Genomic DNA, 72089 nt, shown 5'->3' on the forward strand with positions numbered 1-72089 from the left:
CAGTATTAGTTTTTTATTTGTTTTTATTTTTCATCACGCAAATCAGTAGCCTGCACATTATCTCTATAGTCACATGTCATCAAGACAGACCCGTCCGATTTTTCATATTTCATCCTGATTGACTAAGATTGACTCCTACTACCTGGCCTAGCAGAGACCTGTGCTCCGAGGAGCACATTATTCTAGTTGCCTCTTCAAAACAAGATGGCACAGAGACAAGTCAACTTGTTTGGTCTCTACACAAACAACCTCTGATTTCCTATCTTAATACATCTGGTCAAAATTCATGTCAGATCCTGTGTCTAGGTGAGACATGACCTTTGACACGGTCTAAATGTCTCTAATAGAAGAGCAGGGAGACAAAATGTAACCGCCCCCATTGTATAGGTTATATTGTATTAACATACTCTACCATATAGATTGGACAAAATTACATTTTATTCATTAAAAAAAAAGTTACATAGTGCCTCTTTAAGTAGATCTCATGTCATTTTTTTTTTACAGTGCATACAAAAATACTCAAAGTACAAGTAAAAGTAGAAGTACATTTCTTCATTCAATTCATTTTTGTATCGATGAAGTGCTGTAATGTTTTCACAATGAATTTATAGGACCTATACTCTTGTTTCAGAGAAGTAACTCTCTGAAACCATCTGCACTGCATGCACTGATGTAGTTGCTTGTAGAACCACTACGTTATACAAAGCCTGCAGAAACACCTATACAAACGAAAATAGAAATGACTGAGGAACCAGAACTAAATACTTTTACTCCTATACACCCATACAAGATTTAACAAAGAGGCGAGCGGAGGGGGAAGCCAGAAACACGGCTAGGGTGAGAGCAGAAGTCTGGCCGATTACATTTTAGGGGAGAAAAAAGAAACAGCCAACCTAAAAGTACTCAGTACTTTACAGCCTTCCTACTGTAGAAATGTACTCGAGTAAAAGTAAAATATTTGTCTTGGAAATGTACTCAAGTAAGAGTAATATGTGTCAAAAAATATCTAACACGCAAGTAAAGTACAGATACTCAGAATCTGTACTTAAGTACAGTACTCAAGTACATTTACTCCGTTATAGTCCACCACTGCTCAACAGGCAGTCTGTGTGCAAAGTTTCACACCGATCGGTCCAGCAGTGCCCGAGATTAGATGTTTACGGATGGAAGGACGGATGGACGGACGGACGGACGGACAGATGGACGAAAACATAATCCCTTGACTTCCGTCCTTAGCGGGATAATACGGTAGTAGCGTCCAACAGATGCCGAACGTTACAGATGATAGTCTAGCTTGCCCTGTACAGTCTTGCAACCTTTGACAGAGAAGGCTCTCTCTGACATAGGAAAGTAGATGAGCTCTTTGGCCACCTTTTCAGCCACATCTTGGTCTGGTGGAAGGCCCCTGTCAGCCATCTCAGCCTTAGCACACAGGACAACATGTTTGTATTCCAAAGAGAGAAATGGTACGAAGAAGTCCACCAGGTTCTTGTCTATCAAGCTGGTATACCCACCTACACCATGAGGTTGAAAAAAATACATTTTGGGGGGCAGTCAGTATTTGTTTTTATTTAACCCCTACATACAGTACTTCATGGACCAGTATTTTCTGCAAATGTTTGTATATTTGACATGCCCAGAATAGGGACGCTAAGTTTCATGTCTTAATCAAATCAAATTGTAATAACAATGTCAGTCCTTTTATACATTATAGGCATTTCAGTAAGGTATTAATGTGTGTAGTGTACTCACTAGCCAGAGAAAGAGGCATTTCCAGGTCTTTCAGTTCAATCTCCTCTCTGTCTCGTCCTGATTTCCAGAAATCCTGAGTTGTCTCTACGATGTTGTTTCCTCCAGCATTACTATTACAGAACAAAATATATAAAAAAAAAAAAAAGGAATTAAAGCTGCGTAATACTTTCCCCACTCTCTTAACCACTTAAACCCTATTTACTCCCCCCCCTCTTTTTATCACACACATACGTACAGAATAACAATGTATATAACTTAGAATTTACAAATATCCCTAGAGCATTCAATAAAACAATTAATCTCAATAAGTGAACCCCTGCAGACAGAGTGGCACATCCATACTGTAGAAATAATTATTATGAGCAAACATTTGCCCAGCACTGAGATTGTGTTGGCAGTGAGAGAATTAGCAGAATAAATTACAACATAAGTAATTCAACCAATACAGGAGTATGTCACATCAGCAATTATAACAGAGTTTGTGTTCATTCAACCCGTTGCTTCCCCAGATGAGAAATAATTGTTATTTAAGACACTAATGTGTTTTGTCTTCACCTGAGAAAGATAAATATAGCTTTTCGATAGGAGACTCCATCCAGTTTATCATTGTAATCTAAGAAGGTCGTAATGCTGTCAATCAGGCCAGGAGGCATCTTGTCCGCCTCATCAAAGATGAACATAGAGGTCGGACAGCGGGTGACACTGTTTCTGATCTGATCTCGTAACTGAGACTGGGGATAAAAAACAGAAAAATACAGAACGATAAAAAAACAATTGTATCTGTGTAGTCAGATGGACAAAACTGTTGTCCCAGCATAGTAGCTTTAAAAAAAAAAAAAAAAAAGTATTTATTGATTCTAGAGCTAGATTTTACAATACCTTGTAGGTGTGAATTAGACTGGCGTGAGGGAAATGATGTACAGCACTGGAATAATTGACAAATATGCTGCCCCTGCCCTCTTTGTAGATGTTATTAGCAATGAGTTTGCTGGCAAAGGTCTTCCCTGTACCAGCCAAACCATGGAATGAGAGGACCAGGGGCTTTTTGCGGTTGTTGTCGTTCATGAATCCAGACACAGCTTTCACAATGACGCGTGATGCTATATGCTGCCCAAACAGCTTGAGGTCAGCATCCAGACCTAATGAATGCAAAGTATAATATCAACATCATTACAAAGTATGTATCAGTTTGTGTAGTAATTAGTCTGACGGCTATGCACAATATGTTGATGGAATCGTGCACTTTACGATACAAGCATGAGATTTGGCGCGCTTTTAGAACATGTCCTAAGGATTTTTTGGGCTATAGGGCCATTGCAGATTTGTCCCATGGTAACCATGGCAGCCATTTTCCAAAATGGCCGAGGCAAGCTGTTATTACCATGTAATTCAGGTTCTAGACCACCTAGGATCTTGATTACATTGGCTAATATAGATTTTTAAGGATGATTTACAACATTCTAGCAGCTACCTAATGTATCTGGTATCCAGGGAACTAAATAATGGTAAAAACATCAAATATTACCTAAATTAGACACATAATATTGTCACGGTCCGCTGTGGACTCATTGCCCTTATATGGTCGTGGACACTTTAGGCCTGTTCTTTAGGCCTGTCACGGTCCGCTCCTCGGGCCACAGACTCTGACTTTATTATTTAGACCTTCCTGCCCTTATAAGGTCTTGGACATATTAGGCCTTTGTTCTGTTATGTATCTATAATAATAATAATAAAAAACTTTATGTCCCAAATGCCCCATACGGTGGCCAGGGTGGCCATGGCCTCATTAATAGAATTACTGTCCAACTCACTGGACAGCCTTGCCATTCAGACTTGTGTGTAATAGTCAGGACTAAAAATGAAGAAAAAAAAAACCTGGAAAACAATAAGCATTTTAGAGGAAAAGTTGTTTTTACAAGTTACATGTTTTTTTATGTGGTGAATCCATTTATGCTGTATGCCTAACTGTAAAAGTCACTGTTTAGTCATAAACACAAATAACATAACAAGCAAATTAATCGTGCCATAAAAATGGAAATGGCTATAATTTTGCTTCTAGTGAGCTTATAAAGAAGATCTAAGAGTCTAAGTACATGTTTGTAATGTCCAGAAATACATCTATTAACATGTTGCAGTCATGACACCTTTCCAAATTAGCATAATTTGCATACATTGTGTAACAATGAAGTAAAAAACAGGAAATGGCTATATTTCTTTATTTTAATCAACGTAGAAAAATCTTCTATGGTTTAAGTCTTCAAGTCCAGAAATTCATCTCTTGAAATAATAATGTCTTTGTTGGCATAACTGAATTTTGTAATATTTTTTCCCAAACCAGGAAAATCTCCATAAAATGTTATAGGGATCTGAAGTACTTCATTTATTGTTTCTGTATTATTTTTAGGTGCTGAGTCCATTTCTTACATAAATATATGTTTTATCATTTATAATAAGCTGTAACGGTTTATTATTATTATTATTATTAATAATAATAATAAAGGCTACTTAAATGCTTTTGATCCATTTATTACATAAAAAGAAATAACTAAGCAAACTTGTGCAAAAAGTGGTACTGAGCTAATTAAAACAAGTTCCCAGAAAGTTCCCAGAAAGTGATACAGTATGTGTATAGTATGGATTCAGTACACAGCTAATACAAACAAGCTACTCTATTTCCAAACAGTTTGCAAAACACAAAACTTTCCACAGGTTTTTATTCATGCAGGTATTGCTGGAGTTTGCAAGATGCTAATCACAGGTGCCTGTACCGCTGGATGCAGTCAGCCTGATGTTTTTGCAAGCTGTTCGGAAATAGTGTAGCTTGCTATATCAAAAACATTCTATACACATGCTTTAAGTGTTTTTTACTACAAATGTTTAAGAACCTGTGAATCCACAGTTTTTTTAATTAGCTCGAGTCGATACCAGCCACATGTTTGATTCGCTCTTTATGTATCTAATAAATTGATCAAAACCGTTTAAGTGGCCTTTATTATTATTATTAATATTATTATTATTATCATTATTATTATTACCCTTATTACAGCTACTACTACTAACACTACTAAACTTTTACAGCTTATTATGAAACAGAATTTTACCATTTTGTGTAGACAGAAATCTCCATATGGGTCACAGACAGTACTCTGACAATGGGTAGGCTATAACACAGGATGGGGCATGCATTTCCAACTTGCATCTCCCGAGTTAATAGGCTGGCTCAGCCTGGCTGGCTCGCTGGTGTGCTAGTGACTTAAAAGCCAGGGCTTGTTTCTAAAGTCTAGTTGCTTATTTGGGCTTGTTTCCTAATGTTGTTTAAACCAGTGGTTCTCAAACATTTTCATGTTAAGAACCCCCAAATTATATTTGTCTGCGGACCCCCATCTGAAAATATTTTTTTTTGTGCCAGGGACCCCCATTACAAGATTTGTGGTGTAAAAATGTTCCACATTTGTCAAATGTTCTTCAAGATTTCTTTTGTGAAAATAACCAGTGTAGTCATGTGCGTTCGGAAATATAACTGCGGTCACGCCAGCAGTGAGTGCACTGGCCAATTAACTAATTTCCGAACACCCAATTATCCTGTATCCTGAGTTCTTTCTTAAAAATGCTTTATGGTCTATTTTACTATTGAAGTAGCGTTGGATCAAGACTATCATAGATGTATTTTATCGAGTCTGACTTTTGCTTTCATCTATATAGATACGAAAGCAAAAGTCAGACTCGATCCAACTCCTGCATACTGACTCCTGGTGTGGTGTTGTTAGGAAAGTTTCCTTTTCTGTTGAAAGAGATCCAATCCGGCTGGCAGCATTCGTTAAAATAACAAAACGTACCGACGTACCAACCGGTGGCAAAGAGCCCAACGATGACACTGGTGGTGATGATGGGCTCAAACGCCGCGGTCATGTTGGCCAGTAAGACCAACAACACCAGTGAAGCAGCTGGCTGCTGGTGAGGCTTCATTTCACAATGATGTGTGATGCCACCAACTTATTAAAATAAACTGTTGTGCGTCGCAGAACTCAGTTAAAACCTGCAGCACTTCAATCTTTGTTTAAATAGTCAAAAACAACAGCACGAACGACGGCGATCCACCAGGAAGTTGCTTGTTGTGTGTGTGTGTGTGTGTGTGTGTGTGTGTGTGTGTGTGTGTGTGTGTGTGTGTGTGTGTGTGTGTGTGTGTGTGTGTGTGTGTGTGTGTGTGTGTGTGTGTGTGTGTGTGTGTGTGTGTGTGTGTGTGTGTGTGTGTGTGTGTGTGTGTGTGTGTGTTTTCATAGATAAACGCCCAGGGCATGTGTACTCACACATTGTGCCAAATAATAAAATTCTCTTCAACACCTGTTTGTAATGAAGCTAGCGTGACAAACTGTTCACCTGAATGAAACCACAAGTATGAAGCTAGCGTGACAAACAGGTAGAACTTGATTTCCTCTTGTCCTCAAGCAACCCTACTGAACTGTCTGTATAATAACCATATGATGTATTCAAGTAAAGTACATTTAAAAATGTTGATTTTGAATTTTAACTACGAGGACAGAAAGGTGAAACACACAGTCCTACCATTAACTATGAGGGACAGAAAGGTGAAACACAGTCCTACCATAACTATGAGGACAGAAAGGTGAAACACAGTCCTACCATAACTATGAGGACAGAAAGGTGAAACACAGTCCTACCATAACTATGAGGACAGAAAGGTGAAACACAGTCCTACCATAACTATGAGGACAGAAAGGTGAAACACAGCCCTGTGAACGACAGGGCAAATAAATTATATATATATATATATATATATATATATATATATATATATATATATATATATATATATATATATATATATATATAGTTGCCTAGTGTCTGTCTGCCTGCCTGCCTGACTGCATGCATGCAGACACATTTTTGCATGTAATCATGTTCATAATTCACACATTCATAATAGTCTTCTATTTCTCATAGGTCCTCCCCCAGAGTATACAGTAGATGGTCATTTTGTCAAATGTTGGCTGGAACGTGATATTGCTTTGTTTGAGGTCGGCATTAACGGATCGATCGGCCGTGCCGAACTTTAGATATGAGGGCAGCGTAGCAGCCCGAACCTCTTTCACAAAAGGCAAAAAAAACAGGGAAAATTCTGGAAAATTGAAGAGAAGTTTAAAGGTCAGATGTCAAGTCTGCACCACACAAACTGATACAATGTTTGTAATCATGTTGATATTGTACTTTGCATTCATTAGGTCTGGAAGCTGACCTGAAGCGCAAGCTGTTTGGGCAGCATATAGCATCACGCGTCATCTTGAAAGCTGTGTCTGGATTCATGAACGACGAAAAACGCAAGAAGCCCCTGGTCCTCTCTCTCCATGGCTGGGCTGGTACAGGGAAGACCTTTGTCAGCCAACTCATAGCTAAGAACATACAAAAAGGGCATGGACAGCAAATTTGTCAATTTTTTCAACGCTGAACATCATTTCCCACACGCCAGTCACATTGACACCTACAAGGTATTGTAACATCTAGCTCTAGAATCAATAAATCCTTTTTTAGGGCCTGAGCACTGCAAAGTAGTGCGAAGCCCTATTGAAACTGCAATGATTATTATTATTCTGTTTCTTCCCGATAATTAATCGGGAAAATGAAGGGCTTAAACATACTCAAAGAGTTACACAACTTTGCACACACATTACCAGTGGCAAAAAATTATGTAATTTAATGGTCTCATAAAGGGGCGTGGCCTAATGGCTCAATAGCGCCCCCGACAAAAGTTTGTGCTTCAAGCTTTGTCATAAAGACAAAGCTTTATGACAAAGCAGTTTGTCATAAAGACTTGTGAGTCGCGTCCCTTGATTCGGTTGAGAGTCCATGTCCTTCATTAGAGCTTCTTAGTCCCACCCCCTATTTTGATTGGTCGATATTACATAGTTTCTATTTGCCATAACTTTTGAACAGTTTGTCCTAGCCACTTGTGAGTCGCCTGATTGGACTTGGTTTAAAGTCATTTTCCTTCATTGGTGTTACATAACTCCGCCCCCTCTTCTGATTAGTCGATATTTGGTAGTTCCTATGATTTGCCGTAATTTTTGAATAATTTGTCGTACAGAGTCATAAGCCGTCTCACTGGACTCGGTTTTGTCCTTCATTAGAGTTACTTAGCTCTGCTCCCTGCTCTGATTCGTTGATATTTCTCCTCAACGTGGACAGAGGTGCGAGGGCCCGGTCATCGCTGCATGCAGCTTTTATTAACATTGCATTTCTAGTCACATATAAAGGTCTTAGTAATGCATGTCAATAACAGCCCCAAAAGTCATACTGAAGGAATAGCCTAAACATTCCCGAACATTCACACAAGATGTGACAAGAAAAAGATGTGACAAGAAAGAAGCAATCATCATACCTTCACTGTAACGGAACACTTGTTTATGTGTTTTTACCAAAGGTGACTCATTGAGGTGTTATGAAATTAGCCCGGAGGTATGAGTGCCTGTTTGTTTAGATGTATTGTGTCTGAGCATGAATTCATGTTGTTGAAGGTTGTGTATGCTCTCACGCAATGCCAGTACAATCAAAACAAATGATGATTGATTAGACGATATGGTAAGATTTACAGCTTTATCTCATCTATTCATCTATTTATTTTAGATGTTGTTGTTGCCCGTTGTGTCTCTCACACAATGCAGAGAGAGAGAGAGAGAGAGAGAAAACATGCATACGTGTGTACTGTAGTTAGCACACCGTTGTAGTTTTATTATTATTATTATTAGGGCCCGAGCACTGCACTACACTTAGACGGCCAATAGGGACAGGCTGAAATTGCTTAAGCCCCACCCCCTCTGTGTTCCTATTGGCTGGGCTTTAAAGGTTTCATGACATTCAGTTTTACCACACATTAAAAGTCTTTGTCATGGTCCTTCAAACGTGTATAAAAAGTTTTAACAAAAGTTTTAACAAACAATCAGGACGAGACAGAGAGAAGATTGAACTGAAAGACCTGGAAATGCCTCTTTCTCTGGCTTTGATCAACAACAAGCAAAGTGATTACATTACACATTAATACCTTACTGAAATGCCTATACTGTATAAAGAGAGGGACCTTGTCATTAAAATTTGATTAAGCACATGAAACCTAGCGTCCCTATTCTGGACATGTCATTGTAGGCATTCTGGAGAAAATATGCAAACATTTGCAGAAAATGTTTGTATTGAGGGGGGACACTGGTCCCTAAAGTATATAGGGGTTAGCCTATATAAAAACAAATACCCCCCCGCTCCCCCTCTTTTTGGGCGGTGCAACAGCCCCTATATGTGAGGTTTGGACATCGACCCAATTGCACCCCCCCCCCCAACCCTGCACCGTGATTGGCCACCATGACTCTATTCAGGACTGTGATTGTCTAGAAACACATGACACATGTGCATAGCCCTATAAATAGGACTGTGCACTTAAATAAAACACATTTTTGTTTTTTTAAGTGAATCACTTCCATCACTGTGATGACCACACCGCCCACTTCACACTGGGTGTGATTTTTTCCAACCTCATGGTGTAGGTGGGCATAGCAGCTTGATAGACAAGAACCTGGTGGACTTCTTCGTACCCTTTCTCCCACTGGAAAAGAATCATGTTGTCATGTGTACTAAGGCTGAGATGGTTGCCCAGGACCTGATACCAGACAAATACGTGGCCGACAAGTTGACCAAAGACCTTGGCTATTTCCCAAAGACAGAGAGAGTCTTCTCTGTCAAAGGATGCAAGACTGTGCAGAGCAAGCTAGACTATTATCTGTAACGTTCGACATCTGTTGGATAAATATTAACAGGATTCTTCGGGCACAACACCAGAGGGAGATCCACTGATCTCATTCCCCCCAGATTCGGTACAAACATGGGGATCCATAAAATATTAAATAAAAGGTATTGTGAGCTTGTAGATCGACTATTTTTTTTATTTGCAGCTGGGGACCCTCCTGGAACGACATCAAGGATCACATCAAAATCAGTTTTAACCTTTTTTTTTGCTTCAGCTATCTAAAAATAGCCGTTTTTAATTGTCTTTGAAAGATGTTAAAGAATCTTGAACACAAGAAGATTTGAACACAAATCTTCACTTATGGGGATCCCTGGCACAAAATGGGTTTTTGACATGAACATGAACAAAAAAAAGAGGAAAAAAAGAATAGCGGCTCTAGTCTGAAAGCATACGTAGATATTATTTGCCTAACTAGTTCCTAACTTAATATTGGGGGCTGAAGTCTGGAGGCATAAATATGTTATTTGCCTAATTAGATCCTAACTTCATATTTTACTCTGTTATACTTTTGCACATAATTCAGTCAGACAATCAATTAGGCGGCATACTATTGATGTGGTAATGTTTCAGTTAGCACTTGAGGTCATAATCTGAGGCTTCAGCTTCCAGGCTAAACACCTTCCAACGGTTCGATTTGCATTCATATACATTGTTAACATAATTTCCAACCATGTTTCAAAGCACATGTATTCAATTGTTTAGTCAAGAAAATGTGTCAATTTTCCAATTTCTATTAAACTTTTTCTGCCTCGCGGTGATAAAGCATTAAGGCAAAGCACATATTCTTTTATTCTCCCCTAGCCCTAAAAGTTGCTAATATAATATGTATGAATTTCTGAGAGGTGTAGAGTGTTCAAGAACACTAAGGGCCAAGTGTTCGCTGGTGCCCACTGTTCTCACCAAGCGGGCCGAGAATTCGGAGTAAATGGGCAGAGTATTGATATTGGTACTGAGGGTTCCGGTTACCACACAATGCGATGCGAGAGTATGGTCTAGCTAGCCAACATCGACACTGGACTCCTGAATCACTACCTTCCACTATGCCTTCTAGCATCAGTCTCTTGTCTTGAGCTCTGCAGTGTTGTTATATTAGCTCCGCTGTCGTGCAGCAGTATGTGTCTACGTAGGTGGTGCGCCTCTTTCCCCTCCTGGCTTTGCCCTGGGTTGGCTCCCACAGTGTCAGTTTGCTTGCCACCAGTTTCGGGTGCCTGACGCCTGGGGGGCGGCCGCAGGCTCGCTTGGGGTCTCAAACCTCAAACCTCTTTAAGTATTAATAACCAAAGAGACCAGGTAGGCCTATGTAGTTGTGGCACATTCATGTATTCTGTTGTGGGATCCGGTTGTGGACTGAACTGAGGGAGTCTCTTGGGTCGAGATGTGCAATGCAAATTATGCTTTACTACCACTAGAATAACAGCACTCAAGGAACTGTCCTTTAAGGCGCTTAAAATAACTTATATAATAAGTTGGCGTGAATAACGCGTTTCGGTGTCAAGCCTTCATCAGCGTTGTGTATCAATGCAAATGATGACCTTATTCTTTATTTTATTATTTATGCAGGCCTATGTGTATGTATATGGGTATATGTGTATGTATGTAGGCCATGTATTTGTATAAAGTAGGCTATGTATCGCCGTGTGCAGGTGTGTGTATATGGTGATGGAGCTGATAAGGGAGCTGATAAGGGTCATACATCCTGCTCTATGTTAATTAAAACTATTTGTAGTTAAACAGCTGAAAACCCAGTGTAAAAAGGATGAGACCAAATCAAATACAGACACAGGCTAGTTGACATTGTATTAAGAGGGAGAATCAATACACAATGCACCGTACAGCAAAATATCTCTCTGACTAAACAGTCAATGATCACAATAGTTATACACAAATGAAGTTATCAACTCTGACGATGACAGCTGGCCATGAGGAGCCTGCTCGTAGGTTGAGAGAGAAGATGGCAAGCTAATGGTGTGACAGTTTATCTTGGACAAACAGCGTCCAAATGTCTCAAACAACACGTTGACCGTTGCTCTGACCGGCGTCGCTGGAGGTGTTGTGGCTTTGTCATAGTTGGTCAAGTTAAATCCACGGAGCTGTTATTGTATTCCTCCAGAGATAATCAGTGACCTCGGAGGGCCTGTGCTCTGTACAGCTCAAAACACATGCAGTCTCTAGAGGAAAGGAGAGAACTAATACTAGGATTAGTTCCGTACAACCTTGAACTTAATAAAATCATAGGATTGGTAGGCAAACTTGAGTTATGCCAAGATGGCACCCTAAAATAGGATATGATGGCAGATTTAGACATTTTATATGAACTTGACCTTTAGGCAGGCCAGAAATGACACTAGACAAATAAGTATTACAAAAACACATCCATCACATATAGCTATGTATGTGTTTTTTGTTATTGTTTGTCTTGTGGGATATTTGTATTGATTTTCTGTCTTTCGTAGTTTTACTGTATGTCTTAAAAAAAGAAAAAGCGAAATAAAATTATGAATCAATACAAAATATATTTATTTTAAAAGCCTGTTACTGCTCCCCAGTGGCCGTGCTGCTCCTTACACCCAACTGCACCCAGGTTTGATTCAATATTCAATTGTTACACCTATTCTATACTACTACAACCCTGTATTCTGTCACTATAAATGAAAATCAATAAACATGTTTGTTATTAACAAGAGAGAGAGAGAGAGAGAGAGAGAGAGAGAGAGAGAGAGAGAGAGAGAGAGAGAGAGAGAGAGAGAGAGAGAGAGAGAGAGAGAGAGAGAGAGAGAGAGAGAGAGAGAGAGAGAGAGAGAGAGAGAGAGACGTTTAAAATGAAAAAGAAAAAAAAACAGTTGAAATGTTGGACTCTATGGCGCTATAGCGGCCATCAGTCAGTCAGTAGTGTTAAGCAATCTGCCCATTAGTTCATATACCTTGTGTGCAAAGTTAACATTTCTGCTTGAGGGCTCACCCAAATCGGTGGGTGTTAATCTTTCAGGGATCATGAATGCTCTGAGCTAGTTTCATGGTAATCCAGCCAGTAGTTTGCAAATATCAGTGTTGGACCATCGACTAATTATTGACATCCTTACACAAGAGATGCGTAAGCTCTATGACAAAGGCAAATCAAAGTGTATGTCAGGCAGGTAGGTAGGTAGGTAGGTAGGTAGGTAGCCCTTGCTCTTCATTAAACAGTTCAACTGGGATACATTTCATTAACCTAATTCTGCTTTGCCATAGCTGATTTAACCAAAAAGTGTATTGATTTCACAGAGCAGATGATGGCAGTGGCAGTGTTCAATGAGCAACAGATGGATATTTCATAAAACATTATTAAATATAAAAAAGGTAGACATGATGCACTGGACTGGCTCCTTGTACTGCAGGTACAGCTATTATTGTTTCCAATACATTTTTGACAAAATATTCAACTTTATTTCTTACTTCATGTGCCTTTTTTTTAATAAAGATTTTAACCAGTTTATATATGTTCTCATTCAGATAGGTACAGTATTTCATCCCATACTTGGAGTAAGGTTTTGTGTAATGGCCAGTTGGCCACTAAAGTGTGATCACCATTGAGAGAGACCTTTTCTGTCACTTTGTATGTGACAAAACAGTTAATTTCAAAGAGCAGTTTTGACACTAGGTGGCAGTGTGAGGCTGTGGTTTACACCAGGAACTGTAGTCAGAAGCATAGCTGTTTTCACCTTGTAACTGCGAGGTATTCAGTGAAGATAAGCCGTGTCTCCCTGTCTCACCTTTTGTTCCTGTATTTCAGGATATGGGTGCTGCAGCCTGGTAAGTGTAACATGCAGTTTATGCTTCCGTTCTTTCCGGTAGCTGCAAACATGGGCCCATACTAGATTTAGACTATTAGAGAATGTATTTAAAGGCAGGGTGGTCTGTTATACAGGGTTTATGTTTTGTTACCATCTCCAGATCTACTTAGTGTCACATGACAAGCATGAATGAATGAATCCATAGTCTTTAGCAACCCCTGTTTCACTTCACTACCAAAACACATCTTATATTAAAATGGTCACGTGGCTGGACATCACAGCAAAGCGAAGAATGCCACAAAACATAACATCCGGATATGATTGGCCAAGCTTCGCATGGCATATAGCTCTGATCAGCACAACCAGATTCTCAAAATAACCACTAATGTCCCTCACACCACACACACAAATATAAAGGATGCCGTTTTTTTGTTTTAATTTATTTAAAAATCATAGTCAATCTCCACTAGTAAGACACACAGCAACAGCCACCTAGCATTGACACAGTGTGAGGCTGAACATGATCTATTGCCTGATTTATACTTAGTTGTGTATCGTGTCTTGCACCAAAACTAGCCGATATACATGTACAAGCTCACAAGCTATTTTCTGTGTGAGACACCGGCACACAACTAGTATAAATCAGGCTTTCAGACCCATTATTTCATTCCAGTTTGCTGTTCTTGATCAGTGCAGTTATGAAGATGAGAGAGTGTCCGAGCGACCCTGTCCAGTACTCAGCCTGTCCACGACGTGCGTTTACATCAACCACTAAGTTGTTCGTTGACCCGTTCAGATAGCACCAACTGAAACCACCAACTGATCATTTTTCAAACATGAAAATTGAATCATTATCTCAGTCATGTGTTGTGTTTTTTTAAGATGCCTATACTGAACAGCGCTGTGGCGACTGCTACCAACGGAGGTGAACGCTTCAGGGGTTGTGTTTCTTGAAGATGCTGATGTACTCCTTGACGTCGTCCGGGGAACCCATAACCACGGGGACGCGCTGGTGAATGCCGGTGGGCTGTATATCCAGAACATTCATGGCTCCCGTCGTGGCCATGCCTCCGGCCTGCTCGATGATGTAGGACATGGGGTTGCACTCGTACAGCAGCCTTAGCTGGACCGCACAAAGAAGAAAGCAAAGCAGAGAGGAAACAGTCAACACGTGCTAAATGCTAGAATAGCTGCAAAGTGGATACTAGACACAGATTGTTGCTATTCATTTGTTTTAAATCATCGCCGTCAGGTGGAAACCTTGTCATGTGTCGTGTCTTACTTTAATTTGTCCAGGAAATGAAAAAAAAAAACATGTGTTCCAATGGATCCAATGTACCGGTAGTTGTTACTTAGCCACAAGCTGTTGTTGATTTCTTTCATTAGTATTTATAAAACCCAAAGACAGATATAACCACTTTAATCCTTGCAGTCCTGTTTTGGGTACGTCATTAAAAGGTGAACATTTTCAAAAGTAAAAAATAGACGATCCTCAAGCTCACAACGTGCCACATTGCAAGCTTGTAGATTTTTTGCTACTTTTGTGCGTTGCTGTCATACGACAAAGTCGAAAATAGGGTGTTAATTTATGAAAACAAAAACATAAAAAGATGAGATATACTGTAAGGTTTCTGCCCGACAGCGATGATATGCAGGTTGTTGCACTTCACCTTGCCCTTAGGACTCTTGACGTTGGCGGGATATAAGAAGATTCCTCCATACACTAAAGTACGGTGAACATCAGCCACCATGGAACCAATATACCTGCCACCATATGGAGCGCTGCCATCCTGCAAAGAACACACACCAATGTCAAGCGAACTTTATAAGCCACTGTGACCAATTCATAATATTCACACAATATGAACTCTAACAAAAAGCCTGAGTGGTAATTGAACTGAGAGTTAAAACATGTACCCTTTATGGGCCTGTGAGGGTCAATTTCTTATGTACTTGTTCAGCCGTGCCCAAAGCTTGAATTGAATATGGATGAACCATTTATGTTATAAATATAATAAAAACTTGAGTTTAGCTCTCACATACCATGAGTTCTTGTAATATGAGTTCAGTAAATCAAGTCTAATGTGCTAGTTTCAGCGAAAAGATTTGGTATACGGGGGAAAAAGGAGCCGACCAAGTACAGAGCCCTGGGGGACCTCGGTCAACTAAGTAAATGGGAGTAGGCTATACAATAGCCTACTCCCATTGAATATTGCCTTCTATATACAGAAGGGTGCAATATTTAATTTAAGTTCCAGATTTAAATTCTATTATGCATAAAGTCACCTCTGGGAATTTCTTCTTCTGCAGGTATTCCGTTACATCTGGATAGAAGTGCTGTGCATATCCTTCATTCAGACTGTAGATCTTCCCCTTCTGCTTTATCTTAACATCTCGATCCACCAGGATGAACTCACCAATGGCCTGGAGAACACACATGAGAAACCTGTCGGTCACCACAAAGACAACTAATAGAGGATATACAGTAGATTAGCAAAACAAATTCAAAACATTTAATTTAGATTACAATAAGTTAGGCAATCATAGTTGCTTATACAGAAGCCGTAGCTTGCAATTGGTTCATGTTAGTAGGCTGTGTTATGGTTAAGATTAGGCATGGGACTGGTGTGGCTTAAGTAATGTTGACGTTGGTTCAGCTAAGACACTGTTAGTGTAATGACTTAAATTCATATAGCGCCTTTCAAGAAACTCAGTATGGTTTAATTCACCAAATGGGTTTGGTGAATTTAAAGGTAAGGATCTGCAGAAGACATTCACCATTTGATAGTGAGAGCATTTTGTGTTTCTCCAGAGCGCCCAACGGCTTAACAGCCTTTCCTTTACTAATGCCGTTCTATGGCTCAATACCAGCTACTATTAACATAATGCTTTGACTCACTGGATCCAGCATGAAGCAGTTGACTCCTTGGCCAGTGGAGATCACCATCATGGTAGCGCTGCCGTACAAGGCGTAGCCGGCGGCCACGAGGTTCCTGCCAGACTGAAGAGCGTCCTTCTCACACGGTTCGTCATCTGATGTCTGTGGAGAAACACAGAGGAAAACTGATCTATTCCTCACTTTAGCCAACCTTCCATATTTAACTCATTTTAACTGATACTATACTGATTTGAAACATTTATGAGTGAGCAAACACATTTCCTAATAATGACGACACTTTCCCTTCTTGAGATTCTAACTCCCTTTTCTTTCTTGACCTCAGACTTCCCAGTAACTGACTTCATTGACCCGTCATCTTAGGTCACCAGGTCATTTAGTGCACTGCTTATCAAGTAGTGGTCCATGGACCACTAATGGTCCATGGCATGATTTACAGGTGGTCCATGTCTGTCTTTTCTTGGCTATAGTGGTGGTGGTCAGGGACAGAGTCTCATGTCATTTTCTGGCTCCAACCTTGCCCTGTACATACTGTAATACTGTTATATAATACTAGCATTCTTCAGGTATGCCAGTGTGGCAATACCACTCTCACTGAGATAGCCTACATCGTTACAAAAGGTAAATTACATTTTGCTTTTACTGTCTGAAAACTCATTCAGAACTGCACAAGGGGCTGTGTTTCATACATGTCTCTTGAAAGAGTCTGTGGACAATGAGCTGATCCTCTTCTGTATAGTAAAGCTTGAGGTACTTTTGGAATTGAAACACAAGCCTCCTCCAATGACCACTGATAATGTTTTTAATTCCACTGTCCTCATATCACACAAATACCAAATTACTAAGTTTCTCCAAAATAAAACAACATACAATGATGAACAAAAACAAAATCTTCAGTTTATACATTACTGAATGGACGACCAGGGACCACATGAAATACCTTCACGGACCACCAGTGGTCCACGGACCACCAGTTGAAAACCTCTTATTTAAACTTGCGGTCACGTTCAGTCAAATTTACACAGATTATTTGTAAAACATGGTGAACAATAGCTGACTAAATCTTTAAAGTTTTGTTTCATGCAATAACACAAACTTTCAACTACTGTGGCTTACAAACCTTTTTGTAGATTGCGAAGATTGTTCCAATTGATACAAGACAGTCAATGTTTGATGAGCCATCCAGGGGATCGAAACACACAATGTATTTGCCCTGGAAGTTAAGAGAAAGAATAACACTGTGTCACTGTGTTGAGGAAGTACAGTAGCAACATGATACTGAACCACATGAGGGCTCTCACGCTCACACACACACACACACACACACACACACACACACACACACACAGTGTTACTGTGTTACTATACTTGTGAGGATATCAATCAATAACCTGATGAAGGCCAACTGTGGCCAAAACGTTGTACCATGTCATTTTTTTCTGTGTTTTAAAGTAAGCTAAATACTTAGTAGCAGTCGTGTTCTGCTGACTTTTATTCTTTTGAACTGTCACTTTGTGTCCAGCACCAGCAACAAAGTGGATGTGCGCGACCCACTGTTTTGAACTAGATAACTCCTGAATCAATACCCCAAAAGCCGAAAATAGCTGATGTACAAGCTCACAACTTGTTGTGAGTGGTGTCAAGCTATATGCAGTGCTTGACACCGGTACGCAACTTAAGTATGAATCAGAAGGACCACGAAATGTGTCCTCATAATGTCTACTTCTCAAATTCTACAATACTTGTGGGGACATTTGGCCCTCACAAGTCAGTAGTAGTGATAGTAGTAGTGATGTAGTAGTAATATTAGCATATTCGCACGCACGCAGACACACGCACACGTTGCACATAATCCGAAAGGGCAGCGGTAACAATTTCTTTCCTTGTGTGCACATCATGGGTTGGTTAGCAGACATACCCGTTTATCTGGTTCCACAATAATGGCGTTCTCGTCCTCCTCTGACACCAGCACACAGGAGGTGAAGGAGGACTTGATCATGTTGATGACCAGGTCATTGGACAGCACGTCCAGCTTCTTCACCTGGTCACCTGTCACGTTGGTGCTGCCTGCAATGCCATATCTGACCACCACAGAGGAGAGGACAAATTAGAGTTCAGGATTAGGAAACAATGTTTGGTTCTCAAATATTTTCATGTTAAAGCAGTGGTTCTCAAACTTTTTCGTGCCAAGGACCCCCAAATTTGATATATAGATTTGGCAGTGGAATTCCATTTGAAAAGGTTTCGTGCCACAGACTCCCAGAAGAGAAGATTTGTGTGTAAAAAAAAAATATATATATACATATATATTAAAAAAGTTCGATATTTTTTTCAAAAAATCTCAAAAATAGTAGCTCTTTTTGAATAGCCAACATATAAATGATAAAGTGGTTATAATGATTGTGATGCTGTATTAACACATTTTACTGAGGACCCCCTGGAACCACCCCAAGGAACCACCCCCATAAAAGATTTTTGTTCTAAAAAATGTTTCAAAATATATTTAAAAAAATCTTTCTAGACTGTTGGAAAATAAAAATAGCCGATCTGTGAGCTTGCATATCAGCTATTTCAAATAACCAATGTATAAAGTGGTTAAACTGATTTTGATGCTATATTATTAGGCTATTACATTTGGCTGGGGACCCTCTGAAACCCCATCAAGGACCCCTGGGGGTCCCCGGACCCCACTTTGAGACCCACTGTTTTAGACACTGTCCTTTTACATGATACAGGTCCTTAAATTCAATGACATTTGCTTTTAAATGCATGTGTAATACATGTGTGCATATTCCATAGTGAGTGAAGAGTGGGGGGCGTGTCCTGAGTGGAAACAGTGTAACAGTATGTTCTGTTTCCTGGATGATTACAGTCTGAACACATGTACACATAGTTCACCTTTGGACAATCCTCAGAGTTAAAACTCTACTATAATATTTCACAAGCTTATAGTCAACTACAGAAGCAAGAATTTAACTAGCAGCCGCGCAAAACAGAAACTGAACTGAGACTTACAACAAACAAAACAAACACGTTTTCCTCTTAAATCATTCATCCATTCACTCACTGACTGACATTCTGCTATCAAAGGTGTTTAATGCTTGATGTCGCCCATACACTTTGTCGCACGACAGTGTCGTTTGCCGAAAAGAACAGATCTTCAAGTTCCTACAACTTCTGTTGTGTTGTTCTCTTATCTGCAATTGACACGTGTATATATAGCGTAGCCCGACAAAAGTATAAAAGTTGAGCCTTTCAGTTGACACAATGCATGCTACAGCTATATGACCATTTAAATACCGAAACCAACATAGTACAAGTCAGAACTAAAAGTAAACACAACTTTCATTTCCCATCATATCCTCCTCACGGTAGTAGTAAAGCCGGGTTTTATACGTCGTCGTACGACGGTGTATATAGTGCACACGAAACTATCCCCGATCTACAAGATCAGAACGCGTCGCTGTTGAGCAGAACGACAAGCTTGTACATCTGCTCACTTCAAACTATGCTTCTGCTACATTCATACTCTACTACTTAACCTTGGATCAAGACTATCATAGATGCATTTTTGATCGATTTTGATAATATGCAAATATCAAAATCGATCAAATGCATATATGATGATAGTCTTGATCCAAGGCTAATAATATGAATTACTCTTCCTACTCACAGGTTGGCGATGCCAGCCTTCCTGACGGCGCTGGAGATGGCTTTGACAGCCGTGCAGATGGAGTTGAGCAGGGTGGTCAGCTCTCCCGTGGCCCCCGGTGCCTTCCTGCCCTCCTCCAGCACGAACCTGGTGAGAGTCACCACGTTGGTGTCAAAAACACCCTGATCGGTCATGATGATGATGATGTCTGTGTGTGTGCCTGTGTGTGTGTGGAGTGCAACTTGAGCCTGTTTCTGCTTTAAGTGAAACAGGGAAGGCTAGGTTCCAAACTTTAAAAAGAGGACTCACTACTGGGTAGAGAGATCTATGGGTGGAGATAGAGAGAGAGAGATGCGGACATGGGTGTGATGCTCTCTCCACCAATCACAGCTCTCTCTCCCCCTCAGGGTTAGGGAATAGATTGATCCCAGCTTGGCTGTTAAAGCAGGGTTGAGACCAAAGTTCAATGATAAGGAACTTTGTTTTACTCAGCACTAGATTATTAAGTATGGCTTTGTTGTTATGGTCCACTTCAAACCCAAATGCTCACCACCTTTTTGTTTTATGTGACTTGAAGTGTTTGTTGATTTCGATTTGTGCTTTTGTTAGATTGATTTGAATGTTGCATGGAGGAGAACTATGAAAATAATTTGGAATGAACTAAATTACTATTAGTCAGAATGTAGCCTAAACATGACTGCAAACAGGATTCAGTCATGGTACGTCTTGGAAAGATTGCCTGCTCATAATAGATTTGTATTCCAGTGAACATGACACTACATCACCTTGTTTCTTTTGCAGTATTTTACTAAAAGGTGGATGGGAAATGGTTTGCCATTACCAAACTTCGAGGTCTCAGCATGCCTTGCTACTAGGAAATTGCATGAATGCTAATTTCTTTGTTCTCTCTTCACTGGTTTGGTAAGATTCCTCATATCTAAGTAACATTTTCCATGACACTGAATATACCTTTTTCACAGCAGCCACTTTGATAAAATATTAAGATAAACACAGGTGTTACCAATGATTCTAAATAACCACTTTCAACCGGGTGTCCCTATTTTGGGTATGTCATTTATAGGCAAGAACATTTAAAACATTTTTTACAAAAAGTTGCTGACCTACAAGCTTTTTTTTTTTTTTTTATGTTTTGGAAAAGGGGCCGCTTAACCTATTGCAACCGGGAAAGCACCTGCGTCATTTTAGATTTTATACGTTGGCTATTCAAAAATAGCGGATATACATGCTCACAGCGCGTCACTTCATGCCGCGCTGCGAGCTTGTACATCTGCTATTTTTTTACATTTTAGAAAAATCTTGAAAGTGTGAGAACTACTTACTAAGAAGGCATTAAGTAGAAGCGGCCTCAGGTCTTAAGTGGTTAAGATTGCATTCCATTTTGGTCAAGCAGATAGTCAAGGTGCTGGTTTTGGCTTTGCAACAAATGTAATGGGACCTTAATTAGTGGTAAGTAACACCTGTTTACCCTGTCAGTGTGGCTGCTGTAAAAAGGTCTGGGGATGTGTTCATGGCAACCTTTATGGATAGCCATGGATGGTTGAAAGTATCATTGTCTTGTTTCATATCTAACCACACATTGTTTGTTTAAGATAATTGAGATGCAACAAACACTTTAAGCCCAGTCACAGATTTCACAGATTTTATTGAAGGGATAGCCCCTTGAGATGCAGTATCTTATATCCGAGGGGGTCCCATCAAAACATGAATAACAGACATAGATACATACAATACAAGTATACATTCACACACAGAAATCTTGCTCACCCACCCCACCAACCACCACACGCCAGCTGTTAAACAGTAAAAATACATCAGTGTTTATATCCCTACAAGTAAGTCAATTTAGAAGCATAAACAAGTTTTATCAAGATGTGAATATTGGGAAGTCCTGAAGCGACAGAAGGATGTAATGGATTTAAGTCTAAGAGATAGAGGAAGATTATTCTAATCAAATGGAGCTTTGTAGCAGAATGACCTACGTCCAGCCTCTTTAAAAATGTGTGAGGCAACAACGTAAGGATATTGCACAGTCCCACAACAATAATTTGCAACGCAACTCATTACAACTTTCAATAACTTGCAACAACTCGTAACCACTTGCAACAGAACCCCAAAAGTGTGCTGACCTGGCTGCAACTGGTCAGTGCAGACTGTTGCAACTGGTTTGAAGTTGCAACAAGTTGCGTTGCAAATCTTTGGTGTGGACAGAGCTATACCACTTCTGCTCTCAAAAGAGCAAACGCAATCTAACATCCTGTTCAGAGCAATTACATGTAAATGTTCATGTATGTACATGTTAATTGTACATGATCTTAAAACATTAGCCAATATTTAATTGCATTTCAGGGATGGGAACTTTGTGTTCATTCAGATTTCAGGGGTAGCCAAGGCAATTTCAGGCCAACCTCTGGACTTGCTACTGAATTGGATTAAGCATGCCTTGTCTGCATGTGTGCATGCTTTGTCTGCATGGCCCTCAATTACTTGGAGGATAAAGGTCAAATTCCCTTGTCCCAGTCTATCCTAACGTACCTGTCTCACACTTTTATTTACAAGATTGTGTGTGTGTGTGTGTGTGTGTGTGTGTGTGTGTGTGTGTGTGTGTGTGTGTGTGTGTGTGTGTGTGTGTGTGTGTGTGTGTGATACTGTATGTGCTGCTTTGACAGGCTTTTAACACGGAAGAATCATGTGAACCGCTTTCAAACCTGGTGTCCCTATTTTGGGCATGTCATGTATAGGTGATTCTTTCTTTAATTCCAAAAATAGATCAACTAGCTCACAACACGATGCGACACGTTGTGAGCTTATTCGTAGATCAGCTATTTTTTTGGTGCACCATCATATGATAAAGTATAAAATAGGGCTTAAGTGGTTAGACAAAATGTGTTTAGATGACAAGGTTGTAAGTTCACAACAGTGAGAGAGCAGTTTCACAACAGGGACCCTTAATGTGGACTTTGAACTTGCAGGGTCTCTATGAAGCATGACTATATGACAACACTGTGAAGTAATGACGTGCAAGGGACAAAACACATTCAATTTAATGTTGGATGTGCTGTAGATATGTATCTGCTCAGTGGGAAAGCTAATGGCCAGCTATTGAAGTGGGCATATTCTGTAAAGATTTTTAAAATGCAGCTGTAAACCTATCTCTTCCGTTTAGCCTTTGTGATAGAAAATGGACATGGCTGGCAGCACTATACTGTAGCTTATCACAAAGACCGACTCCTTGTATATTTACTCACACACACGGAGGACAAGTATTCAGTCAATGCAGAGTTGGATTTGGGCATTTATTATGCTTTATTTAACACTATGAAGTATTATGAACCCTAGCGTCCCTATTCTGGGGTGATCATTCTGTGAAACAGCAAAGTGACTCTGAACAACAAAGTATCTAGGGTTTAAGTCATATATAGGCCTACTTATGTTGTAATGTGACACGTAGTGAACTTGTAGATCTGCAATTTTCGCACATTTGTTTCTCTAAAATTTGAAAATAAATGGTTTAATAAATTAAAAATGTTTTAAAAATAAATGTAAATTGTGAAAAATCACCTACAATGAAATACCCAAAATAGGGACACCAGGTTGAAAGTAGCTAATACTGTATATTGGGAGGTTATTGTTGAAGTGTTGTGGCGCATTTTGACCAGCAGATGGCAGTGCTGTGTTGAGAAGAGGTCTGGAACAGACTTGGCACCCACAGCACTAAAATGTGGTATTTCACTGGCTAAACAGAGGCCCCATTGAAAAGAAGTTTCAAGTTTTTATGTTGCACAGTGGCTTGAGTTCTTGTGGCTCATGGATAGGAGCTGTGCCTGAGGTGGTGGTTGGTTCTGGTACTGTTTGCCAGATGGTAGCAAGCAGAGTGAAGCCTCCTGTTAGTCCACTATCATCTCCTTTGTTTTGCTGATGGAGGTTGTTATCCTGACACCATGGTGTCACTTCCTCTCTGTACATTCTCATCATTGTCTGTGGTCATCAGGCCAGTGATGGTGGTGCTGTCAGCAAACTTTGCCATGGGGTTTGAGCTACAGCAGGGTCAATTCTAGGACCAGAACTTTAGGGGGGCTCAGCCCCTAAGCCACTGGATAACAATTAATAGATTCACATTGTATGTTATTTAGATTTACAACAGTAATACTTTTAGTGAATTACTGTATGGCCTTGACCATGTATCCAGTTTCTCACATTTTATCTGTCTGTCTCTGTCTCTCTCCCTCTCTCCTACTCTAGAAAAAGGCAAACATAACAACTGAACAGAGAATTGATATTTGATTTATAATAAGAGGTATAAAATATAAATGCATAACTGTGTTGCTGTGGGCAAAACAGACAGATAATGTCATTTTGACTTTAGCCTACCCTCACCCGAATTTGGGTATTTTCTTGATAAAGTAAATCGTTTGAGGAACAGTTTAAACAAATGAGACCTATTCCATTTTCAGCTAGCCAGATCTACAAGGTCACAACAATGTGTTGTTCCGCGATGCATTAGCCTGTAAACTTTTTTTTTTAAAGAAAAAAGACAGTATTGACAGATGCATGCTGACAAATCTTTTCTTATGGGGGCCCACAACCAAATACATACATTTGAGGGTCCTTGACTTGAAAATGTTTGAGAATCACTGACTGTACTATGCAATCCACAAAACATTTAGGATGCAAATATGTAAATGATTGGGAAGTTAGTTTTCATGACAGGACTATTTCCAGAGGAAGCTTTCCTGATCTGACATCTTGTACTGTACAATGTACAAGATGTTATGCAGCATCACTGTACTGTACAATGTACTGTACTGTAAATCACTGTTATACACTGAAGCTCACGGTTTTGCTTCATGATGTGCCTTTTGCAGAATTGTGCGATATATCTTGCTTGGTATTATATTTCCTTTGTGTAAGCACTGTAAGGTTATCTGTTATTGACTGTTGGCATCAAGCCGTGTGTGTGTGTGTGTGTGTGTGTGTGTGTGTGTGTGTGTGTGTGTGTGTGTGTGTGTGTGTGTGTGTGTGTGTGTGTGTGTGTGTGTGTGTGTGTGTGTGTGTGTGTGTGTGTGTGTGTGTGTGTGTGTGTGTGTGTGTGTGTGTGCGTTTGTGTGTGAGTGTGTGTGGGGAGACAGAGAGTGTGTCTGCGCACGCGCTTAGAATGACAAATGGGAGGATCAGCATGTAGTGAGACATAATGGTAAGCAAAATGATAAAACATATCACATAAGTAATGCTCCTATTTTGTCATTTCTAGTCTCCATGTTTTTCAGTTGAAGGACTGAAGTGAGTCTCCATGGATCAAGACATTCATATCTTGAGTAGGTAACTATAATATCTTTTTTTTTTACATTATATTGAATTCATTATGTTGTAGTTCTTTAATTTGATATGTACATTGTTAAGGCATATTCGGTCCTTTGTTTACTGTGGTCATAGTGGTGATTTAATGATCTAAAAATAGCAAAATGATAATACAAATTTAAAAAGTAAGCTAGTTAGTTATTTTGAATTAACCTTGTGTTGTCACTTAAAGAATAAACATGTGTTATTCCATTAAGTATCAACTGCTATAGACAGGGTACAGACAGGGTTATATGTTTGTTCATTCGTTTATTCAGTCTCTGAAAAGAAGGGCTGGTGCCATGACAAAAAAATGCAAAGAATGCACAGTAAAAATCCTCACTGTTCATTTATTCATTTGTAACTCTGGGGAAGTATACAAATGTAACAATTGTATACTCACAGAGTTAAATGAACACTGAGGATTTTTACTGTGTGGTTAGCCATGCAGAGGGAGACTTCCAGAGTAATTATAGATTTCATCCCGTCTGTGCAGAGAAGCCTCCCATTGGAGAACTCTCAACCAACAACTATTCAAAACTGTGTATCCACACATCTGGTCAAATCTATTCTGTCCCTTCTCTGTCCCTTCTCTGGTCGGATAAAGGCAAAGACAGACTAGTCACGTCCTCTGGTGGGACATAGGCATAGAGAGACTAGTTTCCTCCTCTGGTGGTATATAGGCAAATATAGACTAGTTACTTCCTCCTGTGGGATATAGGCAAAGAGAGACTAGTAAAGAACTTGGGAAGTGAGACAAGTAAAGCTGTTGATGTTCTTGACAGAGCATTATTATCAAAGAGGAATACTATATTATGCTGAGGTAAGTTAAACCGCCTGGCTCTACGAGGGATGAAATGCAGAATTGTGATTGTACTTGCAGTACATTTTACTGACTGGGCTCTTGACAACATATCAGTTTTCAATTGATGATTTTGATGATGATTTTTTTTTAAATCTTTTTTTCTGGGCTTTTTTTTGCCTTTTATTGATAGGATAGTAGGTTGACAGGAAATCGGGGAGAGAAATGGGGAGTGACATGCAGCAAAGGCCGTCTGGATCGGGACTCGAACCCGCGACACGTTGTCAGGCTACATTGAAGCTTCAGGCTACTTTGGAGCCTTGATGATGATTTTTGACAGTTGAGCATATAGATAGTGAAGTTTCTAAAAGTTGATTTATGATGCAAATTTTTCATTAGCATTTACTGGATGCTATAGTTACATTAATACTTCATTTGATTGCTATCTGGTTTGAAATGTGAAGGTGCATATAATGTCTGTTTGTTATGGTTTTTATCAATGAATCATTGTTTTACACCATACCATCATGTAGAGCTCTCTTTTTATTTTCCATTCTGTTTCTGCCCCCTGCTGGCAAAAGTTTTTTTTTCTTCCAGCTATTAACTTTTAGTCATTCTCCTGACTCTTAACAGATCTCAGTGGAACCTACTTTGAAGAGTTCATCCTGAAGTGCGTGGACGATATCCTAAAACAACACCACCATTAAGCGACTAAGCTTCAAGAGAAGGACCAGCAATGAGGAAAAAACACAGAAAACACAGAAAACACAAAGTAGCTCTTCAGCAGGTGAATGGACGTCCTCAGACCTGTCCCTCCCATCAAGTAACAGTGATGACACAGTCACTCGACTCTTGGTCATGTCTTCTACGACCAGAGGTCGGCCACCTCTCCCTCCATCCCATAGTTCCTCCTCCATCGCCACAGCCTCCAGTAATGAGGGGCTCACAACATTGAAGCCCTCACCGTCAGTGACATCTCTGACATCGTCCAGACACAATCCTCAGGTAGGCTCGTCGCAATTATTACGTCATCGCCTGATTGCAGTTATTTCAGATAATCGCAATTATTTTTGCATAATTGACAGAATCCTGTCCATTCATCTGTACAAATTAATCTGTTGAAAAATGTTGAAAATAGCCGATCTACGACTTCACAATCTACAGGCTTGTAGAATGGCTGTTTCTACTATCTTTGAACATTTTTTAAAGAATAAAAGTAATACATATAAGGCCTGTTTTGACCATAGTACATTTACTTTGATTATTGCTACTGGTCATTGTCAGTCATTTCTTTGTATTTTTAGGTTATTTGTCATATCTGCCATGTGCAATTTATATTTATAGTACAAAGCCTTAACCAATTTAGACCTTAACCTTTCAATACGGGATAGCATCTGTGCCACATTAGTTGTTGCTATAGACGGGTTTCCTGTTAGTAAACATGAGAGGATATGACCGCGCAGAGGAGGGGTAAGCCTATAGAGAATTATGGCTATCTAACTCCCGAAAACAACAACAGAGTGAACGGCGTAACAATTCGTTTCCCCCGAGCATGCGCAGATTGCGCATTCTGCTCTGTGATGACGTCGCGCGGAAATCCGTCTATATATAGAGCAACATCATTGTTTAAAAAAAAAAAAGTAATACAAATTTGAAGTTTTTAGGCATTGTTAGAATCGGTCTTAGGTCTAAATGGGTTAAGGCAAACAGAAATTAAAATATTATTCATACATTCCAATGTTCAGTGGTGGAAGAAGTACTCAGATATTTTACTTTAAGTAAAAGTAGCAATATCACAATATGAAAATACTCTGATACAAGTAAAAGACCTGTATTCAAAATGTTACTTGATTAAAGTATTGGCATCAAAATATACTTAAAGTACCACAAGTTAAAGTACTAAAATGTCTGAAAATAGCATATGTATAAAATAGGGCTGAAGTGGCTAATGTATGTTTTATAATAGAATTCTTTATATCTGCAAAGGTACTAGTAAGTAAAGTTTGCAAATAAATGTAGTGGAGTAAAAGTACAATATTTGGAACCGAGATGTAGTGGTGTAGAAGTAAAAGTATTGGAAATTGGAAATACTCAAGTAAAGTACAAATACCTCAAAATTGTACATAAGTACAGTACTTGAGTAAATGTGCTTAGTTACTTTCCACCACTGCCAATGTTCAAAGCCAAATACACAATTAACTCATTAATATTGATGGCAATCGTTTCTATGACAGTTGATCGTCAACTAATTACTTCCTTCATCCTGACAACCCCCTGTCCTCAGGTGGAAAAGACCCTTGTGGAGACTCGAAGGCGCTTGGAGCAGGAGAGGCCTCAGCCGGAGCCCCGTCCGCGCCGACGGCTGGCCAGCTTCGGAGGGGTGGGATGTACGGGGTCCCTGTCTCCCTTCACCGGCCTGGGCGCCTACAACCAGAACAACAATGGAAACAAGCCTGGTGGTCCTGGAGGAGGCGAGCTGTCCGTCCACCTCAGCTCCTCCCTGGGAAGCCGAGGCAGCACGGGGTCCCTGAGGATCAGCCCGCAGAGCTCCGGACGATCCACCCCGCTCACAGGTCAGTGGAGCTCAATCTCAACAGTATTCTGAAAAACGTATGTTTCTATATCAGTGGTGCTCAATCTTTTTCATGTCAAGGACCCCCAAAATTATATGTATTTGGCTGCAGACCCCCATCAAAATATTTTGTTCCAGGGACCCCCCAGAAGCAAAGATTTGAGTTAAAAATGTTCGCTTTAAAAATATATATATTCAAAGATTTGCACACATTTTCACGATTTTTCAAAAATAGCAGATCTACAAGCTCGTAGCGCGGCACTCGGTGCCGCGCTATGAGCTTGTATATCTGCTATTTTTGAATAGCCCAAAGTGTAAAATAATGCTTTTTAGCTCAAATCTAAAAATGACACAGTTCCAGGTCTTAATGGGTTAAAGTAACTAAGTACATTTACTCAAAGTACTGTATTCAACCCATTTAGACCTGAGGCCGATTCTAAAAAGCCTTCTCATCCTGACCTAAGTTTTCTGAAAAACCTCAAGTCTTTATTTAAACATTTCAAAATGTTTGATGTTGAACAGCTAATTTGACACAGAGGTGTTCCCGGCTTGAAAGGTATAACAACGTATACTGTAGGTGTTCCAGGTCTAAATGGGCTAAGCACAATTTCCAAGGTACTTTTACTTTACTTGAGTATTTCCATTTCTTGACACTTTATACTTCTATTCCACTACATTGCAGGGGCAAATATTGTTCTTTTTACTCCACTACATTTATTTGAGAGCTTTAATTACTTTGCATATTTCGATTATTAATAATTAATACAATTATTAATAAAAACACTAAACGTTTTGAAAACAGCCAATCTACAAGCTCACAACGCGTCGCTGTGAGCTTGTAGATCGGCTGTTTTCCAGTAGCCTAAGTATAAAATTGTGCTTGTTGGTTAATGATCAATAATTATAGTTCAGTAAAATGATATATATGATTCATAATGAGTACTTTTGCCACTTTAAGTATATTTTGATGCCAGTACTTTTGTCCTTTTACTCAAGTAAAATACAGGCCTTTTACTTGTAACTGAGTATTTGTATATGTTGTGGTATTGGTACTTTTACTTAAGTAAAATCTCTGAGTAGTAATACTTCTTTTCCACACAGGTCTCGGCCCCACACATTTGCAGCACGTCCGCGACCAGATGGTGGTGGCTCTGCAGAGGCTGAAGGAGCTGGAGGAACAGGTGAAGACCATCCCCGTTCTGCAGGTGAAGATCGCCGTCCTGCAGGAGGAGAAGAGGCAGATGGCGTCCCAGTTCAAGAACCAGAACGAGTGGGACCTGAGCGACGCGTTCCGGAAGAGAGCCTACAGCACGGGGAGTCCCGAGTGCTTCCAGAAGGTCTCCGAGACCGAGAACGAGGTCAACACCGATGCAGGACTGCAGAGCGTGATGGGGCTAGGTGCCTGTTCCGGGCTCAAGGAGTTCAAGCAGCTGAGCGAAGAGATGCAAGCCCTGGAGCGGACCATCAAAGGTGGACGTTTACTACCGCGGCACGGACAATTATACAGCACGCCTCACGGCAAATCCGTGAAGTCAGTTGCCGTTGGCACAGAGGAAGACGTGTTTGTCCTTTCCAAGCCATCGAGGGGAAACCAAGATGCCTCTGTGGGCACCGAACTGATAGAGACGAGATCCGTTGCAACGCGCGTGTCGGAGGTCAACCTCGGATCTATCGCTGAAGGGGACGCGGAACCCGACGACCAGCAGGGAGTCGTCGCCATCCTGCAGGAGAGAATCTGTCAGCTGGAAGCGGAGCTGAAGGAAGCGGCCCTGCAGACGGAAATGAGCCGTCTGAAGCTGGAGCTTCAGGCCGCGGGGGCGAGGAACCGCGTCGACAAGGCCTCCACCGCCAAGCCCTCGACCGAGAGCGCAAGCTGCGAGGCTAAGGTCCACACCAGGAGCCAAGGGGTGGGCAACCACACGGTGCTCCTGGACGCCAGCACGGGAGGCAGCGCTGAGGTGAAGGTTTGCACCGTGGGGGTCAGCTGTAGGCCTGAGCTCCACAGTGTGAGCACGGGCCCAGACGAGCCTATGAGCCACTGGGAGGTCAGGCCGCACGTGGGAAACAGGGACCAGTGTGTCGGCACGCACGTAGATACCAGCACCAAAGCGGTGGAGACGGTGATGGAGGTGTGTGAGGCAGGCACCAACACTGACGTGAGAATGCAAAGTCTGGGATGTGGGAAAGAAGGGGTCGAGTATCGCTCAGTGGCTTGTGGGGACTGTTCAGTCGACGTGACTGTTGTTGAAGCAAAGCAAGTGGTTTCTCATGGCATGGCCACAGATCCGGTCATAGGAGTGAATCTGGGCATCATGGCCTCGCCTCAGACGGCCTCGCAGCGCACCAACACGGAACTCAACTCTGTGTCCCGCTTTACCAGCACCAGCCACGCCTTCAGCACCAACTCCAGCACTAATACTGTGCTCAATACGCAAGAGAAGCACACCAACACCGCTCAGGCCGTCACCAGGACGGTGTCTGTGGGCGGCAGGGTCCAGGATGTCCAAGGTGCTCCAGAGACACGTTCGGTCGGCGTGGGAACCACAGCCTGGGCAGGTGGCGCTTTAAAACAACGACCGGCGTCGGTGGCCAAGGCAGCAACCCGAGACGCAGGAGTCGGAATGACTAACATAAAGGAAAACTTCCTGGTTGGACTGAAAACACGCAACATGGCCTGCGGACCGTCTCATTTACCCGACCCCAACAGAACGAGGAGTGTTGGTGTAGGAGAGGGGAAGATACGAGACCTGTCCAACCCGTCCCAGACACCTGCCCAGACGTCCCAGGACGCCATACAGTCCAAGTGGGACGCAGAGCTCAACCTGTACATAGAGAGGATGCAGAGGCTGCTAAAGGAGCAACAAGATGTACCCCAAGGTTATTAGAGCTTTGAGATGTGTTAGTGTTTATTTTTAAAGTGAGCTTGCTAGTTTTGTTTAACTATTTTTTCAGTGTATTTTTTGTTTTAGACAGGTGAGAGATTAAAAAAGGTCTGTGACATTATGTGGTTGTTTTTCAGTATTTGTGAACATTTAAGAAGAAGTTTAAAACAGGGCTTAAAACTGGCACAGCTAAATGACATATGAAAAATATTGACAATAATAAAACTAAAGACTCTATGATTTTAATTATCGGTTTTCGTAAAGCCTCATTTCGATCATTTTTTTCAGGTAATATATGTTGTCAATTCTACTTATCTACTTATTTTGTGAGTTTTAGTTGACTACAATAACTCTGGTATTACCCACAGAGAGCTACTGTGAGCTGGGGAAAGCGTTCATCCAACAGCAAAGCAGAAACATCACCCCCAAGCTGGTCAGCACCTTGTCCAGCATCAACACAGCCATGAGACACAGAGAAACAGGGGTGCACCTACCAGAGTCACAACCTGAAGGTTAGAGAAACGGTGGTCCATCTTCCAGAGTCACTACCTGAATTTTAGAGAAACAGTGATCCACCTACCAGAGTCTCAATCTGAAGGTTAGAGAAACAGTGGTCCATCTTACAGTTGATTTAGTCGACTCAAATGTATTTTGCCGGAGCCTTGATGGCGTTGTAATGGCTGATTTTACACTTGGTTGCATGCTGAAAATAGCAGATAGCAGATCTACAAGCTCACAACGCGTCGCGCTGCGACGCGTTGTGAGCTTGTAGATCTGCTATTTTCAGAGCGCAACACCTGAACATAAAATGACTTGTCTTTTAGTTCTACTGGATCTCTTCTCCACTAGTCCCTCACTAAAAATTTTGTCTAGTTTTTGTTTGTTGACGAAATTGTCAATATATTTAGTCTTTGTTTTAGTCATCGTAGCTTAGTTTTCGTTTTTTGTCAGTGAAAAAAGGTAGTCGACGAACATTTTCCGTCATAGTTTTAGTCGACGAAATCAACACTGGTCCATCTGCCAGAGTCACTACCTGAAGTTTAGAAGAACAGTGTTCTTCTCATCAGTGATGGAAGAAGTACTTCCACATGTTTTATTCACGTAAAAGTATCAATACTGCAATGTAGAAATACTCTGTTAGGGTGCGGTCACACCGAACTTTAATTCTGTCTATGCGGGCGGATTCCGCCAATGCTTTTCAATGGGAACGGAGCGGTTTGTTGCTATTCTAATTTCAGTGTGACTGCACCCTTGCAAGTACAATTCCAGTATTCAAAATGTACTTGAGTAAAAGTACCACAAGTAAAAGTACTCATTTGTGCAGAATGTATACAAAATGTATATGAAAATGGCCAACGCATTGTGAGCTTGTAGATATGCTATTTTCAAATGACCGAAAAATATAGGGCTGAAGTGGTTGTTTGTTTTGTGATAATCTAAATCTGCAAAGTAACTAGTAATTAAAGCTGAAAAATATTTTTTTTGTGGATTAAAAAGTACAATATTTGCCTCTGAGATGTAGTGGAGTAGAACTGAAAGTACTGAAATGTTTAAATACTGAAGAAAGTTAAAAAAAAATACCTCCAAATTGTACTTAAGCACAGTACTTGAGTAAATGTACTTAGTTACTTTACACCACTGGTTCTCATATCCTCGCTGTTGGGTGGAAACCTTATATGTCCAAAACCATTACTTTTCAGGAAATGGGGGGGGGGGGGACCTGTGTTCCAATGGATCCAATGTAGTTATTAGTCACAAGCTCTTGTTAATATTTATAAAACCCACAGACAGGCTTAACCGCTTTCAACCTGGCATGTCTAGTTTTTTTCTGGCATGTCATTATTATTATTTCTTTTTTCCCCACATTTCTTTTCTTCCAAAAATAGCTAAAATAGCAGATCTAAAAAGCTCACAACTCATTACATGGCCTTGCATTGTGAGCTTGTAGAAGTGGCGAAGTACGAAGTATAAATAGAGGGCATTCATTTGTGAAAAAGCTAAAAGATTAAATATTGCAGATACAAGATTTCTGCAACTTTCGTAAATCGTCTCTGTCGGGTGGAAATGTCCAAAAGTGTTACTTTTCAGGATTCAAATAAAAACATATCAAAAGTAGCAGATCTACAAGCTCAAATGAAATGTATTTTATTTTATTGCTGTTCTCTGTTGCAGACTATAGGCAGCAGGTTCAGTCCATGTCATGTCCCCCGAACGAGGTCAGTCACCTGGGATGTAATGATTCAGAGGTCAAACGAAAAATCCAAATGATAGAACAGCATGCATCTGTTCTTCAAGGTAAACTCTCTCTGTGTGTGTGTGTGTGTGTGTGTGTGTGTGTGTGTGTGTGTGTGTGTGTGTGTGTGTGTGTGTGTGTGTGTGTGTGTGTGTGTGTGTGTGTGTGTGTGTGTGTGTGTCCAAGATTTGCTGACTGTACTTTGTTTTTTACAGCACCTTGTAATATTTGTCCTTGTATTGCATCTCTTATGTGGACATAAATAAATTATTAGTGTGTGTGTGCGTGCGTGCGTGCGTGTGTGTGTGTGTGCGTGTGTGTGGCTGCGAGGCACACAAATGACCCCCAAAATAATTGCCAAAGCAAGATTTTGATGATAATATAAGATGCATATTAAAAAGTAATAACAATAAAGAACTTCAAGTATACTAGGTTAGTTATCTTTTAAAGCGAACATTTTTAACTCTGATCTGTGCTTCTGGGGGTCCCTGGAACAACATATTTTGAGATGGGGGTCCGCGGACAAATACATAATCATTTTGGGGGTCCTTGACGTGGAAAAGTTGGAGCCCAACTGATATAGCAACATACTGTTCGGATTTAGAAAACATTTTTAGATACGTATTTGGCCCGCGGACCCCCATCTCAAAATGGTTTGTTCCAGGGACCCCCCCCCCCCCAGAAGCAAGGATTTGAGTTACAAATGTTCGCTTTAAATATATATATATTCAAAGATTTGCACAAATTTGAGTTCGATTTTTCAAAAAATAGCAGATCTACAAGCTCATTGCCAAATAAATCTATAAAATGACACAGATGCGTTCCCCGGTCCTAATTGATTAAAAATATGTTCTGGATTGTAGCTTTAAACTGGTAGGAATTGGAAGAAGTATCTCTCCTTGGCTTGGCTTTGAGTTGATCTTTGAGGCGTACACTTGCAATGTTTGGAATGATGTCGGGTTTTGGAAAGCACACATATTGCACTACATAGCAGTTTGTGGCTTCAGACGGCCTAAAATTGACTTGGTTTTCTGGAATGTCTGTGTGAAAGAATGTTTTTTTCATAATGAGGCTGTCATATATATTCATAACAAAGCTTGAAGCAAAGCCCACAAATTATTATGAATTATAAGCTAACTAAATCCTCCAGTCATGTTACATCTGAGGTTGTGGAATAGATATTAAATATGATATAAATAGATACCCTTCATTATATTGGTATTGTGGGATGGATGTATGCAAGGATAATGAAGGCTTGTGTTCCATGGTTGTCTTTAGACAGACAATGGTGGATTAAGTTACTCGGATTTTCTTTACTTATGTAAAAGTAGCAATATCACAATGTAGAAATACTCATGTATTAACATTTTTACTTGAGTAAAAGTACCAAAGGTAAAAGTTGTTTTTGAAAAGTAAAACAAAAAATAGATGAAGTTTTGGGCTTCATTGGTTATAGTATGTTTTGTAGTAATAATCAAAATCTGCAATGTTTTCAAACAATTGTAGCGTAGTAAAAAGTGCAATATTTGCCACTGAGATGTAGTGGAGAACGTGTACTTAAATAGAGTACGTAAATTGTCCTTGTAAACTTTCCACCACACTGTATTCAATACTATAAATAGGTACCCTTCAAATGTCACATTGCATTGGTATTGTGTGGTATATTATGCAAGGATAATGTGTTCCATGTTTGTCTTCAGTGGTGGAAAGTAACCAAGTACATTTACTCAAGTTAAAGTACTGTACATACGTAAAAGTTTGAGGTACTTTCACTTTACTGGTATTTCCCATTTTCAATACTCCACTACATCTCAGAGGCAAATATTGTACTTTTTACCCCACCACAATTATTTGAAAACTTTAAGTTACTAGTTATTTTGTAGATTTTCATTATTATTACAAAACATATATTAATCACTTCAGCCCTATTTAAACTTTGGCTATTTGTCGATCTACAAGCTCATAAGACGTCGCTTTGCGACGAGTTTTGAGCATGTAGATCGGCTATTTTCAAAAGATTTTAATACATGTTATACATATGATAGTGATACCTTGTGAAACATTCTGCATGAGTACTTTTACTTTCGGTACTTTAAGTACATTTCGATGCCAATACGTTTGTACTTTTAATCAAGTAAATGTACGAATACAGGACTTTTACTTGAAACAGAGCATTTCTGCATTGCGTTATCGATACTTTTACTTAAAGTAAAGAAAATGTGAGTACTTCTTCCACCACTGATTGGTATTGTGTGGTGTGTGTTATGCAAGGATAATAATGAGTCTTGTGTTGCATGCTTGTCTCGTAGACAGGCCTGCTAATGCCTGCATGCTGCGGTCCATCATGAAGAAGAGAGATGGAGAGCAAGGCTGCAGCAGCAACAGGAAGAGCTTAAAGTTTATGGGCGTGACCGCAGGGTAAGAATCACATGTCGTTGCTGTCGGGCAGAAAACTCTTATCTCCATATTCCATAACCTTTTGTGTTTTTTTTCGTAAAATGAACGCCTTACTTGATCACGCTATACAGTGTCACACAAAAGCATCAAAAGTAGCTGATCCGCTAGATCAGGGGTCTTCAACAGTGGGTCCGGAACCCCTAGGGGGTCCTCAGAGTTACTGCAGGGGGGCCGCCAAATCTTTGTGATTTTTACATTAATCACTTCAACCAAGCATCCCTATTCTGAGGAGAACTTTAGCCAAAAATAGCAGATCTACAAGCACACAACGTTGTGCGCTTGTAGATCTTGCTATTTTCGGCAAAGAGGTTTGGTGTAGGGGGAAAAAAGAGCAGACCAAGTACAGAGTGGGTCAAGTTTACTTAGTATGGACGGTTTATGTGGTTAAAAGTCTGAAAACACATTAAAATAAATCCAACACTGATGACAGTGCTGTCAAACAAGTCTATGAAGCTATCTATGAAATCTATGAAAAGATTATATTCTATACAATATATATATATTGACGGTATCCCGGGAGCAGTATGGGTTAGCGCCCCATGCTGTGTCTTCCGTGAGGAAGAATCCCAACAAACCCGCGGTGAGCCCTTTAGGAGGGCCATTCCATTCCAGCGTACCGCAAGCAGAGCTAATACCATTAGACGGCCCAATCTAGTGGTATCGGCCCAAGGAACCATCACGCCAGAAGGAAATGTTTGGATCGGGATGGTACAGAGGATCTGGTACAGCGCTCAGGTCCTGGACCTGGTGAGACGAAGGAGGAGCCCGGCCAGGAGACAACCCACAGAGCCTAGTCCCTCCACGTGCCAGAGCCTCTCCCGAGTCCCGGCAGAGTACTTCCGGAGAAGCGGACTGAGTGGCCCTGTCTTTCCCTATAGGACTGACCGTGGGTGCTACTGGGACGTAAGTTGGGGCTTGATCAACCCTGGCTGGGTCACCTGGGCGAGGGTGTATGTTGTATGTTGCGAGACCCGAAACACCCTATGACCCCAGGCTACAACACTGATGATGCGTCCCAGTTGCATCCATGTGATGTATTTCTTTATTAGTTATTCTATTTATAGTGGCTCATAGGAATTTATAGACTACGTGACAACCAGGAATAGTTTGGTGACCACAGGAGAGACTGTTGACAGCCGGAATGTAGACGGTATCCCGGGAGCAGTATGGGTTAGCGCCCCATGCTGTGTCTTCCGTGAGGAAGAATCCCAACAAACCCGCGGTGAGCCCTTTAGGAGGGCCATTCCATTCCAGCGTACCGCAAGCAGAGCTAATACCATTAGACGGCCCAATCTAGTGGTATCGGCCCAAGGAACCATCACGCCAGAAGGAAATGTTTGGATCGGGATGGTACAGAGGATCTGGTACAGCGCTCAGGTCCTGGACCTGGTGAGACGAAGGAGGAGCCCGGCCAGGAGACAACCCACAGAGCCTAGTCCCTCCACGTGCCAGAGCCTCTCCCGAGTCCCGGCAGAGTACTTCCGGAGAAGCGGACTGAGTGGCCCTGTCTTTCCCTATAGGACTGACCGTGGGTGCTACTGGGACGTAAGTTGGGGCTTGATCAACCCTGGCTGGGTCACCTGGGCGAGGGTGTATGTTGTATGTTGCGAGACCCGAAACACCCTATGACCCCAGGCTACAACACTGATGATGCGTCCCAGTTGCATCCATGTGATGTATTTCTTTATTAGTTATTCTATTTATAGTGGCTCATAGGAATTTATAGACTACGTGACAACCAGGAATAGTTTGGTGACCACAGGAGAGACTGTTGACAGCCGGAATGTAGACGGTATCCCGGGAGCAGTATGGGTTAGCGCCCCATGCTGTGTCTTCCGTGAGGAAGAATCCCAACAAACCCGCGGTGAGCCCTTTAGGAGGGCCATTCCATTCCAGCGTACCGCAAGCAGAGCTAATACCATTAGACGGCCCAATCTAGTGGTATCGGCCCAAGGAACCATCACGCCAGAAGGAAATGTTTGGATCGGGATGGTACAGAGGATCTGGTACAGCGCTCAGGTCCTGGACCTGGTGAGACGAAGGAGGAGCCCGGCCAGGAGACAACCCACAGAGCCTAGTCCCTCCACGTGCCAGAGCCTCTCCCGAGTCCCGGCAGAGTACTTCCGGAGAAGCGGACTGAGTGGCCCTGTCTTTCCCTATAGGACTGACCGTGGGTGCTACTGGGACGTAAGTTGGGGCTTGATCAACCCTGGCTGGGTCACCTGGGCGAGGGTGTATGTTGTATGTTGCGAGACCCGAAACACCCTATGACCCCAGGCTACAACACTGATGATGCGTCCCAGTTGCATCCATGTGATGTATTTCTTTATTTATTTATTATTATTGGGGGTCCCTGCTTTCTCTCTCTCTCAGCCAAGGGGTCCTTGGCCTGAAAACGTTGAAGACCCCTGCGCTAGATCGAAACGTGGTGCGAAGGGACGCGTTTCGAGCTTGTAGATCTGCAACTTTTGCTGCTTTTGAATTTGAATCCTGAAAAGTAACAAGTCTTGGACAAATGAGGTTTCCACCCGGCAGAAACAATGTCCAACTTCTTTTTCTATGTTTACACAGACTGCTGAAATGATGATGGCCATGTCCACTTGTGATTCGTTTCGCTGCATTTCGTATTGTAGGTTCTTTGTATTGGAACAACGATTTCCACTGGTGGGCCTTGAGGATATTGCAAGTGGGCGCCCAAATAATTGGCAAAACACTATGATTTTGTTGATAATACTGTATAACATTAATTTAAACAAATTATTGTAAAAGAAAAAAAAAATCACGGTACTTCTTTCTCTAAAACCTTGATTGCAATTAGTTTTCATTGCGATACCGATAAATAGTAACTTAAAGTATACTACGTTAGTTCCATTGCTCTGAGTCAGAACACTATCGATTGATTTGCAGAGAAAAACTAAGAAGCCAACCAGGTGCTCAGAGGAGATACAAAGTTTAAACAGTATACTGATGGTGCTACTAGGCCCTGATCCAGAAAAGATTGGGAACTGCTGTATGTAGAATTATAGAATATGATGGTGTGGCCTGGGGCCGCAGAGTGACGGTCCAGGCACCCTAGGCTGCAATGCCAGCCTGACAGCGTGTCGCGGGTTCGACTCCCGTTCCCGACGACCTTTGCTGCGTGTCACCCCCCCCCCCATCTCTCCCTATTTCCTGTCAGCCTACTTTCCCTATCCTTCTCTAAATAAAGGCATAAAAAGCCACAAAAAAATCTTTAAAAATAATTTGATGGTGTGTTTCCAGGTTAGATCCTGTGTCAGCATCATGTGGGTCTTCCAGCTGCGAGGACACAGCTGCCACAGAAGAGGACTGGAATCGGAGTAAAAAATGGAGGGACGTCCCGGGCCTCCCGTCTCATCTAGGACCAGCGGGGCAGGGCAAAGCTGCTTCCAATGCACAGCCAAAGTAGGAGTCTGCTACAAGCTTTTAAATGTTTCTTATTGTTATTTTTTAAAATATATTCTTGAGCTTTTCTGCCTTTATTGGATGGACTGGGTTTGCTGATTGGATATTTAGGTTCTGGTGTGGAGGACAATCCAGAATGATGAAACGCAGTGTGTTTGTTCAGTGTTTGGCAGGTGTGTGGTTTGTGAGAAGGTTTGGGATATTGTGCATAATATATAATAACCAGTAACTCTTTATTCCTATAAGGTTTAAATTAAGTGAGAAGATGATTTCTGCGTGTCACGCCTTAAAGACCCACCTGAACGATGACACAGCGTTATCCTCCAGGGAACTAGTAAGTTTCACTGCTTTTTATCTTTTCTCCTCATCTTATAATGTCTTATATTTGTCTTTTCAATGCTGACACTTTGGCCAGGTCTTGCTCGATACGAAGAACTTTAATCTAAAGTGATTATTATGGTAAAATAATGGTTGAATAAAATTACGAGAGTCCAGAAAGATCTATTTCTGTGTTTTGAGGAATATAGGAACACAGAGGATATTGTAATTGTATGTACATAATGTACTGTAGGAAATGGGGTGTAAGTGATGAAAGTAAGCCTGCCCTATGTGGCCCATAGGGCAGGAGCCTATGTGTTCTGTTTCTGTAGTACATCCCCCCCAGCCATGATGTAGAAGTACACCCCCTGGACATGACGTTAGTATGTCGCAGGGACTTAACCCAAATCCAACCCTTGATGCTGAGTGCCAAGCAGGGAGGCATTGTGAACTATGTTTTTAATCGTCTTTGGTGTGAGTTCGATGCCGGAGCATCGAACTCCCACCTCCCAATCTCAGGGCAGACACTCTAACCACAAGGCCACTGAGCAGGTGTAAGTGATAAGGTTTTAGTTTAAAAGTTAAAGCTCTATCTGATAGTAATCGTTGCTATAGAGTGTTTGTTCAGTAACAGGGGGTCTCCCTGTCTCTCAGCTCTTTAGCTCCATCTCTCCCACCAAGATCTTACAGCAGCTTCAATTATGTTGTGTTCACTTTTTTTTATTTCATCACTTCCAATTTAACTTTTTGTACAAATGTAACCGGTTACATTTGTACAGTGGTGTAAAGTAACTAAGCACATTTAATCAAGTACTGTACTTTGAGTATTTATTTACTTTACTGGAGTATTTCCAATTTACAGTACTTTCACATCTACTCCACTACATCTCAGAGGCAAATATTATACTTTTACTCCACTACAAATATTTGAAAACTTTAATTACTGGTTACTTTGTAGATTATTATTACAAAACATACATTACCCACTTCAGCCCTATATACATTTTGTTGTAGATCTGCGATTTTTATACGTTTGAAAACTTAAAATAATAAAAAAAAATAATGATTAGCCTACTTTTGGTACTTTAAGTATATTTTGATGCCAATACTTTTGTACTTTTACTCAAGGCCATTTTTAATTCCGGACTTTCACAAAGTATTTCCACTGTACATTGCAGTATTGATACTTTTACTTAAGTAAAACAAATTGGAGTGCTTTTTCCACCACTGCATTTATACCCCTGTCAGAGTTAAACGAACACTGAGGATTTTACAGTGTAGATGGGTGGGCGTGTGTTGTGAGGAAGGGTGTGTTCAAGAATGTAATATAAAAAGACAGCATGGTATTGGACATACTGCGTATATATATAGCCCAGCTAGATGCAGACTCTATAATTTTCCTGGACCTTTTTCTCGAACAAAAAGTCAAGTCTGAGGAACTTCCTTATTGTTGTGTTTTTGTCTGGTGACACACGCCCTCCCCTGCCAGCACGCATTCAACCACTTAAACCCTATACTTTTGTTGAGCGGGGTCCCTCAGGGCTCTACACTGGTGTCTCTTCTGTTTTCGCTCTACATTAGATATCTGCTGAATAAAACGCATCCCATTGTGACGTGTTGTGAGCTTGTAGATCGGTTGATTTCGAATAGATGAAGCTCAATGTATGTTTTGTGATGATAATAATCTAAATCTGCAAAGGAACTTGTAACTAAAGTTTTCTAATGATTGTTTTGAAGTAAAAAAGTATGTTTGACTCTGAGATGTGGTGGAGGAGAATGATGGACATACTCAAGTACCTAAAAATATTCCTTTGTACAGTACTTTAGTAAATGTACTTAATTACTTTCCTCCACTGTTAACGAGGGGGGTGCAATTGTATTTAAAAGTACTCTCACTTACATAAACATTATATGTACTGTACACTACATTGTTCATATTACTATCAAGCTACAGGTACAGTAGAGGTTATAAAGATGCTTATGAAGAATGCTGTTTATGGATAAACTATACAAATCATTAAGATCCTCACCCTTACCAGTGTCTGTGCTCTTTAAATGGTTTGTTCACATGCCCATAATTATAACATGGCTATTCAAATTGCTCTGTACACTCTGAATTATAGCAATTTACAAAGCGGGCTCTGACAAAGATGGCTTTTTTTGTGTGTGTGTGTGTGTGTGTGTGTGTGTGTGTGTGTGTGTGTGTGTGTGTGTGTGTGTGTGTGTGTGTGTGTGTGTGTGTGTGTGTGTGTGTGTGTGTGTGTGTGTGTGTGTGTGTGTGTGTGCGTGCGTGCGTGCGTGCGTGCGTGCGTGCGTGCGTGCGTGCGTGCGTGCGTGCGTGCGTGCGTGCGCTCTCGTGTAATCGTAATATCGTATCATGGTATGTTTTTTCAGGTGGTTTTAATCACTTAAGCCTTATTTTATTCTTAAAACAATTGTCAAACGCTGTTGAAAATCAATAATAATATTGAGGTATTTTGGTCCAAAAATATCACGCTATTTAGATTTTGCCCACATGCAGCCCCACCATGTTGTGTATCGTCCTTAGCGTTCCTGCCTGCACACGCTGCAGCAGGAGTGGTTCCGGGTGTCCAGCCAGAAGGCGGCGGTGCGGGCGCTGGTGGAGGACTACATGTCTGCCTTCAGGCTCATCTCTCCCTCTGTCCTGCAGCATGTAGCCAACATGGCCGACGGCAATGGGAACACCGCTCTGCACTACAGCGTGTCTCACTCCAACTTTCACATCGTCAAGAACATCCTCGATGCCGGTAATAACACACCCTCCTCCAGCCAGGGCACTTCAGCATTCTGATACAGTGGTTCTCAAACCTTTAAATTTCAAAATTACATAGTATTTTCTATCAATTACACACCCCATGAAGTCTTGAATTCATGGATATTTTTTGTTTTTTTGTCACATTCCTGAGCCAATAATTTGATGACCGGGTCATCGGTCATTAGGAGACTCAGTAGAAGTCTCTTTGAGTCTCCTATTAGACTCCGCCGGTCATCAAATTATTGGCCATGAATGAATGAATTCAAGGCTTCATGGGTCGTGTAATTGATAGAAAATAAGTCATTTTGTGGGTGAACTACTCCTTTAACTCTGACAGTATACAAATGGACCTTGTTGGGTCCACTTGGTTCCATTTGTATACTGTCAGAGTTACAGACTCGTAAGGGTCCATTTAGAACCCCCTCAAGGAACCCAGAAAGTCCCTGGACCACACTTTGAGAACCACTGTTCCAATCTAATAATACTTAATTGTATCATTTATTTCCTCATTGTAGACATTTCTTTTTGCCAGACCCAAGGGGTCGGCCTACATGAGGCTTTGTCCCCCTTTCGTCCATACATGGGCATAAAAGTCTGTCTTTTTTTCGTCTCCCTTTCGTCCATACATGGGCATGAAAGGGACCTCTGAATTTCGTCCCCTTTTCGCCCATACATGGGCATAAAAGGGAATTTATTCTGGGTCTGGCAGAACCAGGTCTCCTGGTCTTGTTTAAACACAGTAACAGTTTTAGCGAAAGGAAGATTTATTTTATTTTATTGAATGAATCATTGATGCATTATATGTCATCATAGTTGGTGCATCCAGCAATGACAATATATTCTGCATATTCTGTACCAATCAACATGCTCACAGCTATCTTCGGTGAAGAGATTTCGAGGGGGAAAAGAGGGAGCTATTACAGACCCCTGGGGTCAACTAAGTATAATAGTGTTTAAAACTTTAAGTGGTTAATCCATCTTTGGCGTGGTACAGCTTTAGTTTGCACTGATTGGTCAGCTACCATATAATCCCTTGGGAATATATGTCTTTCTTTAGCCTATGCTGATTGGTGGTCACTGGTCACCAACCATATAACCCCTGGGGAGGATACAGCTTTGGCTTGTGCTAATTGGTCAGTCGCTGTATAACCCCAAGGGAAGATAAGGCAGATGATCAGTCAGCGCAAGCTTATCAACATCTTGGTCCTTTTAATAATCTCCTCACCCAGGGCAAATGTGGTAAATATATATATTATGGCTGACACGACAGCTGAACAATTGACACAACAAAAGGTGTATCTACTCTACTCTTATGTTTTTCTTCGTACCATCGCCAAAATCAAGCTGTTTCTCTCTTTCAAAGAACCCTAGGAACAGGGCCGTGTTTATGCACAGGCAATGTAGGCACATGCCTATGTCTTGTCGGGGGGGGGGGGGGGGGGGGGGGGGGGGGGAAAAATGCCCCCGCAAATTATTATTATTATTTTTTAAACCATTTTTTTTTTTTCTTTCAATTAAATAACATAAGCCTAACCTAACCCTAACCCTAACCCTAAAACCGAAATAAAGTAACAAAGAAACGCCAAAAAACGGCCACAATCCGCGAAATAACCGCAAAATGTCACGCGCGCGCGCATGGGTCGCACACATGCACGCGCGCGCATGCATGTGCGCTGGGGGGGGGGGGGGGGGCGAAAACTGTCCGTTGCCTAGGTCGCATTTTGACATTAACACGGCCCTGCCTAGGAAGCCATCCTCACCCTTATATCCTCCAGCATGGACTACTGCAACACCCTGTAAGGGGATTGTCAGTTTACCCTGTTCCACCTACAACTGTCCAAAACGCTGCAGCCACCTGACAGGTACCCAGACGAGGGACCATCCTTGGCCTGGCCGCTCTCCACTGGCTGCCAGTACGGTTTAGAATCAATTGTTGATATTCTACTGATGGTTTGGAAAGTTCTAAATGGGTTTCCCCCCTCCTACATTGTTGACCTTTTAACCCCTCCTCCTACTGTACTCCTAATGTCCCTCAGGTCAGCTGACTTAGACTGGGAGCTTGTAGATCGGCTACTGTAGAACTAAACTTAGACTGCATTACCCTCCACTGAATCTTTGAACCACTTAAACGCTCTAGTCTTATAGTGAGATGGACCTGAGTTGCAAGTGTAATTAGACTGCTTTTGCCTAACATAGACGATCTACAAGCTCATAGCGTGTTGTGTTGCAACTTGCAACGCTTATAGATCTGCTATTTTGGCTACGGTAACACAACAAGATCTGCCATTTTGGCTAATGTTCCTCCCAGAATATGTATGGATGTTGGGGTTCAAGTTTTTAAGTCCACTCTCTCTTTTATTCACTAGCCCTTGGATCCCCCTAATCATTAGGGCCTAAGGTGTCTGATTGTATTGTTCCTATGGATGATTGGTTGTGGTTTTATGACTGGTTGTTTAGCTGAAAGTCTGAGTTGTCTTGTTGCTTATGTCTATGGCTCCTGTATTTATGATTCATTATTAGATCCTGGTCTGAACAGTGCTTTGGTTGAGAGTCGTTTTTACACATTTGACTTTGATATTGATGACGTCAGAGGGGACCTCCATATTTGGGACAGACTGACGTACTCTGATGGGATCAGAGGTACTCTGATCAGATCCCATAGCCTGGAGGGACAGTCAGTGTGATTATACATTCACACATACAGTACACACAAAAACAGTTGTCGTTGACGGATTTGAAGAATATTCAAAGGGCCGAATATATCGTTATTCTGCTGTGGGAGGATGAATTTTCCCTGGAGCTTTATTTCTCAGTCACCCACTTTCCCCTCGTGGAGGGGGTGTGAGGAGTTGGACAGGATTGCTTCCAGCTTCCTCCCCCTTGCCTTGAGCCTGGAGGAGATGGTAATACTGATACTGTTAAAGGAGTAGTTCACCCAGAACATGACTTATTTTCTATCAATTACACACCCCATGAAGCGTTGAATTCATGGAGATTTGTTTTTTTTTGTCGGGCTCCGAAGCCGATAATTTGATGACCGGCGAAGTCTCTAGTAGGAGACTTGCAGAGTGTCCTACAGACCGATGACCCGGTCATCAAAGTATTGGTTTAGGATTAGGAATGCAAAAAAAAAAAAAAAAAGCATCAATTCAATGCTTCACGGGGTGTGTAATTGATGGAAAATAAGTAATGTTTTGGGTGAACTACTCCTTTAATAACAGCCTATTAGCTGTGCCTGATTGGCCAGCCCAACCTGTCAGAATTAGCTGCCAATTGGCCACGCTTTGCGTGACGTCCGTGCCGCTGATATATCAATATAAGGGGTCGTGTTTGCACCACGACAGCATTCTTGTACATTCTTGTAGAGAGCAAGAAGACTTGAAGAATTCACATTAATCCACCGCGGGGCCTGGTGTGAGAGATGTTGCGCTGGACTGTGTCCCTGAAAACACAACCAAAGAAGTACTATCATGCTGCTGTGGCAGTGGGACACAAGGTGTATTCCTTTGGGGGGAAGGGTTGTACCAATACCTACAACAACGTGGGTCAGATCGACGTGCACGAATTCAACACAGTGTCTTTGCGCTGGAGGAAGTTGGCCCTGGGGACAAGCGGAAACGGTCCCCCTTACATGTGCTGGGGTCACACGTCGGTGCTGATAGAAGATCAGTACCGACAGAAGATCGTCTACATCTGGGGAGGGGTCACCTTCACGGTGGGCTACTGCAACGACCTGTATGCGTTCGACGTCAACAACCACAGATGGTTCAAGCCCAGGGTTTGTGGGGCTGTTCCGGGAGCGAGGCGGCTCCACTCAGCCTGTGTCTTGGAGAACATCATGTATATCTTTGGAGGTTTCAGCCTGCAGATTGGATGGTCTAATGACATGTACAAGTTGGACACCGCCACGATGGTCTGGTCTTTTATTACCGCCACATACACTCCGTCGCCCGTTTCGGAATGTCACTCTGCCACCATCATCGGGAAAAAGATGTTTGTATTTGGGGGTTATGCGGACGAGGCCTACTACAACAACATCAGAGTGTTTGACACGGAGACAAACTGCTGGCTGATGAGCATGCCTTCGTCACAGCTTCTCCCGGAAGGACGCGAGGATCATTCGGCTTTTGCCTACAATGGAGAGCTGTACATATTTGGTGGTAACTCACGTCTGGACCGGACCTTCAATGACCTGTGGAAATTCAGTCCGACGACCTTCTCCTGGAAGATAGTCGAGCCCAAGGGGAAAGCCCCGTCTCGGATGACCAGCATGTGCTGTTGCAAGGTGGAAGATCGTGTCATCCTCTTTGGAGGATACAGATACACACCGGATGACCTGTATATCTTAGACTTGAGTCCTAGTCTGAAGACGTTATGCAAGCTAGCAGTTAGTCAGTATGGTCTGGAGCAGTCAGGACTCCCGCACGACGTCAGGTGGGAACTGGCAGCCATGGAGGAGCCATTTCCAAGAGCCATTGCCATCGACTAGTTTTGATTACGAGGAACAATCCTTGATTCTTAGAAGCTGAAAAAGGTATTTGAAAGAATGCATGACATCAGATATCACATGGTGGGAAAACAAGATTTTGCGTGCAATTCTAAATAACTAGTTTTTTTTTACTAGTTTTTTTTATATTTTTCAGTTAAGAAATGTATTTTTTCCCTTTCACTTTTAACCTTAGTTGAAGTAGTATTTTACAGCAGGATGGGGGGAGAAGGAGGCAGTCTATTATGTATTAAACGTACAGTATTTCTTTTGTTATTATTGATTATTTCTAGGCTTGAGTTCTTGATATCTACAGATAACTTTCAATTGAATAATAATGTACAGCACGCGCGCGCGCGTGCGCGCACACACACACACACACACACACACACACACACACACACACACACACACACACACACACACACACACACACACACACACACACACACACACACACAGACATGCTGTATCTCCATGGTTCCCAACCTGTGTTGTCTGTTTGGAAGTAGTGTATCATTTTAAATAATAGTCTTAAGAGACAAGAAGGTGGCCGCACTCAATGGTAGATAAAGTGCCAATACTTTGGACGCAGAGTAAAAAGAAACCATCGTTTCGGCAGGTAACTGCCTTCTTCATACCCTGAAAAGGGCAGTTACTTGCCTGGCACCACCACTAGGACTTGGACCCCCCCCCCCACAATCCTAAACAGAAAAACTACAGCTTATTTTTCACGACTTTGAAAATGAATGAATACTTTAGAATCATTCTAATTTGGCTGGGTGTGTTTATATAAACTTTGAATGCATAATACTGCTTATTATGCATTATTACTCATACTGGGTTAGGGTACTTCCTGTTTATGGGCTCTTTAATGTTGATTTAAAGGGCAAGACCACTTTGGTAGAGGTTTGGGTTGTGTATTTACTTTGCCATGATGTAACTCCAAAGGTGGACAAGAAATCAAAAATAATTGCTCCATTGATTAGAAATTGATAATTCAAAATATGCTCCTCATTGACTTACATTGTACGCTGAAACAGCTCTCAAAGTCACTATTTTAGCACATAAACGAACACAATCAAAGCTAATTCAGACAATATAGAACACCACCAAACCCAGTACTGTTTGTTTTTTTAATAAAAATGTTAACTTCCTGCTGATTTTACTATTTGAAGATCCGGATCCGGATCCACGGATCCAGTCTGGGTTTTCTTCTTAATAGAAATAGCAAAATCAACAGGAAGTTAACATTTTTATTAAAAAAACAAACAGTACTGGGTTTGGTGATGTTCTATATTGTCTGAATCAACTTTGTTTGTGTTTGTTTATGTGCTAAAAGAGTGACTTTGAGAGCTGTTTTACCGTACAATGTAAGTCAATGAGGAGCATATTTTGAATGATCAATTTCTAATCAATGGAGCAATTTTTTTTTGATTTCTTGTCCACCTTTGGAGTTACATAATGGCAAAGTAAATACACAACCCAAACCTCTACCAAAGTGGTCTTGCCCTTTAAGCAATGAGCACTGTTCATCTGTACACAACATAACCAGCATCTTCCTAAACACGTACTGTACTAAGCATTGTTGACAAATAAACGACGTAATTAGGATCTCCTGTAGGAGACCTAACTAAAATAATATAATTTAGTTACAAGTAAAGAACATATAGGAGGAGATGAGGTTTAGTCAGAAGAGGTGAGTTTTATTAATTCCCGTAACCACTCAAACCATATACTTAGTTGAACGTTGTCCCCCAGGGCTCTATACTAGGCCCCCCTCACTTTCTCCCTCTACAGTCTGCACCAAAATGTATCTCTTCGCTATTTTTGCCGAATGTTCACCATAGAATTTATGTGGTGAAATCAGATTTGTGGTAGTGCTTTACGCCATTCTCCTTCAACTATCTGGCTTTCTTTGTACGTTTTGTTAACTGTATTCATCCTGTCTTGCTGTCATCATCATAGAGGTGTGTAACGTGAACCAGCAGAACCAGGCAGGCTACACACCCATCATGCTGGCCGCTCTGGCAGCTGTAGAATCCCCAGAAGACATGGGGGTGGTGGAGGAGCTCTTCAGGAGAGGAGACGTCAACGCCAAGGCCAGTCAGGTTAGTCCTCAAGACGGCATTGTCATTTTTAATCTCAAGGGACCCTCTGTTTGATATGCCATTAGGCCACGGACCCCCATTTTATTTAGTTTTTTCTCTGGGACGGCCCAATCTACACCGTTACAAAAGTGCTTTAAAAAAGTGATTTTTAAAATCACTGTTAAAATAACAGGGATCTTCCCTGTCTCTCCAGCTCTTTAGTAAACAGAAAATACACTTTCAGGACAAGATACCAATTTCATCGAATCAGGAGAGAGAACTCAGCTAGTTGGGTTTGAGAACAACACTTCCGCATTCCAGTTCGGGCAGGATTAACCAATTAAAACCGTAAAATTAATTTTAGATTTTAGCGTTGGCTATTCAAAAATAGCAGATCTGCTATTTTTGAACATTTTAGAAAATTCTTGCAAGTGTTTGAAGGTTAAGGCTGTTCTTATTTTATTTCTATTTGTGTTTCTTTTCAAAATGTATGCGACTTAAGATGCTATGTATACTCGCCCCTGGGCTTTTGTCTAAAAATCGGAATAAAAATATTTTGAAAAGAAAAAGTTCCCTGGCACAAAGCTCCCTGGCACAAACCTTTGTCAGATGGGGGGTCTGCGGCCAAATACATATCATTTTGGGGGTCCTTGGCACAAAAACTTTTGAAAACTACTGATTTGTAATGTGTTTTAACTGGATGTTGCAAAATGATGTGAAGAGGGTTGGCTACTCGTCACGTCAAATGTTGCAATATCTGACCAAAGCATCAATGTGTACATAAAACAACCAAAAACTTGTGAGACAAATTTAGAAATGGAACACTATAAAAATTGAAAATCTTCTCTCTCTTGATTGGTTAAAACAAAAATGTCCCGGATTGCAGCTTTTAAAATTTTGCTTCATACATGAGTGCAAGTATGTAATTTTTTTTACCCGTTTATTGTCTTTTTCGCCGGCGGCAGGCCGGTCAGACGGCTCTCATGCTGGCAGTGAGCCATGGCAGAATGGACATGGTGCAGGCGCTGCTGGCACAGGGGGCAGAGGTCAACCTTCAGGACGACGAGGGCTCCACGGCACTGATGTGTGCCAGCGAGCACGGCCACGCCGACCTCGTCAAGCTGCTGCTGGCGCAGCCTGGCTGCAACGCCACGCTCAGTGACAGTGTGAGTCATTCCTGCCATATATCATCTGTAGCCTCTTTGGGCCTGTCATGGCTAGGGTTGGGAAAACAGTTCTCAAATTCTTTACTTAAGTAACAGTACCAATACTGGAATATAGAAATACTCTGTAAAAATACAAAAGTATTGGCATCAAAATGTACTTAAAGTACCAAAAGTAAAAGTACTAAAATGTTTGAAAATAGCAGATCTACTGTACAAGCTCGAGGTATAAAAATAGGGCCAAAGTGGTTAATGTATGTTTCATAATATCACAATTTATATCTGAAAAGTAACTAGTAACTAAAGTTTTCAAATCATTGTAGTGGAGTAAAAAGTACATATTTGCCTCTGTGATGTAGTGGAGTAGAAGTAAAAGTACTGAAAATGGGAAATACTCCAGTAAAGTAAAAAATCCTCAAAAGTGTACTTCGGTACAGTACTTGAGTAAATGTACTTGTTCAGCTACTTTACACCATTGCAGTATTGACACTTTTACTTAAAGTAAACAATTTGAGTAATTTTTCCACCACAGCAATATATTGTATTGATTGTTTATTTATTTTACATAGGATGAAAGCACTGCCCTGTCGATTGCATTGGAGGCTGGGCACAAAGACATCGCAGTTCTTCTCTACGCACATGTCAACTTCTCCAAAGGACAGCACGGGGTTCGTGACTGAACTGATACACATTTTCAATAACATACTGTATACTTACCTCCCAATTTATTTCTGTCACATTAACCCTTCCATTGTGTTAGGGTAATTTCTCACCCGTTTTCAAGTTTAAATAAGTAAAAAGTACCCTTTTTTACCTTCGGTATATGTGTACATTTTGACCACCACAGTTTAGACTATTTTTTAATAATATTAACATTTTTTTAAAGTAAAAAAAACTAAAACAAGTATTTTATTTTTGGAAGTGTGTTCTAATATTATATCATATATTATAGCTAGATAACCTCATTATCCATTGTCTTCATTATAGGAAATGTAATGAGTGAATTTTAACATTTTCATAATTAAAAACAAGCTATATTGAAAGATGAAACACTAACCCTAACCCAAAATAATATTTTTAAAAGTGTTTACATGGATATGAATGCATAACACGTCAGCTATGAGGTGGGGGTGGGGGGGGGGGGGGGGTAATTGAGTATTTTGGGCTGAGTTAAATCACAGGTCACATTTGACCCGCTAACACCAAAAGTTTCAGCAGGTACACACAATGCAAGGGTTAATATGATATTAATGTGACTGTTTTCCTCTTTCTCCCTGTAGGGACCAGCACGTCTCGGTGGCAGATCTCTCCCTTTATGCTCTGGTGAAAGAAGCATCTTTGAATAGAAGTCATATTCCACAACCTTGTGACCTTACATTGCTGCCATAATGACCCAAAATGCCATACCATATAGCATGGGTCTTCAACAGGAGGTCCGTGACCCCTAGGGGGTCCTCAGAGTTACTACAGGGGGGCCGCCAAATCTTTGTGAGATCGGAGAGTTTTTTTTTCATTTAATTTTAAGAACCACTTGAACCCTGGCATCCCTATTCTGCGGAGAACATTGGCCAAAAATAGCCGAGCTTGTAAATCGGCTATTTTCGACAAAAAGGTTTGGTGTAGAGTGGGGAAAAAGAGCAGACCAAGTACAGAGCCAAATGTCAAGCTAAGGATTGAGGTTTTAAGTTTAAATGTCTGAGAATACACATTAACATGAATCCAGCATATTAATAGAAAACATAAACATAATTTACACGTCAAACAAGTCTATAAAACTATCTATAAAAAGGGGTCCTTTGCCTGAAAAACTTTGAAGAACCCTGCTATATAGTATTTTAAGAGGATGTGAATTTCTATATCTCATTTTGCTGACCACATTCCAAGTGTTCGACTAAAGGAATATAGTACATATGTCTGTTGTACCAGTCGGCATGATTCTTTGTCCTAAACAGCATCTTGCAATATTCCTACAGTATATCCTGGATTATACTGCAGTAATTAGTGATGAAACACTGACTGTAGTGAAAAAAAGGAAAACGCTAATAGATTTGTGAGCTATACAGCAGCACTGTTAAATCCACCATTTGTAAATTATGTCAAAATATAGAGAAAAGTGATTTTTAAAGAATTACTGATACTAACTCTGTATTCAATAAAACAGATTGTCATGTTGTAGAAGTATCTGCAATAATTAGATGCTTCTTTCATAATCACATTAGACATGATTGTTTAAATACAGTCAATCTTGACACCGGGGACAAAATGAGTTCCACTGAGTGATGTATTGTTTAAAATTAACAATTATTGCACACATGTATTACTTTTAGTAATGCCACCCTGGCAGTTTTGCATATTTTCTTGTTCTATAATATTCTTAATAATGATGGAAAATCCCTATAACCATTTAATGATAAAAATATAAAACAAGAAATGGCTTTACTATCAGGTAGAAAGAGGACCTCAGCCTTGTTTGTACATTATTATTATTACAATTATGTTTGTATTTATTTTGTTATGTTACAGCTTTTGTTTATAGTTGTATTCACTTTGGCTCAATGTGACAATCACACGAATACTCATGACATTTCCTACTAAAAGCTAGATAAAGTAAATCAAATTAATAGAAAAAATGTTTGACACAAAACATGATGTTTTATTCAGACAGTGTGGCCTTACTTGCTTTTTTTTCTCCTTCTTTTGCTACAGATGTGATAATAAATAAAATCCTGACGTTTGGCATAATTTGTCAAATTGAGTTTGTCCATTACATGAGCCTTTGGTGCCATCTACTGGCCATGTGCAAATACAATGACTTTGTAAAAAACTGTCATGTCGCCTTAAGAAACCACTATCCACATACCTGTATCTGATTCAAGGATTCTTTTCTCTACTTTTCATGAAATAAAGGAGTCCTACATGACTCCTACAATTTCTGCCTATTTAAAGGTTTTCTTCAACAACATTTAACCAAATGTATATGGTATATGCTTTGTCCTATTCTGTACACACACATGCCCTTAATACTGTACTTATGTATTAATTAAAAGAAAGTCAGTAAGTATTCTTTCATGTACCTGTAAGTCATGAAAGATGTCATTATGGATACTGACCATGGTACTGACAATGAAACTGACATATTGACCATAATACTGACATGATACCTGAAAAACAAAAAGGGGGCTTGCAACTCACTTTTGAATGCTCCAACTTTTTATTCACAGCAGCAGTACGACATTTCGACCTTGCTGTCTTTTTCAAGTATTGACATAGCTACCATCATACTTACTATGGTACTGACCAATATACTGACATCATACTTACTATGATACTGACCAATATACTGTCATGATACTGACGTGATACTGAACATGATACTGACCATGACATTGACCATGAGACTGACCATGATACTGTCATGATACTGACCATAATACTGAACATGATACTGACCATGACATTGACCATGATACTGACCATGACACTGTCATGATACTGACATGATAGGTGCTTCCCTGTCTTCTATGGTACTTCCCTGTATTTTATGCTGCTTCCTATGGTGCTTACCTGTCAAACATCTCACCCAACCAAAACAGCTTTCAAACCGATGATGCAATACAACAAAAAATAGATGTTCCTCAATTATTATTTTTTTAAACTGAACAAATCAAAATGGTAACAGGAAAAAACACACAAATAAATTAACAAAAGGTAAATTGCCTCAATAAAATCAAACTAATGTGAAAAAGAAAAACTAATACTTTTTCAGTACTTCAGTTCAAGTACTTGTACATTCTAGTAATCTTGAAGCATTCTTTTCTATGTTAGCCTTCAGTTATTAACACCATTGTGTCACTACCGAAACAAAGTTAAATCCGAAAAAATCACTAAGTGTGGAGGCCAAAATTGTTCCCCCAAAAACCTGTTAGGAGTACGTTTCAGGCAATTTAAAGCGGTGGTTCTCAATTTGAGAACCACCGTTATAGTGGTCAACCATTGACTCAGTTCAAGTGAGAAACTCCCCTCACACCAAGTTGCGAACGGGTCTACAGGCCAGGTACAGGATTAAAACGTACTCCTAACAGGTTTTTGGGAGAACATTTTTTTTTTTCGTTTCGGTAGTGTCACTACCGAAACGGAAAAAAAATTACTAAGTCCAGAGCTCGATGAATGTTAGGGACCAAAAAAAAAGTCACTACCAATCAACTTTAAATTGCCTGAAACGTACTCCTAACAGGTTTTTGGGGGAACATTTTTTTTTTCGTTTCGGTAGTGTCACTACCGAAACGGAAAAAAAATTACTAAGTCCAGAGCTCGATGAATGTTAGGGACCAAAAAAAAAGTCACTACCAATCAACTTTAAATTGCCTGAAACGTACTCCTAACAGGTTTTTGGGGGAACATTTTTTTACTACCGAAACGGAAAAAAAAATACTAAGTCCAGAGCTCGATGAATGTTAGGGACCAAAAAAAAAGTCACTACCAATCAACTTTAAATTGCCTGAAACGTACTCCTAACAGGTTTTTGGGGGAACATTTTTTTTTCCGTTTCGGTAGTGTCACTACCGAAACGGAAAAAAAATTACTAAGTCCAGAGCTCGATGAATGTTAGGGACCAAAAAAAAAGTCACAAAAAAGTCACTACCAATCAACTTTAAATTGCCTGAAACGTACTCCTAACAGGTTTTTGGGGGAACATTTTTTTTCCCCGTTTCGGTAGTGTCACTACCGAAACGGAAAAAAAATTACTAAGTCCAGAGCTCGATGAATGTTAGGGACCAAAAAAAAAGTCACTACCAATCAACTTTAAATTGCCTGAAACGTACTCCTAACAGGTTTTTGGGGGAACATTTTTTTTTCCGTTTCGGTAGTGTCACTACCGAAACGGAAAAAAAATTACTAAGTCCAGAGCTCGATGAATGTTAGGGACCAAAAAAAAAGTCACAAAAAAGTCACTACCAATCAACTTTAAATTGCCTGAAACGTACTCCTAACAGGTTTTTGGGGGAACATTTTTTTTCCCCGTTTCGGTAGTGTCACTACCGAAACGGAAAAAAAATTACTAAGTCCAGAGCTCGATGAATGTTAGGGACCAAAAAAAAAGTCACTACCAATCAACTTTAAATTGCCTGAAACGTACTCCTAACAGGTTTTTGGGGGAACATTTTTTTTCCCGTTTCGGTAGTGTCACTACCGAAACGGAAAAAAAATGACTAAGTCCAGAGCTCGATGAATGTTAGGGACCAAAAAAAAAGTCACAAAAAAGTCACTACAAATCAACTTTAAATTGCCTGAAACGTACTCCTAACAGGTTTTTGGGGGAACATTTTTTTTCCCCGTTTCGGTAGTGTCACTACCGAAACGGAAAAAAAATGTCTAAGTCCAGAGCTCGATGAATGTTAGGGACCAAAAAAAAAGTCACAAAAAAGTCACTACCAATCAACTTTAAATTGCCTGAAACGTACTCCTAACAGGTTTTTGGGGGAACTTTTTTTTTTTCGTTTCGGTAGTGTCACTACCGAAACGGAAAAAAAATTACTAAGTCCAGAGCTCGATGAATGTTAGGGACCAAAAAAAAAGTCACTACCAATCAACTTTAAATTGCCTGAAACGTACTCCTAACAGGTTTTTGGGGGAACTTTTTTTTTCTCGTTTCGGTAGTGTCACTACCGAAACGGAAAAAAAATTACGAAGTCCAGAGCTCGATGAATGTTAGGGACAAAAAAAAAAGTCACAAAAAGTCACTACCAATCAACTTTAAATTGCCTGAAACGTACTCCTAACAGGTTTTTGGGGGAACTTTTTTTTTTTGTTTCGGTAGTGTCACTACCATTCATACTTTAAAATGTTCATCTTACTCTGGACATGTTTGCCTGAAAAGGAATCTTTGAAATGTTGCATAGTTTTAGAATTGTACTCCTTTAAAAGTTCAGAGATTTAGAATAGAGGCGGATGGAAGGTTAGGGTTAGGCTATAGGGACCTCAAAAAAACACGTTCACCTAGAAACTCCATTCACAGTTCAAAAATTCCACCTTACTGTGGACATGCATGCTTGAGATTTTTTCTTTTGAAATCATTTGTAGTTTTGGAGATATTTAACTTTAATCGCCCCATTCATTGTCGATGCGGCAATGGACATTTAAAGGCAGGCTTACAACTACATACTTACGCCTAGTAACCTCATTCATACTTTAAAATGTTCGTCTTACTCTGGACATGTTTGCCTGAAAAGGAATCTTTGAAATGTTGCATAGTTTTAGAATTGTACTCCTTTAAAAGTTCCACCAGGAAACCTGTAACTCTCAGCCAACAGCATAGCTAAACTGGTAGAGCGTCTGTCCGAAGAGACCGAATTGGCCAGATTCGGTTTCAGTTACTAAGGTGGTGACTGGATTTGAACCCGGACACTCCTACAAGTTATTCTACGGATATAAGTCAATTTATCCGTTGCCCCAAGTACATACTTACGCCTAGTAACCTCATTCATACTTTAAAATGTTCATCTTACTCTGGACATGTTTGCCTGAAAAGGAATCTTTGAAATGTTGCATAGTTTTAGAATTGTACTCCTTTAAAAGTTCCACCAGGAAACCTGGTTTCATTCATTGTCGATGCGGCAATGGACATTTAAAGGCAGGCTTACAACTACATACTTACGCCTAGTAACCTCATTCATACTTTAAAATGTTCATCTTACTCTGGACATGTTTGCCTGAAAAGGAATCTTTGAAATGTTGCATATTTTTAGAATTGTACTCCTTTAAAAGTTCAGAGATTTAGAATGGAGGCGGATGGAAGGTTTTGGGACCTCAAAAAAACACTTTCACCTAGAAACTCCATTCACAGTTCAAAAATTCCCCCTTCTGTGGACATGCATCCTTGAGATGTTTTACTTTGAAATGATTTGTAGTTTTTGAAATATTTAACTTTAAGCGCCTAATGCATTGTCAATGGCAATGGATATTTAAAGGGAAAAGGGTACAAAGTTTTCAAGGCTAAGTTAACAGAATAAGTCAGAACCTCTGTGGTGCAGTGGTTTAGATACAGGACCTGGAACCAGAAGGTTACCGGTTCAAATCCAACCAGGACAGGTCTCCAACAAATACCTGACTCTTGCACCTTTATCTGATCTTTCACTGAACAGCGTGTAAGACACCATAGAAAGTATGTACCATGATGGAGCAGTGGTTAAGATTCAGGCCTTACACACTGAAGATCCTGAGTTCAAATCTCGCAAGGACATCTTTCTAACTTTTACCTGGGGCTTTTACCTTTATATAATCTTTCAGACAAAGATGTGGTGCAATGGTTTAGATACAGGACTTGCAACCAGAAGATTCCTGGTTCAAATCCAACTGGCACACTTTTTTTTCTTTCCCAAGACTCAAGACCCAAAAGAGTCTTGAGTCGAACCAATTACTCCCGCGGAGACATCAAATTTCTCTTTTGGGCCATGAGTCCCAAGACTCAAGGCCCAAAAGAGAAATTTGATGTCTCCGCGGGAGTAATTGGTTCGACTCAAGACCCAAAAGAAGGTGAACTGACTGTAATGATTCAAAATGTCATATATAGAATAGAAACCCCATTCAAACTTTAAAATGTTCATCTTACTGTGAACATGTTTGCCTGAAAGGGAATCTTTGAAATGTTTAATAGTTTTAGAATTGTACTCCTTTAAAAGTTCAGAGATTTAGAATGGAGGTCGATGGACGAATTTGGGACCTCAAAAAAACACTTTCACCTAGAAACTCCATTCACAGTTCAAAAATTCCACCTTACTGTGGACATGCATGCTTGAGATTTTTTCTTTTGAAATCATTTGTAGTTTTGGAGATATTTAACTTTAAGCGCCCCATTCATTGTCGATGCGGCAATGGACATTTAAAGGCAGGCTTACAACTACATACTTACGCCTAGTAACCTCATTCATACTTTAAAATGTTCGTCTTACTCTGGACATGTTTGCCTGAAAAGGAATCTTTGAAATGTTGCATAGTTTTAGAATTGTACTCCTTTAAAAGTTCAGAGATTTAGAATGGAGGCGGATGGAAGGTTAGGGTTAGGCTATAGGGACCTCAAAAAAACACTTTCACCTAGAAACTCCATTCACAGTTCAAAAATTCCACCTTACTGTGGACATGCATGCTTGAGATTTTTTCTTTTGAAATCATTTGTAGTTTTGGAGATATTTAACTTTAAGCGCCCCATTCATTGTCGATGCGGCAATGGACATTTAAAGGCAGGCTTACAACTATATACTTAGGCCTAGTAACCTCATTCATACTTTAAAATGTTCGTCTTACTCTGGACATGTTTGCCTGAAAAGGAATCTTTGAAATGTTGCATAGTTTTAGAATTGTACTCCTTTAAAAGTTCCACCAGGAAACCTGTAACTCTCAGCCAACAGCATAGCTAAACTGGTAGAGCGTCTGTCCGAAGAGACCGAATTGGCCAGATTCGGTTTCAGTTACTAAGGTGGTGACTGGATTTGAACCAGGACACTCCTACAAGTTATTCTACGGATATCAGTCAATTTATCCGTTGCCCCAAGTACATACTTACGCCTAGTAACCTCATTCATACTTTAAAATGTTCATCTTACTCTGGACATGTTTGCCTGAAAAGGAATCTTTGAAATGTTGCATAGTTTTAGAATTGTACTCCTTTAAAAGTTCCACCAGGAAACCTGGTTTCATTCATTGTCGATGCGGCAATGGACATTTAAAGGCAGGCTTACAACTACATACTTACGCCTAGTAACCTCATTCATACTTTAAAATGTTCATCTTACTCTGGACATGTTTGCCTGAAAAGGAATCTTTGAAATGTTGCATATTTTTAGAATTGTACTCCTTTAAAAGTTCAGAGTTTTTGAATGTTGGCGGATGGAAGGTTTTGGGACCTCAAAAAAACACTTTCACCTAGAAACTCCATTCACAGTTCAAAAATTCCCCCTTCTGTGGACATGCATCCTTGAGATGTTTTACTTTGAAATGATTTGTAGTTTTTGAAATATTTAACTTTAAGCGCTAATGCATTGTCAATGGCAATGGATATTTAAAGGGAAAAGGGTACAAAGTTTTCAAGGCTAAGTTAACAGAATAAGTCAGAACCTCTGTGGTGCAGTGGTTTAGATACAGGACCTGGAACCAGAGGGTTACCGGTTCAAATCCAACCAGGACAGGTCTCCAACAAATACCTGACTCTTGCACCTTTATCTGATCTTTCACTGAACAGCGTGTAAGACACCATAGAAAGTATGTACCATGATGGAGCAGTGGTTAAGATTCAGGCCTTACACACTGAAGGTCCTGAGTTCAAATCTCGCAAGGACATCTTTCTAACTTTTACCTGGGGCTTTTACCTTTATATAATCTTTCAGACAAATTCCACGCAAGTCAACAGAACATGTAAGGACCTCTGTGGTGCAATGGTTCAGATACAGGACTTGCAACCAGAAGATTCCTGGTTCAAATCCAGCTGGCACACTTTTTTTTCTTTTCTCAAGACTCAAGACCCAAAAGAGTCTTGAGTCGAACCAATTACTCCCGCGGAGACATCAAATTTCTCTTTTGGGCCTTGACATCAAATTTCTCTTTTGGGCCATGAGTCCCAAGACTCAAGGCCCAAAAGAGAAATTTGATGTCTCCGCGGGAGTAATTGGTTCGACTCAAGACCCAAAAGAAGGTGAACTGACTGTAATGATTCAAAATGTCATATATAGAATAGAAACCCCATTCAAACTTTAAAATGTTCATCTTACTGTGAACATGTTTGCCTGAAAGGGAATCTTTGAAATGTTTAATAGTTTTAGAATTGTACTCCTTTAAAAGTTCAGAGATTTAGAATGGAGGTCGATGGACGAATTTGGGACCTCAAAAAAACACTTTCACCTAGAAACTCCATTCACAGTTCAAAAATTCCACCTTACTGTGGACATGCATGCTTGAGATTTTTTCTTTTGAAATCATTTGTAGTTTTGGAGATATTTAACTTTAAGCGCCCCATTCATTGTCGATGCGGCAATGGACATTTAAAGGCAGGCTTACAACTACATACTTACGCCTAGTAACCTCATTCATACTTTAAAATGTTCGTCTTACTCTGGACATGTTTGCCTGAAAAGGAATCTTTGAAATGTTGCATAGTTTTAGAATTGTACTCCTTTAAAAGTTCAGAGATTTAGAATGGAGGCGGATGGAAGGTTAGGGTTAGGCTATAGGGACCTCAAAAAAACACTTTCACCTAGAAACTCCATTCACAGTTCAAAAATTCCACCTTACTGTGGACATGCATGCTTGAGATTTTTTCTTTTGAAATCATTTGTAGTTTTGGAGATATTTAACTTTAAGCGCCCCATTCATTGTCGATGCGGCAATGGACATTTAAAGGCAGGCTTACAACTACATACTTAGGCCTAGTAACCTCATTCATACTTTAAAATGTTCGTCTTACTCTGGACATGTTTGCCTGAAAAGGAACCTTTGAAATGTTGCATAGTTTTAGAATTGTACTCCTTTAAAAGTTCAGAGATTTAGAATGGAGGCGGATGGAAGGTTAGGGTTAGGCTATAGGGACCTCAAAAAAACACGTTCACCTAGAAACTCCATTCACAGTTCAAAAATTCCACCTTACCGTGGACATGCATGCTTGAGATTTTTTCTTTTGAAATCATTTGTAGTTTTGGAGATATTTAACTTTAAGCGCCCCATTCATTGTCGATGCGGCAATGGACATTTAAAGGCAGGCTTACAACTACATACTTACGCCTAGTAACCTCATTCATACTTTAAAATGTTCGTCTTACTCTGGACATGTTTGCCTGAAAAGGAATCTTTGAAATGTTGCATAGTTTTAGAATTGTACTCCTTTAAAAGTTCAGAGATTTAGAATGGAGGCGGATGGAAGGTTAGGGTTAGGCTATAGGGACCTCAAAAAAACACGTTCACCTAGAAACTCCATTCACAGTTCAAAAATTCCACCTTACTGTGGACATGCATGCTTGAGATTTTTTCTTTTGAAATCATTTGTAGTTTTGGAGATATTTAACTTTAAGCGCCCCATTCATTGTCGATGCGGCAATGGACATTTAAAGGCAGGCTTACAACTACATACTTACGCCTAGTAACCTCATTCATACTTTAAAATGTTCGTCTTACTCTGGACATGTTTGCCTGAAAAGGAATCTTTGAAATGTTGCATAGTTTTAGAATTGTACTCCTTTAAAAGTTCCACCAGGAAACCTGTAACTCTCAGCCAACAGCATAGCTAAACTGGTAGAGCGTCTGTCCGAAGAGACCGAATTGGCCAGATTCGGTTTCAGTTACTAAGGTGGTGACTGGATTTGAACCAGGACACTCCTACAAGTTATTCTACGGATATCAGTCAATTTATCCGTTGCCCCAAGTACATACTTACGCCTAGTAACCTCATTCATACTTTAAAATGTTCATCTTACTCTGGACATGTTTGCCTGAAAAGGAATCTTTGAAATGTTGCATAGTTTTAGAATTGTACTCCTTTAAAAGTTCAGAGATTTAGAATGGAGGCGGATGGAAGGTTAGGGTTAGGCTATAGGGACCTCAAAAAAACACGTTCACCTAGAAACTCCATTCACAGTTCAAAAATTCCACCTTACTGTGGACATGCATGCTTGAGATTTTTTCTTTTGAAATCATTTGTAGTTTTGGAGATATTTAACTTTAAGCGCCCCATTCATTGTCGATGCGGCAATGGACATTTAAAGGCAGGCTTACAACTACATACTTACGCCTAGTAACCTCATTCATACTTTAAAATGTTCGTCTTACTCTGGACATGTTTGCCTGAAAAGGAATCTTTGAAATGTTGCATAGTTTTAGAATTGTACTCCTTTAAAAGTTCAGAGATTTAGAATGGAGGTGGATGGAAGGTTAGGGTTAGGCTATAGGGACCTCAAAAAAACACGTTCACCTAGAAACTCCATTCACAGTTCAAAAATTCCACCTTACTGTGGACATGCATGCTTGAGATTTTTTCTTTTGAAATCATTTGTAGTTTTGGAGATATTTAACTTTAAGCGCCCCATTCATTGTCGATGCGGCAATGGACATTTAAAGGCAGGCTTACAACTACATACTTACGCCTAGTAACCTCATTCATACTTTAAAATGTTCGTCTTACTCTGGACATGTTTGCCTGAAAAGGAATCTTTGAAATGTTGCATAGTTTTAGAATTGTACTCCTTTAAAAGTTCAGAGATTTAGAATGGAGGCGGATGGAAGGTTAGGGTTAGGCTATAGGGACCTCAAAAAAACACGTTCACCTAGAAACTCCATTCACAGTTCAAAAATTCCACCTTACTGTGGACATGCATGCTTGAGATTTTTTCTTTTGAAATCATTTGTAGTTTTGGAGATATTTAACTTTAAGCGCCCCATTCATTGTCGATGCGGCAATGGACATTTAAAGGCAGGCTTACAACTACATACTTACGCCTAGTAACCTCATTCATACTTTAAAATGTTCGTCTTACTCTGGACATGTTTGCCTGAAAAGGAATCTTTGAAATGTTGCATAGTTTTAGAATTGTACTCCTTTAAAAGTTCAGAGATTTAGAATGGAGGCGGATGGAAGGTTAGGGTTAGGCTATAGGGACCTCAAAAAAACACGTTCACCTAGAAACTCCATTCACAGTTCAAAAATTCCACCTTACTGTGGACATGCATGCTTGAGATTTTTTCTTTTGAAATCATTTGTAGTTTTGGAGATATTTAACTTTAAGCGCCCCATTCATTGTCGATGCGGCAATGGACATTTAAAGGCAGGCTTACAACTACATACTTAGGCCTAGTAACCTCATTCATACTTTAAAATGTCCGTCTTACTCTGGACATGTTTGCCTGAAAAGGAATCTTTGAAATGTTGCATAGTTTTAGAATTGTACTCCTTTAAAAGTTCAGAGATTTAGAATGGAGGTGGATGGAAGGTTAGGGTTAGGCTATAGGGACCTCAAAAAAACACGTTCACCTAGAAACTCCATTCACAGTTCAAAAATTCCACCTTACTGTGGACATGCATGCTTGAGATTTTTTCTTTTGAAATCATTTGTAGTTTTGGAGATATTTAACTTTAAGCGCCCCATTCATTGTCGATGCGGCAATGGACATTTAAAGGCAGGCTTACAACTACATACTTACGCCTAGTAACCTCATTCATACTTTAAAATGTTCGTCTTACTCTGGACATGTTTGCCTGAAAAGGAATCTTTGAAATGTTGCATAGTTTTAGAATTGTACTCCTTTAAAAGTTCCACCAGGAAACCTGTAACTCTCAGCCAACAGCATAGCTAAACTGGTAGAGCGTCTGTCCGAAGAGACCGAATTGGCCAGATTCGGTTTCAGTTACTAAGGTGGTGACTGGATTTGAACCAGGACACTCCTACAAGTTATTCTACGGATATCAGTCAATTTATCCGTTGCCCCAAGTACATACTTACGCCTAGTAACCTCATTCATACTTTAAAATGTTCATCTTACTCTGGACATGTTTGCCTGAAAAGGAATCTTTGAAATGTTGCATAGTTTTAGAATTGTACTCCTTTAAAAGTTCAGAGTTTTTGAATGTTGGCGGATGGAAGGTTTTGGGACCTCAAAAAAACACTTTCACCTAGAAACTCCATTCACAGTTCAAAAATTCCCCCTTCTGTGGACATGCATCCTTGAGATGTTTTACTTTGAAATGATTTGTAGTTTTTGAAATATTTAACTTTAAGCGCCTAATGCATTGTCAATGGCAATGGATATTTAAAGGGAAAAGGGTACAAAGTTTTCAAGGCTAAGTTAACAGAATAAGTCAGAACCTCTGTGGTGCAGTGGTTTAGATACAGGACCTGGAACCAGAAGGTTACCGGTTCAAATCCAACCAGGACAGGTCTCCAACAAATACCTGACTCTTGCACCTTTATCTGATCTTTCACTGAACAGCGTGTAAGACACCATAGAAAGTATGTACCATGATGGAGCAGTGGTTAAGATTCAGGCCTTACACACTGAAGGTCCTGAGTTCAAATCTCGCAAGGACATCTTTCTAACTTTTACCTGGGGCTTTTACCTTTATATAATCTTTCAGACAAATTCCACGCAAGTCAACAGAACATGTAAGGACCTCTGTGGTCCAATGGTTTAGATACAGGACTTGCAACCAGAAGATTCCTGGTTCAAATCCAACTGGCACACTTTTTTTTCTTTTCTCAAGACTCAAGACCCAAAAGAGTCTTGAGTCGAACCAATTACTCCCGCGGAGACATCAAATTTCTCTTTTGGGCCATGAGTCCCAAGACTCAAGGCCCAAAAGAGAAATTTGATGTCTCCGCGGGAGTAATTGGTTTGACTCAAGACCCAAAAGAAGGTGAACTGACTGTAATGATTCAAAATGTCATATATAGAATAGAAACCCCATTCAAACTTTAAAATGTTCATCTTACTGTGAACATGTTTGCCTGAAAGGGAATCTTTGAAATGTTTAATAGTTTTAGAATTGTACTCCTTTAAAAGTTCAGAGATTTAGAATGGAGGTCGATGGACGAATTTGGGACCTCAAAAAAACACTTTCACCTAGAAACTCCATTCACAGTTCAAAAATTCCACCTTACTGTGGACATGCATGCTTGAGATTTTTTCTTTTGAAATCATTTGTAGTTTTGGAGATATTTAACTTTAAGCGCCCCATTCATTGTCGATGCGGCAATGGACATTTAAAGGCAGGCTTACAACTACATACTTACGCCTAGTAACCTCATTCATACTTTAAAATGTTCGTCTTACTCTGGACATGTTTGCCTGAAAAGGAATCTTTGAAATGTTGCATAGTTTTAGAATTGTACTCCTTTAAAAGTTCAGAGATTTAGAATGGAGGCGGATGGAAGGTTAGGGTTAGGCTATAGGGACCTCAAAAAAACACTTTCACCTAGAAACTCCATTCACAGTTCAAAAATTCCACCTTACTGTGGACATGCATGCTTGAGATTTTTTCTTTTGAAATCATTTGTAGTTTTGGAGATATTTAACTTTAAGCGCCCCATTCATTGTCGATGCGGCAATGGACATTTAAAGGCAGGCTTACAACTACATACTTAGGCCTAGTAACCTCATTCATACTTTAAAATGTTCGTCTTACTCTGGACATGTTTGCCTGAAAAGGAATCTTTGAAATGTTGCATAGTTTTAGAATTGTACTCCTTTAAAAGTTCAGAGATTTAGAATGGAGGCGGATGGAAGGTTAGGGTTAGGCTATAGGGACCTCAAAAAAACACGTTCACCTAGAAACTCCATTCACAGTTCAAAAATTCCACCTTACCGTGGACATGCATGCTTGAGATTTTTTCTTTTGAAATAATTTGTAGTTTTGGAGATATTTAACTTTAAGCGCCCCATTCATTGTCGATGCGGCAATGGACATTTAAAGGCAGGCTTACAACTACATACTTACGCCTAGTAACCTCATTCATACTTTAAAATGTTCGTCTTACTCTGGACATGTTTGCCTGAAAAGGAATCTTTGAAATGTTGCATAGTTTTAGAATTGTACTCCTTTAAAAGTTCAGAGATTTAGAATGGAGGCGGATGGAAGGTTAGGGTTAGGCTATAGGGACCTCAAAAAAACACGTTCACCTAGAAACTCCATTCACAGTTCAAAAATTCCACCTTACTGTGGACATGCATGCTTGAGATTTTTTCTTTTGAAATCATTTGTAGTTTTGGAGATATTTAACTTTAAGCGCCCCATTCATTGTCGATGCGGCAATGGACATTTAAAGGCAGGCTTACAACTACATACTTACGCCTAGTAACCTCATTCATACTTTAAAATGTTCGTCTTACTCTGGACATGTTTGCCTGAAAAGGAATCTTTGAAATGTTGCATAGTTTTAGAATTGTACTCCTTTAAAAGTTCCACCAGGAAACCTGTAACTCTCAGCCAACAGCATAGCTAAACTGGTAGAGCGTCTGTCCGAAGAGACCGAATTGGCCAGATTCGGTTTCAGTTACTAAGGTGGTGACTGGATTTGAACCAGGACACTCCTACAAGTTATTCTACGGATATCAGTCAATTTATCCGTTGCCCCAAGTACATACTTACGCCTAGTAACCTCATTCATACTTTAAAATGTTCATCTTACTCTGGACATGTTTGCCTGAAAAGGAATCTTTGAAATGTTGCATAGTTTTAGAATTGTACTCCTTTAAAAGTTCAGAGTTTTTGAATGTTGGCGGATGGAAGGTTTTGGGACCTCAAAAAAACACTTTCACCTAGAAACTCCATTCACAGTTCAAAAATTCCCCCTTCTGTGGACATGCATCCTTGAGATGTTTTACTTTGAAATGATTTGTAGTTTTTGAAATATTTAACTTTAAGCGCCTAATGCATTGTCAATGGCAATGGATATTTAAAGGGAAAAGGGTACAAAGTTTTCAAGGCTAAGTTAACAGAATAAGTCAGAACCTCTGTGGTGCAGTGGTTTAGATACAGGACCTGGAACCAGAAGGTTACCGGTTCAAATCCAACCAGGACAGGTCTCCAACAAATACCTGACTCTTGCACCTTTATCTGATCTTTCACTGAACAGCGTGTAAGACACCATAGAAAGTATGTACCATGATGGAGCAGTGGTTAAGATTCAGGCCTTACACACTGAAGGTCCTGAGTTCAAATCTCGCAAGGACATCTTTCTAACTTTTACCTGGGGCTTTTACCTTTATATAATCTTTCAGACAAATTCCACGCAAGTCAACAGAACATGTAAGGACCTCTGTGGTGCAATGGTTTAGATACAGGACTTGCAACCAGAAGATTCCAGAGGCCTGTTCCTCAAAAGAGAATTAAAGCTTAAGCCTGGCTTTAACACCTATCCTGGCTTAATTTAGCCAGGATTAGGGCTGAATCGGTTCCTCAAAAGCTGAATTAGCTTGAAGATTAGTTTAGCCAGTTCACCCGGGCTAAGTTTAGCCATGAGCCGATTCCTCAAAAGAGAATTGAAGCAATCCTACCTTAGTTACCATGGCAATTTAGCTGTGAAGTTAGCCTGGTCAGGAGCAGGCTAACAGCCAAGCTTACTTAATCCAGTGCCTTGTTCTTCAAGTTTTTCCACAGTTAATTCAACACATGTGTTTGAATATGGACTCATTTTAATGACCTTGCATTCAAATAAAATGAAATAAATACAATCAGATATAATCAAATTAATTATATTACTGAAATAGTGTGTGACCATGAATCATAATTGTTTCACAATGACTCATGGGATGTCATTGTCACTCTGTTAACACTATAGTTCATATTGTTGTTAGATGTTTGCTAATATATAACAGATTTTTTTTCCACTGAATGTAAGTCAATGAGGAGCATATTTTAAATTATCAATTTCTAGTCAATGGAGAAATTATTTTTTATTTCTTGTCCACCTTTGGAGTTACATCATGATGGCAAGGTAACTACACAACCCAAACCTCTACCAAAGTGGTCTTGCAAATGTGGGGTTATTGCGTGTCCCGCCCCGTCCCCCGTCCCCGTCCCCGTCCCCGTCCCCCGTCCCCCGTCCCCCTGTCCCCCGCTCATCCCGTCGCGGCCCCCAGTCGCGGTCAACCCCCCCGTCCCGTCCCGTGCGTCCCGTTGCCGTCCCGTCCCGTCGCGCGCACACACGCGCGCGCGCGCACACACACACACACACACACACACACACACACACACACACACACACACACACTCTGTGTGTGCTTGCAATACTTTGCCACGCTTTCTCCCTGGATCTATTTATTGCGGTCGCGTTCTCGCTTATAATACATTTTAGATTTTACTTCCTTGTATGATTTCATGAGCTGCTGCAATGCTGCTGTTCAGCCACAGAGAGGAACGCCGCTCTGGCTTTGGACTCCATGATTGGTCAAGTTCAAGGATTCTGCTATCGACTTTCATGGTCTTTTATAGAAATACGTGAAGCCTGGCTTCATTATCCTGGCTGGACATAGCCTGGCTTGACAAGGCCTAGCTCGAGAAAGTCGCTCCTTTTCAGCCTGGCTTTGCTTCGAGGAACGGAATAAACGAGGCTTATATGGACCCGACTTTGTCAAGTCTGGATTTGGCTGAAGTCCAGGCTTAGTTTATTCACCTTTTGAGGAACAGGCCCCTGGTTCAAATCCAACTGGCACACTTTTTTTTCTTTTCTCAAGACTCAAGACCCAAAAGAGTCTTGAGTCGAACCAATTACTCCCGCGGAGACATCAAATTTCTCTTTTGGGCCATGAGTCCCAAGACTCAAGGCCCAAAAGAGAAATTTGATGTCTCCGCGGGAGTAATTGGTTTGACTCAAGACCCAAAAGAAGGTGAACTGACTGTAATGATTCAAAATGTCATATATAGAATAGAAACCCCATTCAAACTTTAAAATGTTCATCTTACTGTGAACATGTTTGCCTGAAAGGGAATCTTTGAAATGTTTAATAGTTTTAGAATTGTACTCCTTTAAAAGTTCAGAGATTTAGAATGGAGGTCGATGGACGAATTTGGGACCTCAAAAAAACACTTTCACCTAGAAACTCCATTCACAGTTCAAAAATTCCACCTTACTGTGGACATGCATGCTTGAGATTTTTTCTTTTGAAATCATTTGTAGTTTTGGAGATATTTAACTTTAAGCGCCCCATTCATTGTCGATGCGGCAATGGACATTTAAAGGCAGGCTTACAACTACATACTTACGCCTAGTAACCTCATTCATACTTTAAAATGTTCGTCTTACTCTGGACATGTTTGCCTGAAAAGGAATCTTTGAAATGTTGCATAGTTTTAGAATTGTACTCCTTTAAAAGTTCAGAGATTTAGAATGGAGGCGGATGGAAGGTTAGGGTTAGGCTATAGGGACCTCAAAAAAACACTTTCACCTAGAAACTCCATTCACAGTTCAAAAATTCCACCTTACTGTGGACATGCATGCTTGAGATTTTTTCTTTTGAAATCATTTGTAGTTTTGGAGATATTTAACTTTAAGCGCCCCATTCATTGTCGATGCGGCAATGGACATTTAAAGGCAGGCTTACAACTACATACTTAGGCCTAGTAACCTCATTCATACTTTAAAATGTTCGTCTTACTCTGGACATGTTTGCCTGAAAAGGAATCTTTGAAATGTTGCATAGTTTTAGAATTGTACTCCTTTAAAAGTTCAGAGATTTAGAATGGAGGCGGATGGAAGGTTAGGGTTAGGCTATAGGGACCTCAAAAAAACACGTTCACCTAGAAACTCCATTCACAGTTCAAAAATTCCACCTTACCGTGGACATGCATGCTTGAGATTTTTTCTTTTGAAATCATTTGTAGTTTTGGAGATATTTAACTTTAAGCGCCCCATTCATTGTCGATGCGGCAATGGACATTTAAAGGCAGGCTTACAACTACATACTTACGCCTAGTAACCTCATTCATACTTTAAAATGTTCGTCTTACTCTGGACATGTTTGCCTGAAAAGGAATCTTTGAAATGTTGCATAGTTTTAGAATTGTACTCCTTTAAAAGTTCAGAGATTTAGAATGGAGGCGGATGGAAGGTTAGGGTTAGGCTATAGGGACCTCAAAAAAACACGTTCACCTAGAAACTCCATTCACAGTTCAAAAATTCCACCTTACTGTGGACATGCATGCTTGAGATTTTTTCTTTTGAAATCATTTGTAGTTTTGGAGATATTTAACTTTAAGCGCCCCATTCATTGTCGATGCGGCAATGGACATTTAAAGGCAGGCTTACAACTACATACTTACGCCTAGTAACCTCATTCATACTTTAAAATGTTCGTCTTACTCTGGACATGTTTGCCTGAAAAGGAATCTTTGAAATGTTGCATAGTTTTAGAATTGTACTCCTTTAAAAGTTCCACCAGGAAACCTGTAACTCTCAGCCAACAGCATAGCTAAACTGGTAGAGCGTCTGTCCGAAGAGACCGAATTGGCCAGATTCGGTTTCAGTTACTAAGGTGGTGACTGGATTTGAACCAGGACACTCCTACAAGTTATTCTACGGATATCAGTCAATTTATCCGTTGCCCCAAGTACATACTTACGCCTAGTAACCTCATTCATACTTTAAAATGTTCATCTTACTCTGGACATGTTTGCCTGAAAAGGAATCTTTGAAATGTTGCATAGTTTTAGAATTGTACTCCTTTAAAAGTTCAGAGTTTTTGAATGTTGGCGGATGGAAGGTTTTGGGACCTCAAAAAAACACTTTCACCTAGAAACTCCATTCACAGTTCAAAAATTCCCCCTTCTGTGGACATGCATCCTTGAGATGTTTTACTTTGAAATGATTTGTAGTTTTTGAAATATTTAACTTTAAGCGCCTAATGCATTGTCAATGGCAATGGATATTTAAAGGGAAAAGGGTACAAAGTTTTCAAGGCTAAGTTAACAGAATAAGTCAGAACCTCTGTGGTGCAGTGGTTTAGATACAGGACCTGGAACCAGAAGGTTACCGGTTCAAATCCAACCAGGACAGGTCTCCAACAAATACCTGACTCTTGCACCTTTATCTGATCTTTCACTGAACAGCGTGTAAGACACCATAGAAAGTATGTACCATGATGGAGCAGTGGTTAAGATTCAGGCCTTACACACTGAAGGTCCTGAGTTCAAATCTCGCAAGGACATCTTTCTAACTTTTACCTGGGGCTTTTACCTTTATATAATCTTTCAGACAAATTCCACGCAAGTCAACAGAACATGTAAGGACCTCTGTGGTGCAATGGTTTAGATACAGGACTTGCAACCAGAAGATTCCTGGTTCAAATCCAACTGGCACACTTTTTTTTCTTTTCTCAAGACTCAAGACCCAAAAGAGTCTTGAGTCGAACCAATTACTCCCGCGGAGACATCAAATTTCTCTTTTGGGCCATGAGTCCCAAGACTCAAGGCCCAAAAGAGAAATTTGATGTCTCCGCGGGAGTAATTGGTTTGACTCAAGACCCAAAAGAAGGTGAACTGACTGTAATGATTCAAAATGTCATATATAGAATAGAAACCCCATTCAAACTTTAAAATGTTCATCTTACTGTGAACATGTTTGCCTGAAAGGGAATCTTTGAAATGTTTAATAGTTTTAGAATTGTACTCCTTTAAAAGTTCAGAGATTTAGAATGGAGGTCGATGGACGAATTTGGGACCTCAAAAAAACACTTTCACCTAGAAACTCCATTCACAGTTCAAAAATTCCACCTTACTGTGGACATGCATGCTTGAGATTTTTTCTTTTGAAATCATTTGTAGTTTTGGAGATATTTAACTTTAAGCGCCCCATTCATTGTCGATGCGGCAATGGACATTTAAAGGCAGGCTTACAACTACATACTTACGCCTAGTAACCTCATTCATACTTTAAAATGTTCGTCTTACTCTGGACATGTTTGCCTGAAAAGGAATCTTTGAAATGTTGCATAGTTTTAGAATTGTACTCCTTTAAAAGTTCAGAGATTTAGAATGGAGGCGGATGGAAGGTTAGGGTTAGGCTATAGGGACATCAAAAAAACACTTTCACTTAGAAACTCCATTCACAGTTCAAAAATTCCACCTTACTGTGGACATGCATGCTTGAGATTTTTTCTTTTGAAATCATTTGTAGTTTTGGAGATATTT

The 72089-nt window shown here is 40.3% G+C and overlaps 3 protein-coding genes and 1 pseudogene across 4 annotated transcripts; 2 read left to right on the forward strand and 2 right to left on the reverse strand.

Annotated features, from left to right (window-relative positions):
• Positions 1–440: 440 nt before the first annotated feature.
• LOC311037803 (torsin-1B-like) lies at positions 441–5661 on the reverse strand (the record flags this gene model as incomplete). The annotated part of the gene is made up of 5 exons (XM_084047093.1): positions 441–1514; positions 1753–1862; positions 2308–2483; positions 2632–2891; positions 5589–5661. 5 exons carry the CDS (start codon positions 5659–5661, stop codon positions 1276–1278), a joined length of 858 nt encoding a protein of 285 aa, XP_083903219.1. The 3' UTR covers positions 441–1275.
• Positions 5662–6982: 1321 nt separating this feature from the next.
• Positions 6983–9620, forward strand: LOC311037804 (torsin-1A-like; annotated as a pseudogene). The gene is made up of 4 exons (XR_014602940.1): positions 6983–7256; positions 7853–7955; positions 8709–8783; positions 9300–9620. The product of XR_014602940.1 is annotated as a torsin-1A-like (transcript).
• Positions 9621–13760: 4140 nt separating this feature from the next.
• On the reverse strand, positions 13761–20164 carry LOC311037715 (fructose-1,6-bisphosphatase 1-like). Its single transcript, XM_084046980.1, has 7 exons — positions 19899–20164; positions 18144–18306; positions 17346–17438; positions 16229–16369; positions 15616–15753; positions 15000–15119; positions 13761–14452 (listed from the first exon to the last, which is right to left on the reverse strand). Exons 1-7 carry the CDS (start codon positions 20069–20071, stop codon positions 14264–14266), a joined length of 1017 nt encoding a protein of 338 aa, XP_083903106.1. The 5' UTR covers positions 20072–20164; the 3' UTR covers positions 13761–14263.
• Positions 20165–25921: 5757 nt separating this feature from the next.
• On the forward strand, positions 25922–53251 carry LOC311037378 (KN motif and ankyrin repeat domain-containing protein 1-like). Its single transcript, XM_084046515.1, has 14 exons — positions 25922–26055; positions 26668–27039; positions 28319–28607; positions 29708–31483; positions 31857–32000; positions 33661–33783; positions 36031–36139; positions 39440–39601; positions 39848–39935; positions 42468–42687; positions 49150–49292; positions 50237–50437; positions 51004–51102; positions 51715–53251. The coding sequence occupies exons 2-14, from the start codon at positions 26893–26895 to the stop codon at positions 51778–51780; spliced, it is 3567 nt and encodes a 1188-aa protein (XP_083902641.1). The 5' UTR covers positions 25922–26055; positions 26668–26892; the 3' UTR covers positions 51781–53251.
• Positions 53252–72089: the final 18838 nt, after the last annotated feature.

Source organism: Gymnoscopelus microlampas (genome assembly GCF_963454915.1).
Source record: "Gymnoscopelus microlampas genome assembly, chromosome: 21".
Lineage (NCBI taxonomy): Eukaryota > Metazoa > Chordata > Actinopteri > Myctophiformes > Myctophidae > Gymnoscopelus > Gymnoscopelus microlampas.

Coding starts and splice junctions, on each gene's coding strand:
- LOC311037715 (XM_084046980.1), bottom strand. CDS start 20,071: ATGACCGATCAGGGTGTTTTTGACACCAACGTGGTGACTCTCACCAGG. Junction 18,307..19,898: donor AAGGCTGGCATCGCCAACCT/GTGAGTAGGAAG, acceptor TGTGGTGGTCAG/ATATGGCATTGCAGGCAGCA. Junction 15,754..16,228: donor ACTGCTTCATGCTGGATCCA/GTGAGTCAAAGC, acceptor TGTGTTCTCCAG/GCCATTGGTGAGTTCATCCT.
- LOC311037378 (XM_084046515.1), top strand. CDS start 26,893: ATGTCTTCTACGACCAGAGGTCGGCCACCTCTCCCTCCATCCCATAGT. Junction 33,784..36,030: donor GCATGCATCTGTTCTTCAAG/GTAAACTCTCTC, acceptor CTTGTCTCGTAG/ACAGGCCTGCTAATGCCTGC. Junction 36,140..39,439: donor TTTATGGGCGTGACCGCAGG/GTAAGAATCACA, acceptor GTGTGTTTCCAG/GTTAGATCCTGTGTCAGCAT.